The sequence below is a fragment of the Palaemon carinicauda genome, chromosome 41 (genome assembly GCF_036898095.1).
Source record: "Palaemon carinicauda isolate YSFRI2023 chromosome 41, ASM3689809v2, whole genome shotgun sequence".
NCBI lineage: Eukaryota > Metazoa > Arthropoda > Malacostraca > Decapoda > Palaemonidae > Palaemon > Palaemon carinicauda.
The window spans coordinates 60282474-60346781 of NC_090765.1; the positions used below are offsets into that span (position 1 = coordinate 60282474).

General features: G+C 42.5%; 7 protein-coding genes and 1 long non-coding RNA gene across 9 annotated transcripts; 7 read left to right on the forward strand and 1 right to left on the reverse strand.

The window, feature by feature from the left end:
• The first annotated feature begins 24335 nt into the window (after window positions 1-24335).
• On the forward strand, window positions 24336-37163 carry LOC137632696 (uncharacterized). Of its 2 annotated transcripts, XR_011042086.1 has the most exons (5): window positions 24336-24431; window positions 28771-28958; window positions 32524-32695; window positions 36333-36594; window positions 36625-37163. It is a non-coding gene; the product is annotated as an uncharacterized lncRNA (long non-coding RNA). The 2 variants fall into 2 exon arrangements; XR_011042085.1 differs by having other exon boundaries at window positions 36333-37160.
• Window positions 37164-39407: 2244 nt separating this feature from the next.
• LOC137632444 (PAX-interacting protein 1-like) lies at window positions 39408-40046 on the forward strand. The gene is made up of 2 exons (XM_068364375.1): window positions 39408-39571; window positions 39707-40046. Exons 1-2 carry the CDS (start codon window positions 39408-39410, stop codon window positions 40044-40046), a joined length of 504 nt encoding a protein of 167 aa, XP_068220476.1.
• Window positions 40047-40473: 427 nt separating this feature from the next.
• LOC137632445 (keratin-associated protein 4-11-like) lies at window positions 40474-40890 on the forward strand. The gene has a single exon (XM_068364376.1). The coding sequence runs from the start codon at window positions 40474-40476 to the stop codon at window positions 40888-40890; it is 417 nt and encodes a 138-aa protein (XP_068220477.1).
• A 506-nt stretch (window positions 40891-41396) lies between these two features.
• Window positions 41397-41870, forward strand: LOC137632446 (keratin-associated protein 4-11-like). Its single transcript, XM_068364377.1, has one exon. The coding sequence runs from the start codon at window positions 41397-41399 to the stop codon at window positions 41868-41870; it is 474 nt and encodes a 157-aa protein (XP_068220478.1).
• A 3864-nt stretch (window positions 41871-45734) lies between these two features.
• On the forward strand, window positions 45735-46181 carry LOC137632447 (keratin-associated protein 4-11-like). Its single transcript, XM_068364378.1, has one exon. It carries the CDS (start codon window positions 45735-45737, stop codon window positions 46179-46181), a length of 447 nt encoding a protein of 148 aa, XP_068220479.1.
• Window positions 46182-46702: 521 nt separating this feature from the next.
• LOC137632448 (keratin-associated protein 4-11-like) lies at window positions 46703-47131 on the forward strand. Its single transcript, XM_068364379.1, has one exon. The coding sequence runs from the start codon at window positions 46703-46705 to the stop codon at window positions 47129-47131; it is 429 nt and encodes a 142-aa protein (XP_068220480.1).
• Window positions 47132-47135: 4 nt separating this feature from the next.
• On the reverse strand, window positions 47136-51929 carry LOC137632692 (uncharacterized). The gene is made up of 2 exons (XM_068364797.1): window positions 47702-51929; window positions 47136-47323 (listed from the first exon to the last, which is right to left on the reverse strand). Exon 1 carries the CDS (start codon window positions 51803-51805, stop codon window positions 48413-48415), a length of 3393 nt encoding a protein of 1130 aa, XP_068220898.1. The 5' UTR covers window positions 51806-51929; the 3' UTR covers window positions 47136-47323; window positions 47702-48412.
• A 4935-nt stretch (window positions 51930-56864) lies between these two features.
• Window positions 56865-57338, forward strand: LOC137632449 (keratin-associated protein 4-4-like). Its single transcript, XM_068364380.1, has one exon. The coding sequence runs from the start codon at window positions 56865-56867 to the stop codon at window positions 57336-57338; it is 474 nt and encodes a 157-aa protein (XP_068220481.1).
• Window positions 57339-64308: the final 6970 nt, after the last annotated feature.

Consider the following 64308-nt stretch of genomic DNA (forward strand, 5'->3'; position numbering starts at 1 on the left):
CATCTTGTAATTCTACAAGTAGAAGGGATACCATTATTTTAACTAGGCTGCGTATTGGCCATACACATGCAACGCACAATTATTTAATGAAGAGTGGGGAAGGGAGACAGGCCCCTCTTTGTAATACCTGTCAAGTGACAATGGATGTTAAACACATTTTAGTCGATTGTCCTGTTTTTAATCTTCAGAGGAGGACACATTTACTCCAGGACAAACCTTTAAGAGATATACTGGGGGAAAACTGTAATACCCTGAACTTGAGAAAATTTGTACAAAGTATTGGGTTATATTATGAGCTATAATTGATTTTATTAATTTATTTATTTATTTTACCCTTTTAATCCCTATTTATTTCACATCTAGATTTTATTGTATGAAAGTGTTAAGATTTGTATTAAAGGTTAAAATGATACTAAATGGTGTGAGTGTACAGATATGATTGAATGATTTTCATTATATAGCGCTGAATGGCCTTTGATGCCCCAGTGCTTGGCTTAATGCCTAAATCCTATATTCAATTCAATTCAATACAAACCCAGCCACTAAAGGAAATGGCAGGCCCTCCAATGAGGATTCACCTGAAACCTGGCGCTACACCCTTCGCTGTCCATACGCCCAGGAGCATTCCGTTTGCTCTCAGAGATCAAGTGAAAGCAGAACTTGACTCCTTGATGCAACAAGGAATCATTAGACCAGCAGGCGACACACCCTCTGAATGGTGCCATCACATGGTCTTGGTACCCAAGGACAAAGGTGTGCGCTTCACTGTGGATCACATCCATCTAAATTCTCAGGTAGCCCGCCCTACGCACCCATCACCAACGCCCCATGATGCCGTCCACAAAATCTCTCCTACTGTGAAGTACTTCACCACAGTGGGTGCTCTGCATGGCTATTGGCAAATGGAGTTGGCAGAAGAGAACCACCACCTGACTACATTTATAACTCTGTACGGAAGATTCCAGCAGTGTCGTGGCTCAGTGGGATTTTCAGCAACAAGTGATACATACTGCCTCTGTGGAGATATGGCACTACAAGGTATTCCCAGCTGTGTGAAAGTTGTAGATGACATCCTCCTTTCCGACGAGGATCGCCCTTCCCACCTACAACACTTGCACCAGATGCTAACCAGATGCCGTCAATATGGCATCACCTTCAAGGACAAGTTCACGGTAGCCACCCCTAAAGTTAACTTTTGCTGTTATGTCTTATCATCCAATGGTATTGCAGCAGACCCTGACAAGGTATCAGCTGTACGTGACTTTCCTACACCATCTAATGTCACAGATGTCAGGTCGTTTGTGGGTCTTGTCAATCAACTTGCCCACTTCACTCCAGGCATCGCAGCAGCAGCACAGCCCCTACGCCCACTTATGAGCCCCAAACACTCATTCTTCTGGACGCCTGACCATGAGCGAGCATTTAAGAAAGTCAAGACAGCTCTTGACTTCACCGCCTGTCCTAGCACCCTTCAATCCTGCCTTGCCTGTAGTTCTGCTAACAGATGCCTCACGCTTATATGGTCTGAGCTTCAAGATAACGGCCGAGGTCAGATGCATCTCGTCCAGTGTGGCTCTCATTTCCTTACAGATACTGAGACTCGTTACGCCACAATAGAGCTGGAGCTACTTGCAGTCACTTGGGCTATAGCTAAGTGCCGCCTATACTTGTCTGGACTTCAGCATTTCACCTTAATGAACGATCATCGTGACTTGATACCGATACTCAATCACTACACTCCGGATGCTACTGAGAATCCACTCCCTCAACGTCTTAAGATGAAAGTGGCCCCCTACATCTTCACTGCAGCATGGTGCGCAGGGAAACAACTTTTCATACCAGACGCCCTGTCTCGCTCCCCTACCAGTCGCCCCACACCTGATGATGAAGAAAAATGCACTACTTTGACTGCACATGTCGGGCATATCGTTGCCAGCACCGCCACTTCTACTGACGACCAGGCAACAGGACCCATCATCGAAGAGGATAAGTCTCTACAAGAAATCTGCATGGCCGCATCTCGGGATCAAAATTACAGTCGTCTCATTCACTACGTATCCAACGGCTTTCCCACCAACAACTACGATCTCCACACTTCCGCCCTCCCGTATTGGAAGGTGTGGGACAACCTTTACGCAGATGGAGAGTTTGTATTGTATGGACCCCGGATCATCATCCCTGCAGCCCTCCGTCGACGCACCTTGGATCGACTCCACAATATCCACCGAGGAACTGAAGCTACTCGACGTCGCGCAATGCAGACAGTATTATGGCCAGGCATCAATGCAGATATCAAGAGTAAAGTAGAAAGCTGTGAGGCCTGCCAACAGCTTCTCCCTACTCAGCAACAGGAACCTTACATATGTGACGACCACCCATCCTGGCCCTTTGAAAGTGTGTCGGCTGACTTCTTCCGCATAGAAGGAAAATCCTTCCTTGTTATTGCTGATAGACTTTCAGGCTGGCCTGTAGTTGTTCCCTGTGGACGTGACACAACTGCAACCAGAGTTACAAGAATGTTCTGTGTTTTCTTCCGCGAGGTTGGTGTTCCACTCCGCTTACGAACTGATGGAGGACCCCCATTTTCCAGCCACGACTTCAAGCAATTTGCTGACCGCTGGGGAGTTCATCACATCATCACTTCCCCACATTACCCTCAGTCTAATGGACACGCAGAAGCTGCCGTGAAAGCTGTTAAACACCTTATCCTCAAGACTGCCCTATCCGGGAACATAGACTGTGAAGCCTTTGATAGAGGAATGATGGAGCTTTGGAATACACCGAACCCTGCTGGACGCTCCCCTGCGCAGATTCTCTATGGCCATCCTCTCCACACTTGTGTTTCAGCCCATCCCAGATCATTCAAAGAGGAGTGGCAAACTAAGACTGAAGATTACGACCGCCGCTCTGCTGCCAAAACCGACCAGGCCGTGAGCCTTTACAACTCTCATGCCCACCATCTACCCAAGCTCAACGTCGACCAACGAGTCAGGATACAGGACGCAACGACACTTCTATGGGACAAGATTGGTATCGTGATGGGCCATGGAATGTCCGGAAAATATGAAGTACGCCCTACAAGTGGTCGTGTAAGGTTTTGAAAAAGACAACATTTACGCCCAGTGGCTAATATAAGTGATGACACCTCTCCCCAAGACCCTGTCCCCCCTTGTTCTGGCCAGGATAGGGAGCCATCATCTGAACCCTCCAATGTCCCTCGTCATTTACCTCGACTAGCTCGGAGAAATTACCGTTCCACTCGAGACACTACTACGAGCGTAAAGGGGGAGGGAGGTGTATAGATATCTAATGTTTGCTGTATATTATTTACATTACGTACAGTTTATGAACATTAATGTACATTTACTTTATTATTATTTTGTAGAGGAATATTTATTTCCATTTTATCTTTTCCCATTACACGTGCTGTAAGACCACTTTCTCATTATGCATCGTGGCAACAATGTAATTATATGTGTCAACACTGCTTTTCTTTCCACCATGTGCTTATAGTAGTCAGTCGTTGTTCAGTGGTCACTGTAGTGACAAGCATTGATCTGCTTCCCGCTGCTGTCACATTTATGTCCGTTTATCTTCATTATACAAGATTTTATAAAACCTACTAGTTTAACTTGTCACCCTCCATTCCATTTATCGCATCGATGTATGTGGCAGTATCACACACAGTAACAAACCCACAGGCAGGGTTTTCCCCAGGAACCTAATGAAGGAATGCTGTATTTCCCATGATGATCATCATACAGTACAGTATTCTCCTTTTAGTATGAGAACCAGATCTGAGAAGTTTGTACCTGAACTTTTGCGAGTTCACCTCCAAAGTTCAGAGATGGTTAGAGTGCTCCAAGGATTTTCAAGAACTTCTCTCAAAAGTCTAGTGATAACCAAAATGCTCCGACACTCCAGCCCATGGCGACAAAGGACATTCTCCTATGGCCAGATGAAAGTTCTCCTTCCTAAACATGAATGCCGTCTGAACTGAGGACTAACATGAAACTTACTACCCCTAGGGGAAGAGTTGCCCGGGACCCCCCCAATAAAATAACAAGACATCAGAAACTACCACCTTGTCCTGTTTCTAGCTCAATGAATAATCCAATCAGGGTAGAAGATCCCAGGTAACTCTTTCATGATATTGTATTTCAGAGATTCCTAATCATGCGAACAACTAGTTTAGTTTATTTATAGAGCAGTGAGAGTTTGATAGAACAAATACCTGGGACATATTGCTCCTGCCCTTATTTGTATTCAAAAGCTCTGACCCCTCTAGGAGAAGGAAGTCTGGGACACCTTATCTCTCAAATTATAACATCAGAAGAGCCTTTGCATCCTCAGGGAAAGTGTCACTAGAGCCCCCTTAAGCTTAAGCATATGATCTAGATGGACTTTCACAACTTTGGTGTTCAGCAATACCACTCGATTACATGTCCTCAAAACTACGTAGTTCATGAGCATTTCCACGCTCTGATACAGTGTATTATAGAGTTCAGTCTCCTTTTATAAAGAGAAACAGAAATAGGAACCTATATATCCTCGGGAACAATCGCTAGGGACCCCACCTCGAGCGTGTGATACATGTGGGTTTGCCGCAACCTCGGAATTCCTCAAGACCATGCATTAATACAAATCCTCAACTGGTGGATGGGAAGAAACACACCGTTGGACATTTACATTCATGTCTTTGGACATCTCATTGGGCTCTGTGGTGACAGGACTATTATCATCTGACAGTCTTGCCAGACGCATCAGTTTTCAGCCATAGGACTCGTTACCCCGACATTCTTGGCTAGGTAGAATGCGGAAGAAGAAACTATCTTATTTGCACTTGACGCCCGCCCTTGGTTTTTTTTCACCCTAAAGCAAGCGTGCCTCAAATCTCTCTAATATTTATTGACATACTAAAAAAAAAATGCCCTCCTGTTTGTGTATCACTTGATGTTCATACTACTGTACTACACTCCTGGCAAAAATTACCTTTAGGAAAACTGATTGAAAAGCCTTGCCTCATTACAAGCCAGCTACAATGTTCCCTGGTGGTTTGCTTTGATCACTAACTATTGTTGTTAGTAGCTCTATCAGAGAAGGTTCTATCTCAAGAATCGGAAGTTTAGCCTTGCCCCTTTTAGAGCCGGCTACACATCCTCTGATTCATGTTGATCTCTTGCTATTACTTATACAGTAGTAATTAGGGTTTACCTCTTAACTGTATGGACTCTTCCTCCCTCCTAAGAAAGGCTCCCAAGTTGGGGAGGCTATTCCATCCCCCCCCCTTCAGTGTACACCCTTCCTCTCACTCGATGGTTGTTGGTTATGATTTACGGGTCAAGTATGCTTGTACCTCAGTCTTCCATCAACGTTCCGACATATTGAGGACTGAGTATACCAACGGGGTATGACTTAGTCTCATTCATTCATACCGGGCGGTTTCGTCTCCCCCCTCCCGTCGCCCCGATTGGCCATCGGTCGGGGAGGGGGAAGGCCGGGACCACCGGGGACTATCACACGTGATTAGTCGGTATAACTGCACCTTGGTGTAACCTTGCTTTTAGCTACGGTTGTTAGAATGAGCACTTATATTAGGAGTGTCCCCACCTACGGTACCTCCTGCTATTATCGTCCGTATAGGACTTATTATATCCCATATCATTATATTATATTCTACATGAATCATTACCTTTGTCCCGGTACCTCCGGTAAGGTAGGGGGGTTCCATTGGCTCCCCCCGCGCATCAGAAGTGGAATGTAAAGTACAGTAATATATTGTGCAGGAATTTACACTTGTATTTTGGTTGATAATGATAATAGAATTGATAATGATAAGAGAATTAAACAATTATTCATATTTAAGGATAAATGGTAATTCAACACTGAAAAAATTCTGTGCATCATAGAATTATTACACAGACAAAAGTAATCCTTTAATTATTGCAAAATTGAGTTTTAAGATTTGAGGTTTTTATTTCTGTTATTGATAGTAAAGGTGTTGAAAAGTTAATTTCTCGAAGGGAAGAATGAAATAAGGAAAAATTAAATGCACCTTCTAATTTCATGCTATTAAGAATCTCTTTGAACTACACTAATTTTAATTGCTCTAAAGGTTCCAGACTAGGAATTCCAAGAACTGTTTTTCTTACAGGAAAATAGTGTTCACTGCATATTTTTGTTTAAAAATTTTCTTTATATCTTGATTGCTTTGGTTTGCGCCAGATATAAAATTAAAATATGACTATTTTAGTTAATGTTCAAAGATCTTCCCTATTCAATTATCATAATATAAACATAATCTTATTACTTCTGGTTACTTGATCAGGAATACTTTTTTTTTTATCTATTGGCATATCTTATAAATGTATTGATTGTGTCTTATTACTAGATATTTTTATTTTGTTCTCAAAGATTTTAAATGTTAGAGCTATAATAAGGTATAGGGTATCTATATATTTTGTGGCCTTTTTGTACAGGTATACAGAGCTGGTAGTTAGGTAATAACTAAAAATTGATTTTTTCAATAAGCTTTCAAGGTCTTGTTAGTTACGATCTTCATAACTTCTTCATCTCTTTTAGACTTATAGACTTTGTGCAATCTAAGAAGTCCAATGAATGTTTTGGCCTCAACAGAAATTCTAACCTAACTTGCTATGTATCGAACCCTAACCTAACTTCTCCAAGTTTTGACTAGTGGTTCTAGTGCACCAGTCTGTAAGGATTCTAATGGTACACAGTACTAGAGTGTTTTGATCCTCCTTTACAGCCTCTCACTCTGATACCACCAATCTGTTTCTATGGACCATTGGTTTCCAAGGTAGTTTGGATCCTTATATCCTTCCACTTGCTGAAGTGGGCTCTAATAACTAACCACTTATTTTTTATATTCAAAGGGACCATACAATATGTATGGTTCCTTTACTGGTGGGTTGCATCATGTCTTGGATGGCAGTGTGCATCATTCTCTTATAGGTTTGGCCATTAGCAAAGTGAGAGTTTCCCTTTTATGTTAATGTATCCAAAGTAGGCTGTAATGAGGAACCACTTATTTCTTATCTTTGTGGCCTGAAATTTTTTATGGTTCCTATTACTGATGAGTTGCATCATATCTCTGATGACAGTGGCGCATTATGCTCTTATAGGCTCCGCCACTAGCAAACCTAGAATTTCCCTAGTAATGTTATAGGTAAAAGCACCTCTACGTCCGGAAAGAGTTCTTACCATGCACCATCACAAAGTTCCCGTTAACTCTTTATGGCTGACCTGTGGTTATTATCACTTGAAAGTAAACAAACGAGAAGGGCAGTTTTAATGTAAGGAGAAATTTTCAATACTGTAATTTATAGTACAGCAAAAACTTTTGAATTTAATGAATGACTAGAATACAAAGAAACAAGCAATGAATAGCATTTTAATTGAGCATAGAGTCAAGCAGTGCAATTAGCATATTTTTGTTAAGCCACCCTACAGTACTTAGAATTTTGGACGAGGCTACCGATGCAAATTCACCCATGGTTGTAAGTGGATGGTTAAATTTCCTTCTTATAACACAGAAGAATATGTTTGGCAGTAGAGTGTGAAAATTGGTATATTAGACTGTTACTTATTTAATATATGCTTTGCAAGTAGTACACTAGTAAACGGATTTTGAGCGAAGCGAAAAAAGGGATTTTGACGAAGGAAAAATCTATTTCTGGGGAGAGACCTGTGGCGCCCAGCGAAAAGTCCTTCTTGTATACCTTTTCTGATAAAAACCTTCCAATTATACCAGAGAAAGATAAAAGCATGGAATGCTGAGGTTACAACCCTCGCGCGAGCACCTTTTGGGTGTCGTGTATAAAGCAAAGGCGCGTGAAATCCACTATTCACAGGTTGTCTTCCATTTAGTTAATTCCTTCGCCAAAGGGATGGGCCGATACAGAGGCCCTAGACACATCCCCATCGCCGCACCACCCACGCCACGACGCGAGCGCCATCTGAACAACATCCTTCTGTATTGACCATGATGGCTTGGAAAGGAAAGGGTGGGATCGTGTGAAATAAGGGGAAGGGTTTCGCCGGGCGCCACAGGTCTCTCCCCAGAAATAGATTTTTCCTTCGTCAAAATCCCTTTTCTGGGTCGAACCTGTGGCGCCGGGCGAAAATGTACCAGAGAATGCCTTCCAAGCCCAACAATAACTACTAATTTAATAAGGGGAGAGAAACAACACCATGTAAAGAAAATCATATATAATTCAGGTAAGTAGGCATAAAATATAAACTAGCCACAGGGCATAGTGAGAGTAAGGATAAACAAACATTATAACAAGGAAACCTCTGAGTATCAGAGGAAAACATGCAACAAAACTGACATGGCTAAGAATATCCCAACTTAATAACAAGGGAAAACAATAATAGTTACAATCATATTAACCTAATATGTAATACACTTAGGGCTAACGAACCACCAAGGAAGCGGCGTCGTGGTGCGAGTGGCGGGTAGGAGGGAGAAGAGATGAGATGGATGAAAGGAAGAACAAAAGATCAATGGGGAGAGATAAGGCTCCCAGCTGCAACCGTTGGATATTTAAGAGCCTGTAAGTTCTTTAGATAGTGGCGTTTGAAGACCATAGGAGATTTCCAACCCGTGTACTTCTTAAGGTTATCAAAGTCCATATTCTGGAAATAGTTGATGGAGGTAGCTATCGATCGGATATCATGAGCATGGGGAAATGATCCCGGATTGGCTTGTTTAATGAAGTATAGGATCTGTTGCCTAATGCCACGTATGGAAATGGTACCTCCTTGTTCTCTGATAAACAAGGGGCCAGACGATCGGGTAGCAGTCCTGGCTAAAAAGGCCCTGAGAGTGGTGACCGGACATAGAGAAGTATCTTGGAGAAGAGGAATAATCTTCCAAGGGGACCACCTATTTTGGGGGTCCTCGTTCTTAGCTAGGAACGCCCTGTCTGGTGAAAGAAGTACCTCACCTGAAGGGAGGAAATCCATGTTCTCTGAGTTTCGTGAGAGAGCTGCTAGTTCTGAGATTCTGGAACCCGAGGCCAATGCTGTTAGAAATAAAGTCTTCCTAAGAAGAGTGATATAAGAGCAGGATTCGTTGTCCGTGTCGGAGGCCAGTTTGAGGACATCATTTAGAGACCAAGAGACCTTTTGAGGACGGACCGAAGGTCGAAGCCTAGCACATGCTTTTGGAATAGATGAGAAATAAGACTCCGCCAGGTTAATGTTAAACCCAACCAGGAAGACTTTCCTCAGAGCTGACTTAATGGTGGTTATAGTGCTAGCTGCTAGGCCTTTGTCAAAAATGGACCTAAAGAAGGAGATGGCTAAATTAGGAGTCATAACCGAATGGTCTGAAGTCCTTAAGAAATCCGCTAGTTTCTTAACCGCCGAATCATATTGGCGAATCGTTGAGTCCCTTTTGTCTGATTCTATAAAGAGGACATTATCTGGGTCGATGTTTGCGTCCCTACGTGCCGCAAACTTCATGAAATCCACAAAGTTAGGGTTTTGGCTATCCTTGAGGAATCTGACACAGTCCGTGTTTGGACCACCTGGGTCAGTTTGGGGAATGGGATCCGGAAGGGACGGAGTTTCAACTCGAGGAGGAGAGGAAACCAACTGCTCTTTGGCCAGTGAGGTGCCACTAAAGCTACTACCCCGTTGAAGGAGCGGAGTTTGTGCAAGACTTTCAGTAGAAGATTCACTGGAGGGAATAAGAAGATCTTCTGCCAATGGTTCCAATCCAGGGTTAATGCGTCCATGGCATAAGCCTGAGGGTCCAGGTTCGGTGTCACATAACACGGGAGTTTGTGATTGAGTCGGGTCGCGAATAGATCTACCTGGAGACCTGGAACCAGCCTGAGTATCCACCGGAAGGAGTGCATGTCCAGGGACCATTCCGATTCCAGTGGGCTCGTCCTGGATAATGCGTCTGCTATCACATTCTGGACTCCTGCTAGGTGAGTTGCTGACAGGAACCAGTCTTTGTCGGCTGCCAAGGTGAAGATAGTGACCAGGATCTGATTCAGGTTGGGTGATTTGGACCCCCCTCTGTTGAGGCAGTGGACTACGGCCGTGCTGTCTGAGACTACTCTGATGTGGGTCGACCTCGGAGGGGAGATTCTCTTCAGGGTCAAGAACACCGCCATGGCTTCGAGAACATTGATATGGAACTGTCTCATGGCGGGTGACCAAGAGCCCTGACACATCTGATGTTGGGAGTAACCCCCCCAACCACTCAGAGACGCGTCGGTATGAATTGTCACTTGTGGAGAGGGGAACTGTAGAGGAACCGACTTGGAGAGGTTCCTCCGATCGGACCATGGTTGTAGTCTCATTTTCAAGACAGAGGGGATCTTCGAGGTCTTGTCTCTTAAAGGTATTGACGCCCTCTTTCTCCAAACTCGATTGATGTCTTTGAGTTTGGCTTTTAATAGGAGATCGGTCAGTGAGGCAAACTGGAGTAGGCCGAGGACTCGTTCTAAAGCTCTTCTGGACACCTGTTTGTGTTTGAGAAAGTTCCTGACCTTGGAAGCTATCTCCCTCACCTTCTTGGGAGGAAGGGAGAGCTTGTGCTTTGAGAGGTCCCAACGGATGCCTAACCATTCGAAGAGGCTTGATGGTTGTAGGCGGGACTTCCGGAGGTTGACTTGGAAGCCCAGTTTGGCGAGAAAAAGGAGTACCTTCGATTGGCCCAAATGAGCCAATCGTCCAGATAGGCGACGATTTGTATCCCTTGGTGTCTGAGTTGCTCGAGCACCGTCTCCCCCAGTTTCGTGAATACCCTGGGGGCAATGCTGAGACCGAAGGGCATGACTTTGAATGCGAAGGCTCTCTTGCCGAGACGGAAGCCTAGATAAGGAGAGAAGTTTCGAGCTACTGGGACATGATAATAGGCGTCGGTAAGATCGATAGAGGTGGTGACGGCCCCACGGGGAAGTAAGGTCCGTACCTGAGAGATAGTCAGCATACGGAACTTGTCGCAAAGGATGTAAGAGTTGAGCTTCGACAAGTCCAGAACTACCCTCAACGCCGACGAGTCTTTCTTCGGGACTGTAAACAGGCGGCCTTGGAACTTCAGGGATCGAACCCGCTTGATTGCTCTCTTCTTGAGTAACTCCGCGGTGTACTCTTCCAGGATGGGAGTGGGTCTCTGGAAGAAGGTCACCGGTGGAGGAGGGGATCCCTGTGACCATTTCCAACCCAAGCCCCTTGATATTATGCTGTGAGCCCATGGACTGAAGGTCCAATGATCCCGGAAGTGATAAAGTCTCCCTCCTACCGGCATCACATCATTGGGAGGGAGTGAACTTAGGGCCCCTCCCTCCACGGGAACCCCTTGCTCTGGGCCCGCCGCGTTGGCGGAACTGTCCTCTACCTCTGGAACTCCCTCTTTGGTATCCACGAAAGGAACCGGAGGGATCGTAGGCAGGGTTGTATGCAGGTGAGGGCATCCAAGAGGGGTTTGGCTGTGTACCAGGGGGAGCAGCGAGGTAGACTACCTGCTGAGGAGGCGCCTGTTGTCGAGAAGTCGAGGCCGCGGAAGGCTGTGGGGACGAGGTACCCCGGGCCGCTTTGTAAGGACTAAACCTCAGCTTCTTCTTGAAGAATGTGTGTCTCTGGGGTTCGAACCTCTTTTTGGCTGAGAGACCCCACCTTACCTGCAAATTCTGGTTTGCCCTCGCTGCGTCCTGAAGAACCTTATCCACCTCGGTCTGAGGGAAGAGGGTCTTACCCCAGCAGGAGGAAGCTATCAGTCTGTTCGGTTCATGCCTGATGGTGGCCTCCGACAGAACGAACTTCCTGCAACTAACCCGTGCTGACCAGAAGTCATGGAGATCTATTTGGTAGGATAGCAGCTGGTTCTTTGTGGCGACTCTGAACAGCGTTTCCTCTGGGTAAAGAGATGCAAGGGACTCCATGGAGGTGATGGATCGGAGGGACCTAGCAAGTCTAGTACGGGTCTCGAACTCAGTTTTGAGAAGACTCTCTATTAATCTGGGAAGCTTCTCAGAGAAAAGAGTAGAGGCACAGTCCGGGTCTAGTTTCCCCACCGTGAAGGTAGAGGCCGCAGCATCCCAGGCTGCCGAGGAACCCGGAATAAGCAAAGAGGTGGGGTCCGTCTCCTTGAGAGCCGGCATGGAAGAGCCTTCTTTGATGGCCTGTATAGTCAGCTCTGTGACTTTGTCTATGAGCGGCAAAGAGATGGAGGCCGCTGTCGTAAAAATAGTGTAGGAACCCTTGTGAGGGGTGAGCTTAGAGTTAATACACCCCCACTCTGATAGTGTTCTGGCCCAGATAGCCTGGGCCTGCTCTTTTGGAAATATGACCGTTTCCTTCGGTACCTTGTCCATACGGACCAATGCATGTTCCTTTAACCGTACAAAACCATTGAACGGGAATGCTAGGCCCGGGGGATAGAACTCCAGGTCCTCTAGAGGGCGGGTGCCCATGCCCTCCAGAGTTAGGGAGCCATCTACGAATGGAGCATGCAAAGCAAACCGCCAAGGATTGTTTTTATCGAAGGGCGGCAGCTTCGATGCGTCTGGGGCAGAAGGGGGAGGGAACTGAGTTCCGGCGCGGATCAGAGTAGCCATCATATCCTTAATCTCTGTTATTGCACCAGAGTGATGTTGAACTTGATCCCTGACCAATCCTTTGATCAGTTGGATGGGGAGGAGATCAGCCCAGGGTACCTGAAAGTCACCCGTTGGTTTTTTCTTGGATTTGGTAGACTTAGACTTCTTAGGAGTAGTGGTTTTACGAGGAGCAATATGAATATCAGGAGCTGTCGAGGGTCCGGGGACCGGTGACGTTGATACTGGCAAAGCTGAAGTCTTATAAGTTCGAAGTGGCTTCACCTTGGGTCGTACGGAGGCAGAGGGATCCCGAGGAGAAGCCTTAGAGTTATCAAAACCTAGAAAGGAAGAGGTAGAAGAGGGAGTAGGAGAGAAAAGGGTTTCCACCAACTCGGCACCACTTACCTGCTCGTCCCTGGGTTCTACGTCTATATCCAGACCAGCCATGTCCATCGGTACGAGGGTTTCGTCCTCCACGGAAATGGTAGCCCTGACTTCTTCAATTAAAGGGGCAGCAAGGTCAGGAGAGACTGCAGCAGTAGTCGAGCCTGGGAAGAGACGGGAGGCCATATCCCCATCGAGGAGATAGGGTGCGCCAGACGGGGCATTCCTGCCAAAGCCCGACACCCACGGCCGAAGAGTAGCCCTTGCTGACCGAAGAGAGACATCATCGGCCTGTAAGATTTGCAGTGATTAGTGATGGAGGAGGGGGTTTGCCCTCCTAAATATACTGTGTATATCATATTCATGTCTATATTAGTGTCTGCCAACGAGAAATAAGGAACAAAGGGAAAACCCACTTACATCATCATTCAGCAGAACTGACGACAACTCGTAACAGAACGAGCACAAATCCGGGAACCACACTGGGTATTGGGCCTGTCCCGGTTCCTGGATAAAGGGAATGGAGCAGTGAGCATGAGACCGGCAGAGGTCATGCCCAACGGGGTCGCTGAACGAGGCAGAGCATCCTTCAGCAGTACAACGGGCCTTCTGTAAAAGAAAGGAGACATGAGTCTGGTGATGCTTGAAACTCTGATAAAGGATAAAAACCTATCATTTTAGAGTTCTGGCACTCACTGAATTACCTAAGCACCCATATTGCATTGACCAAACAACTAACTATTAACTTTAAGTTGATACTGCCCCATACCATTGTTGGCACTTTAAAATTCAATTGTCTGTATATTTGTAATGCACCCAATGTCTGTTAATGACATAAGGATAATAAGCTTAAAGTAATCCGCCGACCTCCAAGGGTCGGGGAAGCAGTGACATGCCCTTAAAATAAATACAAACACCAGCCTTAGCTAAAGGCAAGGCAAATATAAGTGTGAAGTGTATGGGCGACCTCCGGTGAAGCCGGAGCTCCGGTGAGGCCGGACCGTAATGAAATGTCCTGAATAAAGGAGCCTTAGCTAATTAGCTAAGGCAACTTTAAGTGTTAAGTGTTTGGGCGACCTCCGGTGACGCCGGAGGATAATGAGATGCCCTGAATAATTCAATTGTGGCTAATAATTCAATTGTGAAAGATAAAAAGCTAAGTCGTAGCTAAAGACTAAAGCTTAGATTATAGTAAAGCGTATTTACGATCTCCGGTGAGGCCGGAGGGAGAAGAAAGGTCCTGAATAAATATTGTGAATAACAACACAGTTGTAATAACAAAGGCTATTGTGGATATGGCCGTGGCCTGAGACCGAAGTAAGGGCCACCGGAGGGTCGTATCTAAACAATATGAAGCCCGTCCCATGTAGTAAACAATATAAATATAACAATAGAACGAAAGTTATTGAGAATCCCTCGTGGCGGAGTATAACTCAAGGCGGAGTGGAAAACGTTCATAACTACTCCCGAGCCGTAACGGGGAGAGGACGAAACACGGACCAAAAAAACGCTAACAATTGAAAAGTCACGAAAAATAAATAACTCGTAAGTTATCATCCACCCAGAGGGGGAGAGGTGAGGGAGGGAGAACCCGCTGAACGCACAAAACGGAAAACGGGAAATCCGCTCCTCCACTGGAGCTAAGAAAGAAAACGAGAGAAAGGGGTAACTCGTGACTGCGAACAGAAAACGGGGACCCCAATCTCTCGCTCTCTTGGACACAAAAACAGGACTAAAAATCACAAAACACTATTATAAACGTATAAAATAAAAATGTACATCCATATAACACTACGATCGAAGAATAGCATCCGTTAAAACTTAAAATAAATAGCACAGTCGAGTGACGAACGCCTCGGGCGGTTACTAAACAAAAACAAAGCTAAATCGCTATCTCGATCGTAGGCTGGACTTACTAGCAATAAGTACCATGAGCATAAATACACAAAAAAATAAAAATAAAAATAATAACGGTTCTAAAGGCATAAGGCCAGGGACTTAACCAAGAACCTAAGTGACAGAGTACTAAACGGGCAGATAAAGATGAATTCCCAAACAAGTGAACAAACAATGGCCGCCATGAAAGGCCAGACGGGAAATAATAAAACAGACTATACTGGATATAAAACACAAGCCCGGTACAATAAAATACTGTCAAAACAAACTATGGTACTTAACATTGGAATGTGTGAAGATGGAGCTTCGGACATGACAAAATAAATCCACGATAGATAAAAAAGACCGAGAGCACAACGAAACAATTCAACACTTTTGAATTCCAAAAAGAAGGATGTTGTTCAGATGGCGCTCGCGTCGTGGCGTGGGTGGTGCGGCGATGGGGATGTGTCTAGGGCCTCTGTATCGGCCCATCCCTTTGGCGAAGGAATTAACTAAATGGAAGACAACCTGTGAATAGTGGATTTCACGCGCCTTTGCTTTATACACGACACCCAAAAGGTGCTCGCGCGAGGGTTGTAACCTCAGCATTCCATGCTTTTATCTTTCTCTGGTATAATTGGAAGGTTTTTATCAGAAAAGGTATACAAGAAGGACTTTTCGCCCGGCGCCACAGGTTCGACCCAGAAATCTATTTTTGGGTGAGATAGCCATGGCGTCCTGATGGAAGGTTCCTGTTTGGTAGCTTCCTTGGGTATAAGACTACTAAGATATTCCCAGAGAATTTAACCACAGGTTATCACAGAATTCTAACTTCTGGAGCGAGTATCTCAAAGGTTTCCCTTTAAGACATCGTAATACAACAGGGGACACGCATGTCTGAACGTGCCACATAGCTATCTTCACCCCGAACAGAGTTAATGCTTCGGTGTGTAAGGACTGAGAATAGCTGGGAGCCGTTCCACAGCTAATCTCACTCGTGGCTACTACTGATACTCGAGACGTAAACAAACGGACGCCATTGCTCTGATGACGTCACGCCCGTCTTCATCCTGAAGCCAGTTGCTGCCCATCACCATGATACAATTGTGTAGGGTGGGAACAAAACTGGACGAAGTAGTAGGGAGGGTCCATCAGGACGCCATGGCTATCTCACCCAAAAATAGATTTTTCGCTTCGCTCAAAATCCGTTTTTTGGGCTCAAGCCATGGCATCCTGATGGAAGAGTACCAGAGAATCAATGTATCGTGGTAGATTTTCCCCCAGTGTTAAGTGCCTAGGCATTGACAAAACAGCAAAGTAATCTTAGGTAAAGAGCCATAGGAACGAAGTATCCTGCCCCCCATTGGTAGGAAGTTCCCATGGGCTATGCCGACGTCAAAGTGGTATTGAAGGGCTATTCATCCTGACAGAAGAACTTGAAGAACTTAGAGATGAAGCAGAATGTTTGATATTTGTATAGGAACATTCTGAATTAGACCAGTGGTGGTTGGGCACTGTGTATAGAGTTCATCTCTTGGTTATCAGAAGTAAGTATTCGTGTAGGAACCTTACTGAGACAGGGTGAATATAATTTAGGATTAGACATCTTAAATTCTTCATGACCATAAGAAAGGAGGAATAAATAAAACTATGACAGTATGTATTTCATAGTAGGTAGGAGCTGAAAGAGACGCATAAGTAATAAAATAGAAATTTTATTTCACAATGCAGAAATTAAATAATTTACAGCAAAAGTAAAGTTCATTTACAGTAATAATAATATACATAGAAATAAAGGCTTGCTCTTGAATCTGAAAAGGAATTTCAGGATTAGTAGGTACTCGTTCTCGAGGAACGCAAGTCTTTAAACAACACATCATGCTCAAGGCATGCGGCACTTGTGTGACACTATGACATTTCACCTGGGATAAGAACAGTTATAAAAGCACTAAGTGTTTTTAGACATCACTATGAATCGCTCGAGGGTCAACATAGGCACCCGAAGAGTTAGAGTCCCAAGTAACTCACTGTTCTACGCAGAGTTAGGTGCAGGTTTCATAACACTACCTGCGGCTACCACAAAATGTTTGACTTCGTGCACTTGTTTCGCATAATGTTTAAAGAAAACTCGCGAGGACTTCCAGCCCGTAAAGTTTTTAAGGCTTTCAAAGTCCATGCTCTGAAAGAAGTTCAGAGAAGATGCCACTTTTCTAGGATCATGACCAGCGGGTGTACTGTTCGGATCCGCTCTGCGAATGAAGTAGGTGATTTTCGCTCTTAATTGTTTCAGTGACAGGTCGCTGCCCGATGTTTCTCCTTTGAAGAGTTGGCCTCCACCAAAGTTCGAAGTTCTGCGAAGATAGACCTTGAGACTCTCTACTGGACATAGAGAGACATCCTCCTTCAGGGGGCATATTCTCCAAGGGCCCCATCTTTTGGTGGGTAATTCGTTTTTAGCGAGAAACGTCGGATCAGGGGAGAGGGTCACTTCTCCTGAATCGGTAAACAGGATGTGTCCCTCTTCTCTTGATAATGCCACTATTTCGCTGACTCGAGCTCCCGAAGCGAGAGCAAATAAAAATATAACTTTCTGAGTCAGATCCTTGAGGGGGCATGAATCGTTGTCCAAGTTGGAGGCGAAATGGAGTACCTTGTCTAGTGACCAGGAGATCGGTTTCGGAGGGGGTGCTGGACGTAGGCGAGCACATGCTTTTGGTAATTTGTTAAAGATGTCGTTGGACAGATCAATTTGGAAAGCATATAGAATTGGTCTAGCCAAGGCCGATTTGCAGGTTGAAATCGTATTGGCTGCTAATCCTTGTCCATGAAGGTGAATGAAGAAGGACATACAGAAATCAATGGTGATTTCTTTAGGATTTTTTGCCTTGACAAAGGAGACCCATTTCCTCCAGGATGATTCATATTGCCGTCTCGTGGATTTGGTCTTGTATTCCTCTAGGAAGTCTAGACTTTTCTTCGAGATCCCAAACCTCTTCTTTGCGGCAAGGGAGAGAAAATCATGAGATGAAGGTCCTTGATTTTCGATGATGAAGCGAAGACAGTCGACTTCTGTACTTGTTGAGAGAGAACTGGGCCCGGGAGAGGGATCAGCTTGGGCTGCAGCTCCAGGACCAGGGGGTACCAGTTGCTCCGGGGCCACTTGGGAGCCACTAGGGCCGCTGTCCCTTTGAAGGTTCTCAGTTTGGAGAGGACTTTCAACAGAAGGTTGGTGGGAGGGAACAGGTATATCTTGGACCACCTGTTCCAGTCCAGTGACATGGCGTCCACCGCTTCTGCTTTGGGGTCCTCGTACGGGGCTACGTACAGAGGAAGTTGATTGTTGTCGCTCGTTGCAAAGAGATCTATCTGAAGTTCTGGGACTTGGTGAGAGATGAAGGAGAACGATCTTGCGTCTAGAGACCATTCCGACTCTATCGGGTTTGTCCGAGATAGAGCATCCGCTGTCACATTGCGGAATCCTTGTAGGTGAACTGCAGACAGGTGCCACTTCTTCTTCTCCGCCAGACGGAAGATTGGGAGAAGCACCTGATTTATCTGGGGCGATCTTGAGCCTTGGCGATTGAGACAACGAACTACCACCGAGTTGTCTAGGGTTAGACGGATGTGGATCGAGGGCGGCGGGGATAACTTCTTCAGAGTTAGAAGGACCGCCATGGCCTCCAAGATGTTTATGTGGAACGTCTTGAATAGTGGAGACCAGGTCCCTTGAGCCTGTTTCAGGTGGGAGTGACCTCCCCAGCCTTCCAGTGAGGCATCCGTGTGGATGTTGAGTGATGGAGGAGGGTGTTGGAGAGGAATGGACCTTTTCAGGGCCTTTGCTTCCGACCACGGCTTTAGGAGGCGTCGAAGTCTGTTTGGAAGCCGTCTCTTGAGGTCTCTTCGAGCGATGGATGCCGAGCGTCTCCAGACTCCCGCGGCATCCTTTAGCTGTGCACGAAGCACTGGGTTTGTCACTGAGGCGAATTGTAGAGAGCCTAGAACTCGTTCCTGCTGTCGTCTTGAAATGCGTTTGGATTTCAGTAGTCGCTTGACAGACCCTGCTATTTCCTTCCTTTTCTTCTGGGGGATGGAAAGGCGGTGTGACTGAAGATTCCAGTGGATTCCCAACCACTGAAACTTCTGAGCTGGAGAGAGGCGAGATTTCTTCTCGTTGATCTTGAATCCCAGGTGTTCTAGGTACTGGGTAACTTCGTTGCAAGACTTTGCACACTCTTCGGGCGATGGAGCCCAGACTAGCCAATCGTCGAGGTAGGCCATCACCTGGACGTTTCTTAGGCGGAGCTGTTGTACTATGGCATCCGCCAGTTTTGTGAAGATCCGAGGGGCCACATTGAGGCCGAATGGCATGGCCCGGAAGGCGTAGCTTTTCCTTTGGAGTCGAAATCCTAGGTAGGAGGAAGCGTGATGGTTCATTGGAATGTGCCAATAGGCATCCGCCAGGTCTATAGAGACCGTGTAGGAACCTTGAGGCAGAAGGGTCCTTATTTGTTGAAGCGTCAGCATCTTGAATTTGTTGTTCTCTATGAACTTGTTGAGGGGGGATAAGTCCAGAATGACTCTGAGTTTGTCTGAGTCCTTCTTGGGAACGCAAAACAGTCTCCCTTGGAACCTGGTGGACTTTACCTTCCTTATCACCTTCTTGTTCAAGAGGTCTAGAACATATTCTTCCAGAAGGGGGGTCGATTACTGGAAGAACCGCTGGAAGATTGGGGGTGGTTGCGTCCAACTCCAGCCTAGACCGTTCTTGATGATGCTGTGTGCCCAGGGATCGAAGGTCCAACGATCCTGGAATTGGCGGAGTCTTCCTCCCACCGGAAGCACTTCATTGCTTCTGGTGTCCCGAGGGCTTGTTGCCTCGGCCGCTAGCTCCCTTTCCTCCTCTACCTCTGGAGGGACGGCGAGATGCGTCTCTGCTTGCACCCCTGAACGAGCCTCTACCTTTGGCATGAAAGGTAGTGGATGGTTGCTCAAAGGCAGGGGTGAAGACCGGTGACTGTGACAACACCGGTTGGGGGACCAATTGAAAGGTCTGTTGTGGTTGGGCAACCACTTGGGAGGTAGCGGGTCCTGGAAACTGACGTCGTTGCTGACGTTGCTGGGGTTTTGGCTTTTGAGGTTTCCTCTTAGGCTGAGGTCCATCGTCCTGAGAGGGTTTCCTTTTTCTGGACATGCCCCACTTGTGGAGAAGGTTCCTATTCTCCGTGGCGGCTCTGTCAGTTATTTCCTTGACAAGGTCAGAAGGAAACAGGTGCTTTCCCCAGATGTTGGAGGAAATCAGCCTCCGGGGTTCGTGTTTCACGGTGGCACCGGCAAACACGAATTCACGACAGGCTCTTCGAGCCTTTATGAAGTGGTACAAGTCCTTCATTACTGTCAGTAAGTGGGATTTGGATAGTACCATGTAGTGATCTGGTACTCTAGTGTCACAGGCCATCACTTCCAGTTGGACTTGATGAGAAAGAGATGCCGCAAGCCTCTCCTTCGTGTCTTGTTCCCGGCGAAGGAGGTGATCGTTGAGCTTAGGGAGGTCTTCATTAAACTGACGTCCGGCGACGTCAGGATCGAGCCTTCCCACGACGAAAGTATGCTGAACATCTTTCCAGTGTCGAGCGTCAGGGGGGGTCACGATGGAGAAGGGTCTGCACTCCTCCAGTGCAGGGCAGGGTTTCCCTTCTTCCGCCGCTTTAAGGCATGCAGCTAAGGCCTTTTCCAAGAAAGGAAGAACCGCAGTGTCAGGTGCAACGTACGTAGGATGCTTCTTGCTCAAAGCCGGAAGCTTAGAGCAGGTAAAGCCCCTACTCTTAAATGCGGAGGCTAGCATAGCCTGGGCCTTTGTGAGATCGAACACTATCTCTTCTTTAGGTTCGGTCTCTTCCTTCGAGGCAGGTTCGGAACGAAGCCGGACGTAACAGTCCGGGTAGGCCTCAAAGCTTGGGAAGAACTCCACATCTTCCAACGGGACCGTGCCGATCTTGTCACTAACAAAGATCCTGCCGGTCGCAATAACCATATGCTCTGCATACCTCCACGGGTTGGCATGAGAGCAAGCGGGGAGATCCTTGACTGAAATCTTCTTCGGTTCTCTGGATCCAATCATCGACCTGATGGACTCCTGGTTCTCCTTCAGCCTGTCGTCCATGACGGCTCTAATCAGCCGGATCAGTTCTTGGGTAGAAGAAGAAGGATCCGGAGTCGAGGAGGTAGACGGAATGGACATTTCCGTCGGTGTAGGAGTAGGAGGAGGGATGGACGAGGGAGCAGCTCCAAGCTCCGACTCGGTGTACTCTACCTTGTCTTCGTCCTCTTCGGCTCCTTGAGCCATAAGCGTCTTCTCCGTGTCTTCCGAGACGTCTGAGATCTGTTCATCATCCTCGGAATCTAAACGACACTCGTGCATGGACTGAGCCATGACCACATCAGGTTCCACCGTAATTTGGACAGTGGGGATTGCATCTTTTGGTACCACTGAGTCAGGGGAGGCCTTAGGGAACAACAGGGACCTCAGTTCTTCGGTGGCCAGGTACGGTCCAGTAGCATTTTTCTGAAAGCCACGCACCCACTTGCGCAGCTTTTCACGAGAAATGTCTCTAACCTCCGCTGAGGGAGGGTTATGGAAGGCCTCAACTAGGTGGGCCTGGCAGACCGTACAATCCAGTGGATTCCAAAACTTCAAATCCCCTTTCTTGTCTGCACAAGGGGCGTGAGTCCTGCAAGCCGTATGCCCGTAAAACTGCGGGCGTTTCACAGCGCAGAAGGCGAAGTCACACTTCATCTGCTCCTCCTGTGGAAGAAAGAGAAAATGAGTATGGGGGAGTCATAAGAATGGCTCTTAAACTAAGTTAATATTAATCATTAATTTTAACTTAAAGAAGGTGTGATGCATAGAGAATGAAAACAGTAAAGGAGAACATGCTCCATGCATCTCGCCCGGCTGGTTACCATAAGCTTGGTCCTTGGATAATCCAAATGACCGAGATCATTGGATATAGTTTCCTAGAATTCCCAGTATTTTGGAACTCCATGGAAAACCAAGGACAAGATTGGGATCGAATTCATTCGGTTCCCAGTTAAGAGCCAGAAGGCCTCATTAAAGGGTAACTGCTTCTGGCAACCAGCCGTGCTAAGATGCACATAGCATGCTGGAATTAGAAGAATGCAAAGAGACAGCATGATCACTAATAGAGCAGTACTAGGTACTGATCTTAATAGCAGAAGCAGCTTATCTGTTTGCGATATAGGGCTATCCTAGTCTTATGATAGCTACAGTAAGGGGGTGCAAGTATTCTTGACGCCTCCGGGGCATCCGGCAAGCCGCCGGCATGCCGGAGCTCGCTCCAGCATAGATTCTGGCATTAGAACAGACAATTTTCAAAAGTCAGTTAAATACCAGGATGGCGGCCGCCGGCACAACGGCGGCACGCCGGCAGGAAGCGGCGGCTCCGGCAGTCGGAGGATGCCAGGTTGGTGACTGGGATAAGGATGGTAAAGGCAGTATCGGGTTGCCGGCAGTATATGCCGGCACTCCGGTGATCGACCGGCAAGCGGACGATTAGATAGGAGTAGGAGAGCCGCCGGTAGTAGCCGGCGGCAGCCGGCAGTCCCTCGGTACACGGGGGGCTGGCGGCAAGGGTAGGGAAGTCACCAAGTAGGAGGCAGGTATTGCCGACAGTAGAGGCGGCAAGAGACCGGCACCCGGATAGATAGAGAGACAGGGGGAGGGGGGAAAGGGATGCAGGAAGTACCGTCAGGGTTCCAGACATCCCTCCCCCTCCCTGAGGGGGTGTACCCATGATAGAGGCAGGCTCTAACATCCATGAGCAGGGGTCACTAGGGACCGGGAGCTAGGTAGCCCAAAGGAGGGCTAGGGAACACCCAAGAGGGGGGGGGGGGGAGACTCCCATATGCAGAACTATACCAGTAACTAACCTTATAGGACACTATGAAGGTATATGTACCAGAGTGGACTGCACAAGGAAGCTCGGGTAGCCCTACTCTTCCACCCTAAGGAGGAGTTGTAGTACAGGGGACAGATGAGTATAAACTAACCTAAGCATAGGCTAGGCTATACAAGAGATAGGTGGGGAGGGAGAAGAGAGAAGTCTTCCCAGGAAGGGTTTCTGTACCAGAGCGGCCACTAAGGGAAGGGAGGACACTCCCTAACCTAAGATCAGGCTGATCGGCTAAAACGGTGCAAGAGTACAGTTTCAGCATGGAACAGAGAAACCTTCCTAACCCGACCTAGAACAGGGCTAAAAGTCCTGAACTAGGCAAGGAAGAAGACATATCGCTATCGCAGGAAAGTCATAGACTATCCTAGCCATAGAGGTAGGCTAGCCTAACCTCACTCTCAGACGCAGCCCTAAAGGGGGTTCATTCCTTTAGGGAGGACAGAGAGGCGATATATACTCTATTAGACAATTAATCCCTTTACTCAGAAAAGGGATCAAGGCTAAATAGAGGGAATGCCAAGGCAGGGGATGAAGGAAGCATATAGGGGTCCTAATATTAGGTTAGGCTAGAAAGAATCACTGACTAGCCTATCCCCTATATGGTCCCTGAAGGCGAAAACATTTGCATCACTGTCAAAAGTATTGTAAAATAATAATGCCACTATCTTCATAACTTAGTCTAGGATCACTAATAAATCATGCATGAACACTTGTATGTAGGCTCCTGGCCTGGGGGCTATAGTAGCCGACTGGTATGAGGTCAATCGATGACCGATAAAAACCGTCTAAACACGATATAAAAGTTCGTAGCTATGAAGACTAAATAAACTAATGTATTCGATTAGTATATAATGCCGGAAGCGTTGTTGTGGCTAACTAAATAAGACATGCATAACAACAACGACGCCATAAAATGGCGGGTCCGGTAGAGGCACAGCTCTGCCACAAAACATCAATTATTTCGAAAAGTAATATTTACTTTACGGCCAGAGCTTAATTAAACAATACTGGAACCTTGTACTCAACTTTCCAGAAGAAGGCGAGGCTGAAGGTAACGACATAGCGAAGATGCAAAGCGATAAAGATAACACAGGGAAAATCCGTCTAAGTAGGGCAGCTACTAAACAAAGGATGAAGACGGGCGTGACGTCATCAGAGCAATGGCGTCCGTTTGTTTACGTCTCGAGTATCAGTAGTAGCCACGAGTGAGATTAGCTGTGGAACGGCTCCCAGCTATTCTCAGTCCTTACACACCGAAGCATTAACTCTGTTCGGGGTGAAGATAGCTATGTGGCACGTTCAGACATGCGTGTCCCCTGTTGTATTACGATGTCTTAAAGGGAAACCTTTGAGATACTCGCTCCAGAAGTTAGAATTCTGTGATAACCTGTGGTTAAATTCTCTGGGAATATCTTAGTAGTCTTATACCCAAGGAAGCTACCAAACAGGAACCTTCCATCAGGACGCCATGGCTTGAGTCCAAAAAAGAGTTTTTATACCCTTATTTTTCTCAAAAATAGGAGGATGATGAGGAAGAGCCCTTTGATGAAGTACAGTATCTCCTTTTCAACTAAGAAAAATTATTTATGAAAAGCTTCCAGATAAGTTACCCAAGGTAAATTCTGATTATTTTTAAGTCTTGGAAGCAGTCTGCTTCAAGATGTCATATGTACCTCATTTTAAATTATTGATTTTAGTAAAGTTAGATACTGCTAATTCAGGTTCAGTTTTAGTGGTAGAAGATGACCTCAGTTTAAATTATTTAATTTTGGTAAAATAGTTATTGACAATCCAGGTTCTGTTTTAGTGTGAGAAGATGACATTAATTTAAATTATCTAATTTTGGTAAAATCGATACTGCTAATTCAGGTACTGTTTTAGTGTTAAAATCTTCAATCATACAAAGATGTTTTGAGATTATGAGAAATCAAATATCCTTACCAAAGCATTAATTTGAATCTCATTACTTGCTCTTGAATCAATGATCAATACCAATGGTTTGAGAACTGATTTACTAGAGAGATGCTTGATGGGGCCAATGAAGTGGGGATATTCTTGAATTTCTCTTTATGCAGAGAAGAGATGTATGCTGTCCATTAATATTTATATCTTAGTTAATAGTTCCAAGGTAGAAGTCAGAGCTGGCAATCTGGATCCTTTTATCCCTCCACTTGTTGAAGTAGGCATTAATAAGCAACCATTTATTTCTTATATTATTTAATGGTGTCATGGCATATCATATGATTCTTTTATTGATGGTTTGCATTATTTTAGCTGAGACTTCTGAGATGTGACAGCCATTGCAGATTTGATAATTGAATGCAGAACAAAGTGTTCCTCTATGATTTGATTAGTGCCTCTTCCTCAAAAGGAGTCTCTTTTTTTTTTTTTTTTTTTTTTTTCCCATCATCTATTTTGGGTTCTGTATTAAGGACTGATAAGGTGGCTGCATGCATTGATGGAGAGAGATTAAATGATGCCTTTATGTCTTTTGGAGTACCCACATTTCTCCATATAAGCCAGTGGCTACTACAGAGTTCTTCCAGTGTCAACATTAGTTGACCTCATAGGAAAACAGTATGATCTTTCTCAACTTCTCCAGATATGGGAGGTTTTCCCTCTATATCTAACTTGGGAAAGACTACAACCAGTTCAGTGGGTATTTTCCTTGGTAAATGAGGCCTATCCAATAGCTCTGTCTTCAACCATCCCTTGTCTAAGAAACCAATACCTTTCCCAAGATATGTATTCAGTTCAACAAAGACCCGACTTTGGAAGATAGAGAAGAGATTGGCTAGCTGCTAGATAATATATAAAGGTTTTTGAATTAGTATAAATTAAAATAATTATCCAGTAATAAGAATGTTAGTTTGTTGAAATCTTGGTATATTTTTAGAATAAAATATCTGTATAGGGTATAGAGGTTTAGGCCAGTACTGGAGAAGCTAGTCTTATCAAATATCTGAGCATAAATTTATTCTCTTCGGGGTTGAAAATGTATCTAAGGTTTTTTACTTTTTAAAAACAGTTGTCAGAATGGATTAAGGTAATCTAAGAAATGCTACTTTTTAAAAAACTTTCTCTATTTGAAAATTTTGAAAACTTTTTTTTTCGAAGATCTCGCAAACCTATTTAATTTTACCATCAACAAGTTGGCTAACATTAGTATTGGATAGACAGCAGGTCTTTTCCTGTAATGGTAAGAATATTTCTTATATTTATATTATTTCAGAGCTAATTATTTTTACACTAGATGTTAGACATTAGGACTCGGTCCAACATAGCCCTTCAGGGTAGGAAAGGCTCGGATAGATCAGAGAAGGTTTTGCTTGTTCTATAGAAGTTTTTAATGTTATATTAACAAGACTAAACTATTAAAAGTTAATTGGTTTATGAATTTAGACTGAGGTCATATTTTCTAAAATATATTTTTGATAGTGAAGGATTCAGTGACAAGGTCATACAAAATGCGAGATTAGTTAGAGGAAGGGTGTAAGGTTTAAATTCATTAAATTGTACAGAGCTTGGCTACATCTTTCTTTGGAAGGAGTTTAGCAGTGACTCAGTGGTTTACGTTGTCGGTTTTTTAATGGCTTTATCTAAAAGAAACCAGTGTTTTTATTTTAAATCTACAGGGCATTAGGTGCTGTGGTAACAGAGAAATATGATGTACAGTAAATAAGAATTGACTGTTAATTTATTTGCTTAAACTAAATTTGTTATAATGTACCTTTTTCTGGAGGAGAAAGTTTAAAGTTTTATTTATAATATAAGACTTTAGTTTTAAAAGGTGGATAGGGGGTTTAGGTGTGGAATACAACTGGGAAAATAGTGATAGTTTTCTTGGGTGACATTATCATTGGTTACCTTTCAAATGAGTCTCGGGTGGTTGATAAATTTATTAATCTAAATTGATACTTTCCAATCTCATTCCTTCATTATCCCATCTCCCTCATCATGTGTGATTCAGCAATATAAACGTTGAATGGCTTCTCTCATCACTTCGTATTTGCAACCGGTCCTTCCATGTGCATTTCATAGTCCTCAGCCAAGGGCAGGCAAAATCATGCTGCATAATGCAATTCATCTGGTTTCAATTTTTTCTGCATAATAACAATGACATAAATACCCATATGTTGCCAGCGGCTTTGAATATTGTCTGCCAGTCTTTACCTAGTGAACAAAGTAGAAACTAAGTAGACAACTTTGGCTGGTACCACTGTTTGTTACCATATCAACTTCACTAGTTTAAATGCTTATGACATCATAATTCTTGCTTTATGATATGGTAGCAGTGTTTATCCAACAGACACAGCTCGTCAGTGTGGACGCACCCTTAGTTTGGTACAATAGAGCATAATTTGGGGTTAAAAAATTATACCCAGTCTTGCATTTAATTCATTACTAGTGTCAGTCTTTGTATCTGACAGGACTATTAATTAAAGCTTTATTTTTCTCATTTAATTTGTGTATTGACCTGACATAGACTTTGCCTACCATTTAAATCTGTTCTTTAATGCATTCCTTCAAGCATAACATATCACAATATTTTACAGTGTCCCTAAACTGTATACAGAATAAGTGGAGTTTCCAAAGCCCTAGTAATTATTATTGCCAATAACTGTATTTATTTTTAAAAGAAGATCTGTCTTTGATCTACTCTGTCCCTCCATACTGAAATCTGCTAATCTTGTCATTAATCTCATTCTTAATTTTATTGATCTTGCTATGTTCATAATAAAGTCCTCTTTTTGTTGTCTAAATCTAATCTGCTCCCTTTATACTTACCCCAATTATAATACTCTAATTCATCCCATTCATCTAGTATACCTCTACTTTATTTATAATTTCTCACTATTTTTCACATCTTGACCCATGCATTTCTTAAATTCATTGCTCATTGTCTCTAGTTTTCTTATTTTTAATTATTTTCTTATTTTTTACGGATTGAATCATTACATCAACATTTTGTTGAGTTGTCTTTATATCTATTATTATTTTTATTACATTTTCCCATCAGTTGGTTTTTCGGCCGTATAATGTTATGTTTTATTAATAAAAAATTTTATAGATACCCTAATTACCCTTTCTCTGTTTCTGATGGCAGTCGTATTACACGCCTTATTTTAATCCATCCTTTATTTTTGTATTCCCAGAATGCTACTTCAATCACTCCACCTTTCCATCCTTTTTAAACTCTTCCGCTGTTTTAATTATCTTATTTGTATTTTATTTAGTATTTACTTATATTTATAGTCATCGGCTTTTCTTGAATTCCATGGAAATTTTTCTATACTGCTTTCCTTCAATCTGTTTTTTTATTTTTTTTTTTTAATTTCCTTTTTGTCTTCAGTGATGTACTTGTCTTTCGTGTGTGTTTTTAAATTCTTTATCGTATAGGCAATATCTGCCCATTTTTAGACTTCTCTGCTTTCGGTCTCCTCTTTTAAATAAACTTTTAAAAGTGCAGAATTATTCCCTTCTGGGTAATTTGCATATTTATTATTCTCCAGTCCACTTCAATAACCATTGTGATCTGTGAAGGGAATCTTATCCACTACCCAGTAGGGTGTTACCAATTTTTTTTCATTAATGTAGATAGTCTTGACACCTCCCATCCTAATTTTGTATTAAACCATAATCTATTATTGTCATTTTTCCATTTCACGTCCCTTTTCCTCTGTTTGTATGGATATTGAGAATGTTTTATGGTGTCTATCAATTGTAATGTCATTCTCATCCCTAATTAAGTCTTCTGCATTGTTTCTTACTATTCCCTCTCATATTTTACAAAATTCTCCTAAATTACTAGATTTTCTTCTTTCATTCATGCCTCCTTGACTTCAATTTCTTTATATATTTTTACTTTTTCCTTATCAATTGTAACCTCCTCCTGAAGTATACTGTACACTATACTTATTGCAATTTTAATAAGACCTTTGTCCTTTTTGCAGTGTTTCATTGGTTATCCAGTCTATTCACTTCAATTGCTACATTTCCCAATTCTTCACGAACTCCTTCATACGGCAGTAAGTTTACTTTTGACTGCTCCTGCATCATATGGCCTGATAATGACCTCTGTGCCACTCCCATCATGCCTTCCATTTGGCATCGTTGTGCGCATGTTAGCAGATTTTAGTCGGTAAGTTTGGGCAATATCTCTTCCATCGTTTGCTCTAAGAATAGAAACAATAAACCATATCTTTCTCTTGCTTCCTTTATATGGGTGCGGTATCTGCTGCTATTACTACCTAGATTGTTCTCCCACAGCACCCAGATCAGCAGTCTCCATTATTATACGGGCAAATCTTTCTCCAAAAGAAATTTGACCATTACCTTTTCTCTACTACTTTAGTGGTACTGTACGTCATTCACTCTCTCTTGTTCTATTCTTACCTTCCTTGACATTGTTTGTGGTCTGTACCAAAATTTACATGTTTCTCCTTACTGACACCCAACCACATTCTGCCTACATGATAGCCTTTCTCCATTTCTTCTGAGATCATTATATACTTCCCTCTCCTATGGTAAGATCTGCACTCTTGAGCCTTGGTAACAATATCCTGCTGCAAAGTTGCACTCTTTATTTATGTTATATCTTTTAAAAGTCCTATTCTCATAACTTCTCCCATATATTACTCATTGTTCATTTACTATTTGTTATTCTTAACTTTGTCTCTTCCCTCTTGTTCTTTACCTTCCCCATTCTGTTTGTCACTTTGTGCAGTAATTTTCTTTATTCACTTAACTCTGTCTTCTAATCCCAGTGCTCCTCAGCTGTAGTATTAGCCAGTCAAACCCACCAATCACTGAAGAACCATTCATTATTTTAAGCGTTTCATGGACAGAATTAACCCCATTCCTGTCATCCGCAAATGTTTAACATTATTGATTTATATAATGAACATTCTAAAGTTTCGAGGTGAAATCAGTTTTCTGTTCATCATCATCTCCTACACGATTGACAAAAGGGCCTCGGTTAGATTTCGCCAGTCTTATCTATCATGAGCTTTTAATTTAATACTTCTCCATTCATCATCTATTTCACACTTCATAGCTGTCAACCATGAAAGCCTGAGCCTTCCAACTCTTCTAGTGCCTTGTGGAGCCCAGTTTAACGTTTGGTGAAGTAATCTCTCTTAGGGAGTTTGAAGAGCATATGGCACTCGAGTAATCTCTTATAGTTTCATTTCTGATCCTTTCCTGCCCTTTAACTCCCAATATTCTTCTGAGGGCTTTGTTCTCAAATCTACAAAATCTGTAGGCGATTGTTTCATTGTCATACCATGACTCATGTCCATACAGTAACACTGATCTCACTAAACTGATATATAACCTGATTTTTTATAAGTAATGTCAGGCGATTTGATTTCTAAATTTTACTTAACCTAGCTCTTGTCCGATTTGTTTTTTTAAGTTTTTCTTTAAACTCCAGTTCTAAAGACCTTGTATTAGAGATGATGGTTTCTAAATACTTAAATGATTCTACTTCATTAATCCTTTCTCCTTCCATTGCATATTAAGTTCTCATCATCTGTCTTTCTTCGAGGCCCACCTCATGTGATATTTCACGCATTCTAGCAAGCAAGCATTGCAAATCTTTTGGTGTTCTGCTAATAAGGACAGCATCATCAGCAAACACTAGGTCAGCTAAATTCCTATTACCATACCAGTTCAATCCATCTCTTCCATCTCCAACCATTCTACGCTTTACAAAATCTATGAGGAGGAAAAACAAAATAGGTGAAACATTCCCCTGGATTACTCTGCTGTTCACTGGAAATTTATTTGGTAGAACTCCACTAACATTAACTTTACATTTGCTATGATCATGAACAGACTTTCAAATTTACATATTTAAGATGAATTACGTAATCATGCAGGATTCTCCACAAAAGCGGCCAGTGCACACTATCAAAGGCTTTTTTATAGTCCACAAATGCCATGAAAAGTGGATTTCTATATTCTACGCATTACTGTTTAATGTGTCTCAAAATAATAATTTGGTCAGTACAATTTTCAATTACACTAGATAAATTCAGCAATTTATGTTGAGAAAAGTGTAATACAGTTAATCTCTCTCTCTCTCTCTCTCTCTCTCTCTCTCTCTCTCTCTCTCTCTCTCTGTCCCACATCTTAAGGTAGAATAATTTATACATCCAGGCCTCATGTGTGTCTTTTGTGTCATTGAGCATTAGTAATTCTATTGAAACCCCTTCTCCTTCTCAACATCCTTTCGTGGAAAAGGGCCATTGACGAATGAATTATTCAGTGTGTCATTTTAGACACGTCTGTAAATCGAGTTCGAATTCTAATGATTTCTCCTGCCGTCATGGGCCCATCAATATTGTTTGAATTCTCCCTTGTCCAGGTCTTCCTCATAATCCCACCTTGCCTCTAGTGGTTTCCTTGCTCTTCTCTGACTGTGCTAATTTCATAGGTACTTGGTAATGTTATTTTTACTGGCGGAAATTTAATGGTAAATGTCTCCTTTGCGTGTCTGATAGCAAAAGTTGCATGGACTATTTTTTGCATAAATGGCCACAATGAAACTTATTGTTGTAACCAATTAAATGCCTGATATTTTATGTTCATGCTTAGTTGATCGACTTGCTATGTGAATAATTTCCACTACTGTAGGTTTAAAGTTTCTATTAAAATCATATATTTGGTTTGCTATTTGCAATCCATTTCCCCAAGTAGAGTTTTTTTTTTATTATTATTCAGGTTATTAGTAATTTTCTGTATTGCCAACAAATATAAGATTTTTTCCGTTTCCTCAAAATTGAGGCTTTGACATATATGCATCTAAGGTACTTTTAAGAGATATCCTTGTTTAATAAGTTTTTATTAAAGTGTCCTTGAATCTTGTTCTTACATTAGCACTCCCCCCCCCCCTCTCTCTCTCTCTCTCTCTCTCTCTCTCTCTCTCTCTCTCTCTCTCTCTCTCTCTCTCTCTCTCTCTCTCTCTCTCTCTTCAGTTAACAACACGTTATGAATCTTGGTCTTTTGTTGATTGCGCAACCATAAATGGATTCAAATATCAGAAGTTTGAGGAAAAGTAATTTTATACAAATTTTTATTAGAAACGCTGTCAGATTTTTTTTACAACTTCAGCACTTTTCATCCCCCACTGTTATTGTATATTGTGATTGTTTCTCACACATTGCATTAGGTCTTTTTCTAATAGTTTTAGAAGGATAAGCATCTAGGAAGGGATACGAGAATATTTTCCGGCATCATTTAACATCTAACAGCCACATTCTGTAACTAAGTAATTAACAAATTTCATTTTTCATTTGTAAAATTTTAGCTGTGTATGTTAAGAACATGACAGCTAAGTGAGAACTAGAGTGATTAGATTTCTGTAACGAGTTGATGACAATTTGTGCTGCTAGTTCATAGGAATAAATTATATTATTTAACTTGGTCCAAGTTTGACAGCAATTTGGTAAAAGATGTCGGCAAGCCTGTTCGTGTTGACACTTATCTAATCTAGTACATGTATTGGTAACTCCACCTACGTCTGGAGATACTAGCGGTGCTACCTTTCTCAAATTTTAAATTATTGTTCATGGATAGCTTTTTATGGATATTTAAAATGTAGTTTACTTATGAATTACTCACTGGTCTGCTTGAAAGCTTTTATTAGTCAATGTTAGTAATGGTCATTTCGAAGTTATATAAAGATTGTCTGACTTTTGCAGATATATTCTTTGGAGATATGTGCATGGAAGTGAGCCATCATACAGAGGTATACACGTGATTATCGGCCAGCTTACAGAGATTACGTTCTTGAAGAGGAGCCATCCTGAAGAGACTTGCACTTGGAGAAGCCATCATACAGATATATGTGCCTGGAAATAGGCTGTCATACAGGTATGAGCATAAGATGGTCCATATCCTCAAAACTTGCTGCACAAAAGCAGACAGTCATATTAAGATATGCGTTGAGATAGGTTATCATATGGGATTGGTCCATATAGACCGACACTGGTGTCACGAAACCCATTAAGTGCCAATGGACAACTGGAGTTTCATTGTGATGTAAATGTTTATAGGTTTGAAAGCATAATGAAATATATGTGTAGTATAAGGCTTAAACGTGAGTGCAGGTAGGAGCTAAATGGGCATTGCAAAGACCTAAGTACTGTAATGCTTATCGTGCATCGTTTGACATACATTGATGGCACTACAGTATTCCCATAGTGGGAAACATAAAGGTGAAGAAAGGCAGTACCATCTTGCTTGTAATACTAGGTATGCAGTTAACTCTAATACACACCTTCATCACAAGGGCTCAGTACTACGCAGTATTCTAGAAGTTTTATTCCCCCTATGACTAGATAGTAGTATGATTTTCCAAATCGGGCAGTTGAAATGGTGGAACTTCAATAGTTCAAACTTGCAGCAATTTTTTTTTTTTTAATGTTGGACAGTCATTATAGAGATACAGCTTAAGTAATAAGGATAGTAAGAATGATAGTGGGCTGTGCTAGACACCACAATATTCTAAAGGGTCTTTGAAGCATTCCTTTAGCCTCTAGCTGCACTTGCTTTGTAACCTCAATTTACCTCCTTGCTTGCTCCTTTCTACTATTTTTCTGTCTAATCTCTTATGAAATCTACTTCAGTCTAGCTAAAGTTTTACCTTAAAACTAATTCATATTAAGATGCTCATGAACCATTGATCATCAAACGTAATATTTGTACGAAAATTAATTACCTTTAGTGTTTTTGAGTGCCTTCTTTGAAGCAGACTATCACTCTAGTTTTCTAATAGGGCTGCTGATTCACACAAGGACTGTACTATGATGCTAGAGTTTATTGCAAGCAGTTAACCAATAGAAAGAAAATGATATAAGGGGAACACACAGTTAATTTTGGGTTTAATATATTAGAATAATTTAGCACATTATAGTATAATTGAGTTTCTAGTGGTGTTCTTGTCACAAATAGACAAAGTGTGGAAATATTAAAAAGTCAGCGCTCTTAATGGAGGCCTTTATTTGGATTTGATTTTGGTCCAAAGCTGTTATAGTCTTAATTAAATACTACCATTTATAACTTCTATATTACATGTCAACAGTATAGATATCCCCCCATTAGTTATACTTTAGATATCCCCCATTAGCTATACTATAGAAATCACCCATTAGCTTTAGTAGTTTTCCTTAATTGCTAGCATCTAATTATTGTATCTGTGTGAAAGCCTCTGATTTTCCTATCTTTGTGTGATAGCCTCTGATTTTCCTATCTTTGTGTGATAGCCTCTGATTTTCCTATCTTTGTGTGATAGCCTCTGATTTTCCTATCTTTGTGTGATAGCCTCTGATTTTCCTATCTTTGTGTGATAGCCTCTGATTTTCCTATCTTTGTGTGATAGCCTCTGATTTTCCTATCTTTGTGTGATAGCCTCTGATTTTCCTATCTTTGTGTGATAGCCTCTGATTTTCCTATCTTTGTGTGATAGCCTCTGATTTTCCTATCTTTGTGTGATAGCCTCTGATTTTCCTATCTTTGTGTGATAGCCTCTGATTTTCCTATCTTTGTGTGATAGCCTCTGATTTTCCTATCTTTGTGTGATAGCCTCTGATTTTCCTATCTTTGTGTGATAGCCTCTGATTTTCCTATCTTTGTGTGATAGCCTCTGATTTTCCTATCTTTTTGTGATAGCCTCTGATTTTCCTATCTTTTTGTGATAGCCTCTGATTTTCCTATCTTTGTGTGATAGCCTCTGATTTTCCTATCTTTGTGTGATAGCCTCTGATTTTCCTATCTTTTTGTGATAGCCTCTGATTTTCCTATCTTTTTGTGATAGCCTCTGATTTTCCTATCTTTGTGTGATAGCTCTGATTTTCCTATCTTTGTGTGATAGCTCTGATTTTCCTATCTTTGTGTGATAGCCTCTGATTTTCCTATCTTTGTGTGATAGCCTCTGATTTTCCTATCTTTGTGTGATAGCCTCTGATTTTCTTTTCCTATCTTTGTGTGATAGCCTCTGATTTTCTTTTCCTATCTTTGTGTGATAGCCTCTGATTTTCTTTTCCTATCTTTGTCTGATAGCCTCTGATTTTCTTTTCCTATCTTTGTCTGATAGCCTCTGATTTTCTTTTCCTATCTTTGTCTGATAGCCTCTGATTTTGTCTGATAGCCTCTGATTTTCTTTTCCTATCTTTGTGTGATAGCCTCTGATTTTCTTTTCCTATCTTTGTGTGATAGCCTCTGATTTTCTTTTCCTATCTTTGTGTGATAGCCTCTGATTTTCTTTTCCTATCTTTGTCTGATAGCCTCTGATTTTCTTTTCCTATCTTTGTCTGATAGCCTCTAATTTTCTTTTCCTATCTTTGTGTGATAGCCTCTGATTTTCTTTTCCTATCTTTGTGTGATAGCCTCTGATTTTCTTTTCCTATCTTTGTCTGATAGCCTCTGATTTTCTTTTCCTATCTTTGTCTGATAGCCTCTGATTTTCTTTTCCTATCTTTGTCTGATAGCCTCTGATTTTGTCTGATAGCCTCTGATTTTCTTTTCCTATCTTTGTGTGATAGCCTCTGATTTTCTTTTCCTATCTTTGTCTGATAGCCTCTGATTTTCTTTTCCTATCTTTGTCTGATAGCCTCTGATTTTCTTTTCCTATCTTTGTCTGATAGCCTCTGATTTTCTTTTCCTATCTTTGTCTGATAGCCTCTGATTTTCTTTTCCTATCTTTGTCTGATGGCTACCGATTTCTTGAAAAATAATGGATTCTTAAAAGACTTTAAGTTACATTCATTGTTTTATAATTGTCAGACTTTACAGCTTTTATAGAGATTTGTCAAACTTGCAATTATTTCTTTCAATATTATTCAGCCCAAGTTTTCTTTAGGAAGGGATTGCTTTTAGGAAGCATGTTAAAACATTTACGTTCCCCATTATATTGTGTTACTTTACTGTGTTCATTCTATGAGAAAATTTGTTACGTAAACCTTGTTTTCAAGAATTAATTTTTATTAATTGGCCATCTCCAGCCTTTCTACCCTTTTCATTTTTTTTTTGTAAATTGGAAGTAACTTGCATAAATTAGAAGAAACTGCCATATTATATTTATTGTTGTGAAATCTTGATGTATTGAATAAAAAATCCGAGCTCTTTTATTAATTTATTTTAAACTATTATTTGGGACATTCAGTTTATGCTTATATACAAATTTTCTTTTCTATTCTATTATCTTTTCCAGTTCATCTTCCTACGCTGTATATCCCTTCAGTCGTATCTTTTTCAGGAAAGTTTTAGAATTAAGACTTATGTAGAAGTTTTTAATCAGTTTGCCATTTTAATCAGTTTGCCATTAATTATGGTTTGAATTCAAAGTTCTAATCATATAAAATCACTAGTTAAATCATACATGCCTATTTATATATGTAATCAAACTTATTTAAACAAAATATTAAAAAAGTTGTAAAAACAAAATTGTGTACAGTTCCGCTAATTTTATGTATTGATGAAATGAGTAATTAAATTGTGCTATATATTGCAGAGAAATGAAAGCCGGAGAAGAATGGAAGGAATTGCTGTGAAACTATTGTCTTGAAGCTTTCGCAGTTGGAGCTGAGGTGTTGCAAGGGGCTTGTGGTAGAAGGGTTGCGGAGCAGTGCTCCTAAGGGCGAGATGTTGCAATAACCTTATTACATGTTGGAAAAGGGAGATGTTGCAGATAATGTTTCAGAGCTGTTGCAAAGGCAAGATATTGCAGTCACGTTGCTTTTGTTGAAATTACCTGTAATGTGTTGCAAGGCCAGGTGTTGCCAAGCAGAATGTTGCAAGGCCAGATGTTGCAGAGCCAGAATGTTGCAAGGCCAGATGTTGCCAAGCAGAATGTTGCAAGGCCAGATGTTGCCAAGCAGAATGTTGCCAGGCATGATGTTGCAGAGCAGAATATTGCCAGGCAAGATGTTCTAGAGCAGAATGTTGCAAGGTGTGATGTTGCCGAGTAGCATGTTGCAAGGCGAGATGTTGCAGAACAGCATGTTGCAAGGCCAGATGTTGCCGAGCAGCATGTTGCAAGGCCAGATGTTGCCGAGCAGCATGTTGCAAGGCCAGATGTTGCCGAGCAGCATGTTGCAAGGCCAGATGTTGCAGAGCAGAATAATGCAAGGCCAGATGTTGTAGAGCAGCATGGTGCAAGGCCAGATGTTGCGGAGCAGTATGATGCAATGAGAGATGTTGCAGAGCAGTATGTCGCAAGGCCAGATGTTGCAGAGCAGTATGTCGCAAGGCCAGATGTTGCAGAGCAGTATGTCGCAAGGCCAGATGTTGCCGAGCAGTATGTCGCAAGGCCAGATGTTGCAGACTCAGAATGTTGCAAGGCCAGATGTTGCCAGGCATGATGTTGCAGAGCAGAATATTGCCAGGCAAGATGTTCTAGAGCAGAATGTTGCAAGGTGTGATGTTGCCAAGTAGCATGTTGCAAGGCGAGATGTTGCAGAGCAGCATGTTGCAAGGCGAGATGTTGTCGAGCAGCATGTTGCAAGGCCAGATGTTGCAGAGCAGAATAATGCAAGGCCAGATGTTGTAGAGCAGCATGGTGCAAGGCGAGATGTTGCGGAGCAGTATGTTGCAAGGCGAGATGTTGCAGAGCAGCATGTTGCAAGGCGAGATGTTGCCGAGCAGCATGTTGCAAGGCAAGATGTTGCAGAGCAGCATGTTGCAAGGCCAGATGTTGCAGAGCAGAATAATGCAAGGCCAGATGTTGTAGAGCAGCATGGTGCAAGGCGAGATGTTGCGGAGCAGTATGTCGCAAGGCCAGATGTTGCAGAGCTGAGATGTCGCGAGGCGAGATGTTGCAGAGCAGAATGTTGCAAAGCGAGATGATGCAGAGCAGAATGTCGCAAGGCGAGATGATGCAGAGCAGAATGTTGCAAGGTGAGATGTTGCAGAGCACAATGTTACAAGGTGAGATGTTGCAGAGCACAATGTTGCAAGATGAGATGTTGCAGAGCACAGTCTTGCAAGTCCAGATGTTGCAGAGCAGAATGTTGCAAAGCCAGAATGATTGAGAAGTGTTGCAGAGCAGCATGTTGCAAGGTGAGATGTTGCAGAGCAGCATGTTGCAAGTTGAGATGTTGCAGAGCAGCATGTTGCAAGGCCAGTGTTGCAGAGCAGAATGTCGCAAGGCCAAAGTGTTGCAGAGCAGAATGTTGCAAGTTGAGATGTTGCAGAGCAGCATGTTGCAAGGCCAGTGTTGCAGAGCAGGATGTTGCAAGGCCGAATGTTGCAAGATGAGATGTTGCAGAGCACAATATTGCAAGTTCAGATGTTGCAGAGCAGAATGTTGCAAAGCCAGAATGATTGAGAAGTGTTGCAGAGCAGAATGTTGCAAGGCCAGAATGTTACAGAGCAGGATGTTGCAAGACCGAATGTTGCAAGGCGAGATGTTGCAGAGCATAATGTTGCAAGGCCAGATGTTGCAGAGCAGAATGTTGCAAGGCCAGAATGTAACAGAGCAGGAGAATGTTGCAGAGCAGAATGTCGCAAGGTGAGATGTTGTAGAGCAGAATGTTGCAATGCCAGACTGTTACAGAGCAGAATGTTGCAAGGCCAGATGTTGCAAGGCCAGATGTTGCAGAGCAGTATGTCGCAAGGCCAGATGTTGCAGAGCAGAATGTTGAAAGGGCAGATGTTTCAGCACTGAATGTTGCAAGGCCAGATGTTTCAGTGCTGAATGTTGCAGAGCAGTGTTTTGCAAGGCCAAAATGTTGCAGAGCAGAATGTTGCAGAGCAGCATGCTACTAGCCCAGATGTTGCAGAGCAGCATGCTGCTAGGCCAGATGTTGTAGAGCAGAATGTTGCAAAGCCAGAATGATTGAGAAGTGTTGCAAGGCCAGTGTTGCAGAGCAGCATGCTGCAAGGCCAGTGTTGCAGAGCAGCATGTTGCAAGGCCGAATGTTGCAGAGCAGCATGTTGCCAGGCCGAATGTTGCAGAGCAGCATGTTGCCAGGCCGAATGTTGCAGAGCAGAATGTCGCCAGGCCAGATGTTGCAGAGCAGAATGTCGCCAGGCCAGATGTTGCAGAGCAGAATGTCGCCAGGCCAAGGCCAGAATGTCGCCAGGCCAGATGTTACAGAGCAGAAAGTTGCCAGGCCAGAATGTTGCAAGGCCAGAATGTTGCAAGGCCAGAATGTTGCAGAGCAGAATGTCGCAGAGCAGAATGTTGCAAGGCAAGATGTTGCAGAGCAGAATGTCGCAAGGCAAGATGTTGTCGCAAGACAAGATGTTGCAGAGCAGAATGTTGTGAGGCAAGATGTTGCAGAGCAGAACGTTGTGAGGCAAGATGTTGCAGAGCAGAACGGTGAAGAGCTGAGATGTTGCAAGGCCAGTGTTGCAGAGCAGAATGTTGCAAGGCCAGTGTTGCAGAGCAGAATGTTGCAAGGCCAGAATGTTACAGAGTAGGATGTTGCAAGATGAGATGTTGCAGAGCACAATATTGCAAGCCCAGATGTTGCAGAGCAGAATGTTGCAAAGCCAGAATGATTGAGAAGTGTTGCAGAGCAGCATGTTGCAAGGCCAGTGGTGCAGAGCAGAATGTTGCAAGGCCAGAATGTTACAGAGCAGGATGTTGCAAGGCCGAATGTTGCAAGGCGAGATGTTGCAGAGCATAATGTTGCAAGGCCAGATGTTGCAGAGTAGAATGTTGCAAGGCCAGAATGTAACAGAGCAGGATGTTGCAAGGCCGAATATTACAGAGCAGGAGAATGTTGCAGAGCAGAATGTCGCAAGGTGAGATGTTGTAGAGCAGAATGTTGCAATGCCAGACTGTTGCAGAGCAGAATGTCTCAAGGCCGAATGTTGCAGAGCAGAATGTCTCAAGGCCGAATGTTGCAGAGCAGAATGTCACAAGGCTGAATTTTGCAGAGCAGAATGTCACAAGGCTGAATGTTGCAGAGCAGAATGTCGCGAGGCGAGATGTTGCAGAGCTGAGATGTCGCGAGGCGAGATGTTGCAGAGCAGAATGTCGCAAGGCAAGATGATGCAGAGCAGAATGTCGCAAGGCGAGATGATGCAGAGCAGAATGTCGCAAGGCGAGATGATGCAGAGCAGAATGTTGCAGAGCACAATGTTACAAGGTGAGATGTTGCAGAGCACAATGTTGCAAGATGAGATGTTGCAGAGCACAATGTTGCAAGATGAGATGTTGCAGAGCAGTCTTGCAAGTCCAGATGTTGCAGAGCAGAATGTTGCAAAGCCAGAATGATTGAGAAGTGTTGCAGAGCAGCATGTTGCAAAGTGAGATGTTGCAGAGCAGCATGTTGCAAGGTGAGATGTTGCAGAGCAGAATGTTGCAAGGCCAGTGTTGCAGAGCAGAATGTCGCAAGGCCAAAGTGTTGCTGAATCAGCAACATGTTGCAAGTTGAGATGTTGCAGAGCAGCATGTTGCAAGGCCAGTGTTGCAGAGCAGAATGTCGCAAGGCCAAAGTGTTGCAGAGCAGAATGTTGCAAGTTGAGATGTTGCTAGTTGAGATGTTGCAGAGCAGCATGTTGCAAGGCCAGTGTTGCAGAGCAGGATGTTGCAAGGCCGAATGTTGCAAGATGAGATGTTGCAGAGCACAATATTGCAAGTTCAGATGTTGCAGAGCAGAATGTTGCAAAGCCAGAATGATTGAGAAGTGTTGCAGAGCAGAATGTTGCAAGGCCAGAATGTTACAGAGCAGGATGTTGCAAGGCCGAATGTTGCAAGGCGAGATGTTGCAGAGCAGAATGTTGCAAGGCCAGATGTTGCAGAGCAGAATGTTGCAAGGCCAGAATGTAACAGAGCAGGAGAATGTTGCAGAGCAGAATGTCGCAAGGTGAGATGTTGTAGAGCAGAATGTTGCAATGCCAGACTGTTGCAGAGCAGAATGTTGCAATGCCAGACTGTTGCAGAGCAGAATGTCTCAAGGCCGAATGTTGCAGAGCAGAATGTCTCGAGGCCGAATGTTGCAGAGCAGAATGTCACAAGGCCGAATGTTGCAGAGCAGAATGTCGCGAGGCGAGATGTTGCAGAGCTGAGATGTCGCGAGGCGAGATGTTGCAGAGCAGAATGTTGCAAAGCGAGATGATGCTGAGCAGAATGTCGCAAGGCGAGATGATGCAGAGCAGAATGTTGCAAGGTGAGATGTTGCAGAGCACAATGTTACAAGGTGAGATGTTGCAGAGCACAATGTTGCAAGATGAGATGTTGCAGAGCACAGTCTTGCAAGTCCAGATGTTGCAGAGCAGAATGTTGCAAAGCCAGAATGATTGAGAAGTGTTGCAGAGTAGCATGTTGCAAGGTGAGTGTTGCAGAGCAGCAAGGTGAGATGTTGCAGAGCAGAAAGTTGCAAGGCCAGTGTTGCAGAGCAGAATGTTGCAAGTTTAGATGTTGCAAGGCCAGTGTTGCAGAGCAGAATGTTACAGAGCAGAGGCCAGTGTTGCAGAGCAGGATGTTGCAAGGCCGAATGTTGCAAGATGAGATGTTGCAGAGCACAATATTGCAAGTCCAGATGTTGCAGAGCAGAATGTTGCAAAGCCAGAATGATTAAGTGTTGCAGAGCAGCATGTTGCAAGGCCAGTGTTGCAGAGCAGAATGTTGCAAGGCCAGAATGTTATAGAGCAGGATGTTGCAAGGAGAGATGTTGCAGAGCATAATGTTGCAAGGCCAAATGTTGCAGAGCAGAATGTTGCAGAGCAGAATGTTGCGAGGCCAGAATGTAACAGAGCAGGATGTTGCAAGGCCGAATATTACAGAGCAGGAGAATGTTGCAGAGCAGAATGTCGCAAGGTGAGATGTAGAGCAGAATGTTGCAATGCCAGACTGTTGCAGAGCAGAATGTTGCAATGCCAGACTGTTGCAGAGCAGAATGTCTCAAGGCCGAATGTTGCAGAGCAGAATGTCACAAGGCCGAATGTTGCAGAGCAGAATGTCGCGAGGCCGAATGTTGCAGAGCAGAATGTCACGAGGCCGAATGTTGCAGAGCAGAATGTCGCGAGGCAAGATGTTGCAGAGCTGAGTTGTCGCGAGGCGAGATGTTGCAGAGCAGAATGTCGCAAGGCGAGATGATGCAGAGCAGAATGTCGCAAGGCGAGATGATGCAGAGCAGAATGTCGCAAGGCGAGATGATGCAGAGCAGAATGTTGCAAGGTGAGATGATGCAGAGCACAATGTTACAAGGTGAGATGTTGCAGAGCACAATGTTGCAAGATGAGATGTTGCAGAGCACAATGTTGCAAGATGAGATGTTGCAGAGCACAGTCTTGCAAGTCCAGATGTTGCAGAGCAGAATGTTGCAAAGCCAGAATGATTGAGAAGTGTTGCAGTGAAGCATGTTGCAAGGTGAGATGTTGCAGAGCAGAATGTTGCAAGGCCAGTGTTGCAGAGCAGAATGGCGCAAGGCCAAAGTGTTGCAGAGCAGAATGTTGCAAGTTGAGATGTTGCAGAGCAGCATGTTGCAAGGCCAGTGTTGCAGAGCAGAATGTTACAGAGCAGGATGTTGCAAGGCCGAATGTTGCAAGATGAGATGTTGCAGAGCACAATATTGCAAGTCCAGATGTTGCAGAGCAGAATGTTGCAAAGCCAGAATGATTGAGAAGTGTTGCAAGGCCAGTGTTGCAGAGCAGAATGTTACAGAGCAGGATGTTGCAAGGCCGAATGTTGCAAGGCGAGATGTTGCAGAGCATAATGTTGCAAGGCCAGATGTTGCAGAGCAGAATGTTGCAAGGCCAGAATGTAACAGCAGGATGTTGCAAGGCCGAATATTACAGAGCAGGAGAATGTTGCAGAGCAGAATGTCGCAAGGTGAGATGATGTAGAGCAGAATGTTGCAATGCCAGACTGTTGCAGAGCAGAATGTTGCAATGCCAGACTGTTGCAGAGCAGAATGTCTCAAGGCCGAATGTTGCAGAGCAGAATGTCTCAAGCCCGAATGTTGCAGAGCAGAATGTCACAAGGCCGAATGTTGCAGAGCAGAGATGTCGCGAGGCGAGATGTTGCAGAGCTGAGATGTCGCGAGGCGATGTTGCAGAGCAGAATGTCGCAAGGCGAGATGATGCAGAGCAGAATGTCGCAAGGTGAGATGTTGCAGAGCAGAATAATGCAAGGCCAGATGTTGTAGAGCAGCATGGTGCAAGGCGAGATGTTGCGGAGCAGTATGTCGCAAGGCCAGATGTTGCAGAGCAGAATGTTGCAAAGCGAGATGATGCAGAGCAGAATGTCGCAAGGCGAGATGATGCAGAGCAGAATGTTGCAAGGTGAGATGTTGCAGAGCACAATGTTACAAGGTGAGATGTTGCAGAGCACAATGTTGCAAGATGAGATGTTGCAGAGCACAGTCTTGCAAGTCCAGATGTTGCAGAGCAGAATGTTGCAAAGCCAGAATGATTGAGAAGTGTTGCAGAGCAGCATGTTGCAAGGTGAGATGTTGCAGAGCAGCATGTTGCAAGTTGAGATGTTGCAGAGCAGCATGTTGCAAGGCCAGTGTTGCAGAGCAGAATGTCGCAAGTTGAGATGTTGCTAGTTGAGATGTTGCAGAGCAGCATGTTGCAAGGCCAGTGTTGCAGAGCAGGATGTTGCAAGGCCGAATGTTGCAAGATGAGATGTTGCAGAGCACAATATTGCAAGTTCAGATGTTGCAGAGCAGAATGTTGCAAAGCCAGAATGATTGAGAAGTGTTGCAGAGCAGAATGTTGCAAGGCCATAATGTTACAGAGCAGGATGTTGCAAGGCCGAATGTTGCAAGGCGAGATGTTGCAGAGCATAATGTTGCAAGGCCAGATGTTGCACAGCAGAATGTTGCAAGGCCAGAATGTAACAGAGCAGGAGAATGTTGCAGAGCAGAATGTCGCAAGGTGAGATGTTGTAGAGCAGAATGTTGCAATGCCAGACTGTTACAGAGCAGAATGTTGCAAGGCCAGATGTTGCAAGGCCAGATGTTGCAGAGCAGTATGTCGCAAGGCCAGATGTTGCAGAGCAGAATGTTGAAAGGGCAGATGTTTCAGCACTGAATGTTGCAAGGCCAGATGTTTCAGTGCTGAATGTTGCAGAGCAGTGTTTTGCAAGGCCAAAATGTTGCAGAGCAGCATGCTACTAGCCCAGATGTTGCAGAGCAGCATGCTGCTAGGCCAGATGTTGTAGAGCAGAATGTTGCAAAGCCAGAATGATTGAGAAGTGTTGCAAGGCTAGTGTTGCAGAGCAGCATGTTGCAAGGCCAGTGTTGCAGAGCAGCATGTTGCAAGGCCGAATGTTGCAGAGCAGCATGTTGCCAGGCCGAATGTTGCAGAGCAGCATGTTGCCAGGCCGAATGTTGCAGAGCAGAATGTCGCCAGGCCAGATGTTGCAGAGCAGAATGTCGCCAGGCCAGATGTTGCAGAGCAGAATGTCGCCAGGCCAAGGCCAGAATGTCGCCAGGCCAGATGTTGCAGAGCAGAAAGTTGCCAGGCCAGAATGTTGCAAGGCCAGAATGTTGCAAGGCCAGAATGTTGCAGAGCAGAATGTCGCAGAGCAGAATGTTGCAAGGCAAGATGTTGCAGAGCAGAATGTCGCAAGGCAAGATGTTGTCGCAAGACAAGATGTTGCAGAGCAGAATGTTGTGAGGCAAGATGTTGCAGAGCAGAACGTTGTGAGGCAAGATGTTGCAGAGCAGAACGGTGAAGAGCTGAGATGTTGCAAGGCCAGTGTTGCAGAGCAGAATGTTGCAAGGCCAGAATGTTACAGAGTAGGATGTTGCAAGATGAGATGTTGCAGAGCACAATATTGCAAGCCCAGATGTTGCAGAGCAGAATGTTGCAAAGCCAGAATGATTGAGAAGTGTTGCAGAGCAGCATGTTGCAAGGCCAGTGGTGCAGAGCAGAATGTTGCAAGGCCAGAATGTTACAGAGCAGGATGTTGCAAGGCCGAATGTTGCAAGGCGAGATGTTGCAGAGCATAATGTTGCAAGGCCAGATGTTGCAGAGTAGAATGTTGCAAGGCCAGAATGTAACAGAGCAGGATGTTGCAAGGCCGAATATTACAGAGCAGGAGAATGTTGCAGAGCAGAATGTCGCAAGGTGAGATGTTGTAGAGCAGAATGTTGCAATGCCAGACTGTTGCAGAGCAGAATGTCTCAAGGCCGAATGTTGCAGAGCAGAATGTCTCAAGGCCGAATGTTGCAGAGCAGAATGTCACAAGGCTGAATTTTGCAGAGCAGAATGTCACAAGGCTGAATGTTGCAGAGCAGAATGTCGCGAGGCGAGATGTTGCAGAGCTGAGATGTCGCGAGGCGAGATGATGCAGAGCAGAATGTCGCAAGGCGAGATGATGCAGAGCAGAATGTCGCAAGGCGAGATGATGCAGAGCAGAATGTCGCAAGGCGAGATGATGCAGAGCAGAATGTTGCAGAGCACAATGTTACAAGGTGAGATGTTGCAGAGCACAATGTTGCAAGATGAGATGTTGCAGAGCACAATGTTGCAAGATGAGATGTTGCAGAGCAGTCTTGCAAGTCCAGATGTTGCAGAGCAGAATGTTGCAAAGCCAGAATGATTGAGAAGTGTTGCAGAGCAGCATGTTGCAAGGTGAGATGTTGCAGAGCAGCATGTTGCAAGGTGAGATGTTGCAGAGCAGAATGTTGCAAGGCCAGTGTTGCAGAGCAGAATGTCGCAAGGCCAAAGTGTTGCTGAGCAGAATGTTGCAAGTTGAGATGTTGCAGAGCAGCATGTTGCAAGGCCAGTGTTGCAGAGCAGAATGTCGCAAGGCCAAAGTGTTGCAGAGCAGAATGTTGCAAGTTGAGATGTTGCTAGTTGAGATGTTGCAGAGCAGCATGTTGCAAGGCCAGTGTTGCAAGGCCGAATGTTGCAAGATGAGATGTTGCAGAGCACAATATTGCAAGTTCAGATGTTGCAGAGCAGAATGTTGCAAAGCCAGAATGATTGAGAAGTGTTGCAGAGCAGAATGTTGCAAGGCCAGAATGTTACAGAGCAGGATGTTGCAAGGCCGAATGTTGCAAGGCGAGATGTTGCAGAGCAGAATGTTGCAAGGCCAGATGTTGCAGAGCAGAATGTTGCAAGGCCAGAATGTAACAGAGCAGGAGAATGTTGCAGAGCAGAATGTCGCAAGGTGAGATGTTGTAGAGCAGAATGTTGCAATGCCAGACTGTTGCAGAGCAGAATGTTGCAATGCCAGACTGTTGCAGAGCAGAATGTCTCAAGGCCGAATGTTGCAGAGCAGAATGTCTCGAGGCCGAATGTTGCAGAGCAGAATGTCACAAGGCCGAATGTTGCAGAGCAGAATGTCACAAGGCCGAATGTTGCAGAGCAGAATGTCGCGAGGCGAGATGTTGCAGAGCTGAGATGTCGCGAGGCGAGATGTTGCAGAGCAGAATGTTGCAAAGCGAGATGATGCAGAGCAGAATGTCGCAAGGCGAGATGATGCAGAGCAGAATGTTGCAAGGTGAGATGTTGCAGAGCACAATGTTACAAGGTGAGATGTTGCAGAGCACAATGTTGCAAGATGAGATGTTGCAGAGCACAGTCTTGCAAGTCCAGATGTTGCAGAGCAGAATGTTGCAAAGCCAGAATGATTGAGAAGTGTTGCAGAGTAGCATGTTGCAAGGTGAGTGTTGCAGAGCAGCAAGGTGAGATGTTGCAGAGCAGAAAGTTGCAAGGCCAGTGTTGCAGAGCATAATGTTGCAAGTTTAGATGTTGCAAGGCCAGTGTTGCAGAGCAGAATGATACAGAGCAGAGGCCAGTGTTGCAGAGCAGAATGTTACAGAGCAGGATGTTGCAAGGCCGAATGTTGCAAGATGAGATGTTGCAGAGCACAATATTGCAAGTCCAGATGTTGCAGAGCAGAATGTTGCAAAGCCAGAATGATTAAGTGTTGCAGAGCAGCATGTTGCAAGGCCAGTGTTGCAGAGCAGAATGTTGCAAGGCCAGAATGTTATAGAGCAGGATGTTGCAAGGAGAGATGTTGCAGAGCATAATGTTGCAAGGCCAAATGTTGCAGAGCAGAATGTTGCAAGGCCAGAATGTAACAGAGCAGGATGTTGCAAGGCCGAATATTACAGAGCAGGAGAATGTTGCAGAGCAGAATGTCGCAAGGTGAGATGTAGAGCAGAATGTTGCAATGCCAGACTGTTGCAGAGCAGAATGTTGCAATGCCAGACTGTTGCAGAGCAGAATGTCTCAAGGCCGAATGTTGCAGAGCAGAATGTCACAAGGCCGAATGTTGCAGAGCAGAATGTCGCGAGGCCGAATGTTGCAGAGCAGAATGTCGCGAGGCAAGATGTTGCAGAGCTGAGTTGTCGCGAGGCGAGATGTTGCAGAGCAGAATGTCGCAAGGCGAGATGATGCTATGGTAAAAATTATGAATTGACAATGAGGATTTAAACCAAAGACAAAGAAAACTATTGAGTTTAATAAGTGAAATTATAAATGTTGAACTGCCGTTTCTCGTCTTGAGAGGAAATCACCCGAAAAGCTGTCTTCGGATGTATGCACCACTTCCTCTCCACAGTAACTCATCTACCATATGTAAAGGACCTAAAATAATAATAAAAAAGAATTTACACCTCTTGAAAAAATCAATTTAACGTAAGAAATTAATCGACAAATTTAACGTGAAGGGAATGAAATTCAGCAAGCTAGCTTCGTGAAAACGTAAATTTCGTAAATGAACACTCGTTACTAAATAAGAAAAACAATATATAAATTACGTTCGTAGTTAATCTTAGTCAAAATGAAACACTATTGGTTTACAAACCAAAGGCACAAGTATAATGGTAATTATAATGCTAAAATCCTTTACTTTAATTTTTTCGACGTGTTGGCGACCATAATTTAAACTATAACAAGCGTAAATTATATCTAAGAAACAGATCAATCCTATTGAGCCTGCATAAGGTCTCTCAACTGACTTACGTTTCTTTAGATCCTGGTCTTTCGTGGATAGATGATAAGTCCAGTTGCTCGTGTTGCTTCTCTCCGAACATGAAGTCCTATCGCTCGGCCTAGGTGGAGTTTATCGCTCCATGACACTTGAAAACTTGAGGGTAAAAATGTCAGAAAATCTCCTTTCCGGACTGTTTTCTGTGTTGGTCTCTGACTCTACCCCGCTGGGAATCTGTCTTACTGCAATCTGCCCGCTCTGGATTCTGGACCGCTGAATATAAATACTCAAAAGGCACAGTGAGTGGATATTTAACTGTCAAACAGTCAGTTTAAAGAACTATTCAGGCTCAATAGTAAACAGTCGGAAATTATCCTATAGTCATAAAACAAATTACCATTAAACAAATGCCCATAGTTCCAACCACCACCAAAGTAAACAAAAGACACAATGTACTTTTCAATACAAACAAAAATATACGAAAAGCATAAAAATATTTCTTTACACTCCACACCAAGGGTTCTACATTTAATTTTTTGTTAAATGTAGAACTCTGGCATAACTAGAAAAAATTCAGCCTTTTCTTTTACATTCCAGGCCAAGGGTTCTACATTTATATCCTTAGTAAATGTAGGACTAATCCCAAATTATATATGAATATATATATATATAATTGTGAAATGAGCAAAATTATGTACAATTAATAAACCCAACTATGTACAGTTATGTTCCTGAAAGGTTCCTCAAATGTCACTGATCATACCTCGAGTCTTTTGCATGCTTTGCAGAGCAGCTTTCCTCTTGGGCCTCTCTTTATTCTGAGGCTTATCTTCCCCCAGGTTTGCCGTGGGATCGGTAGTATTAACAGAAATATGATCTGTCAATGTTTTAATATTTGATTGTGACATTTCCTTGCGCGTTAATATAGGGATTAAAGATGTGACGTGTCGTCGAACCATCTCCCTGTTTTTACCTTTAAGCAGAACAGCGTCAGTTACTTCATCAAGTACGTTAGTTTTAACGTCTTTAACAACTGCCAATGGGAAATTGGTAGGTTTGCAATTCTCCTCTTTTATCAGTACAATGTCCCCTACCTGTAATTTTTTGTGGGTAACCGGCTTATATCTACTTTTATCATTGACAGCCTGAGACATCAAATTATTCAAAAATTCTGCATTGTAGGTTTCTATCAAATGTGTGCGCACTTTCTTCAGTTTCTCATAACTTGTTCTTATGGTATCAATAGGGTCAGTGTTTAAAGACCAATCAGGATCATTGCTAGTGGGAAGCGGCTGCATGGCTGGAATAAGATTCAAAGATATTAAGTCCAAGCCATGTATTAACTTCTCTGGGGTAATAGGGTCTGGAATTACGTCATCACTGGTATCTCTTAGACCTTCCGAGAAAGCAATAGGCCTTCGATTAACCAGGTGAATAGTTTGTGAAACCACAAACTCAAAATCTCTGTATTGAAGAACATTTTTCTTGATTGAGCAATGAAGCAACTGACGGACCATCTTCACACATACTTCCACTAATCCCCCAAGAGGATGATGGCCTTTAAAATATTGCTCAAATTTTAATGGCCGTACTCCTTGTTCTTCAAAAAAATTCTGGGTTTCTGGATCATTCAGAAAGTCAGTAATTATGTTAGCTCCTGCAACTAAGGATGAACCAAGATCAGATAAACATAATTCAGGCACTCCATATTCAAATGAATGAAGCTGTAAAGCTCTAATGAACTCACCTGAGGTCATGTCAAGACAAACTTTTAAATTAATAGCCCTAGACCAGAGGCAAGTTATGCAAAGAATCCAGACTTTCACCTTTTTGCCATTGTAAAGTACAAAGTAAGGGCCTATGTGATCTATGAATATAGTACGAAAGGGAACACTAGGTGGTTCTTGTCTGAATAACCTGTAGGGAGATTGATTTAGTTTAATAGCTCTCTGCTTCAGTTTTCTACAAAGTATGCATTCTTGCAGGATGCGTTTCACAACAGAGAAACAGTGTGGAATCCAAAATTGTCTTCTTAATTCAGACAAAACCTTGTAACAGCCTGAGTGATACATTTTCTCATGCAAATCTAAAACAATTAATTTTGTGATGTAGCTATCCTTAGGAAGCAAAACAGGAAATCTATAATTCTTATCATTTTTCCATCTTGAGAATTTGCTTTTCACTCTTAGAATTCCCTCATTATCAGGATATACATCGAGTTGGTTAACAATGTTTGGGATATCTTTAACGAACGTAGAACCACTGTCAAAATACCTGAATATCTCGGGAAAATAAATGTGCTGTTCTATTCTAATTATGTAATTCATTGCCTTGGCATACAAGTTTTCGTCAAGAACTCTCAGGTTTCCATACCTCTCAGGATACCTGGAGTAAAGTTTGCATTTTAGGCTCTCAATAAACTTAAACACGTACCTATAAACAGATACAAGCCTAGACAAACTGGAAAATTTGTTTACAGTCACCAAGTGCTCTGGTTCTCCCTTAGCGGCTGCACCAGTAATAATTTGGCCGGATTTGAAAGACGCAGAACACCCACCTGTTGATGCTAAATGTTCTGCACATTCCTCTTCGGTGGAGCCGAAATTAATTTGATTGTAATTCTCCGAAACAACATCCCCTGATTTTGCCCTGGGGTTTGGTACAATGATATTGATTATATCACTGCGACTTGAATAGAAGTTAGCAGATTCTTTCAAAAACACTGGCCCAGAGAGGAAATTAGACTTAACGGTAGTTTTATATGAAGCTACACGAGTGACAAGGTCAGCTGGATTTTCAATACCTGAAACAAATTGAAATCTTATAGGATGCATCTCACACAAGGTAATTAAATGTTCTAACCTATTACGGATAAAGGTGCTGTGTTTATGCATCTTATCTAATTTATAACAATGGGAATTAATCCAGGATAAGGATACCAAGCTATCAGAAAACAAATGGAGTTCTTTTATGTTGATTGCTTCAACACATGAGGGCCCAGTTAATTCCTTATAGGTATCTATTAACACTTCTGCACCCAAAGTAATGGCCTGAAACTCAAGGGAAGGCATGCTCTTCCCAGATAATTGCTTATTCACAAAACGGTTCTTAGCTAGAACAAAGTTCACTTCTAATGACTGGATATCCTGAATAAAGATAACAGTTCCGTATATATCCTTACTACTATCTGTAAAGGCAATCAGTTTATATTCTCCATTTCTCTGGCCAACAAATCTTCTAATTCCGAGGCTGGGAGAGGAATTTGCTTGTCGACATATGTTTTTCCATTCTTTAATTTCTACATCCGGCAATTTGGAGTCCCAGGTATAGGACGAATCACATTGTAATTTATGTAGAAAGAGTCGTGCTCGATTCAGAATGGGCAAAGTAAAGCCAAATACATCATAGTGACTGGCAATAGTTTTCAAAACATTCCTCTTTGTATTTGCCTCACCATCTAAAACTAGAGGCTTAGTGGATAGGGTATCATCAACTCTATCCCATAAGAGCCCCAATAATTTGACTGATCTGCTAGTTTTCTCTCCAGAGCTGTTATCAATTTCCTCTTGAATTTCAGTATCATTTGTTACAAACTGCTGAAGATAAAATTTATAGGGCTCAAATATTCCTTTTAACTCTTGAAAGGCCCACTTCAATTTTTCACTATTATTTGCAGTAATACTGCCATTATCCATATATATTAATGAATAAATGTGTCTTTTAAGCAAATTTACCTGGTCATCATCATCAGTGTCAATCATCAAAATCTTATAAAGTCCAAGTAATAATATGCAAGGGGAACAAACAAGACCAAATGGAAGTCTTAAGCTACGATATGCAACAATACTGTAATCTCCTTTTTGTACATTACGATGCCATAGAAAAAGTAACTTGCTGGAATCTAGATCAGAGAGGCATATGTTGAGAAAGGCTTTTTTAATATCAAAACACAGGAGTTTGGAATCAAAGCGTAGCTGTAATAAAGCTGTGGTGATCTTTTGGTTTAAACAAGGTCCACTCAACATGGCTTGATTGTGACTCATGGTTACTCCCTGTAAAGGATTATTTTCACATAAATTAGATAAAAATACTACTCGACATTTTGTAGTGTCACGTTCTGGTTTAAATACTGCCATGTGGGCCAAGAAACTGTGATTTGGATTTTCCTCCAAGTACTGATCAAGGTTGTCAATTCTTTCTATAATGCCTTGTTCAGATTGCTCTCTAAAGCATTGGTCGATTAATTTCAACTTTACTCCATCACCCTTAGAGTATCTTTGGAAATTTGAGTTTAGAATTTTAGTAGCTAGATTTTTATTTTGCCCTAGCAAATGTTTCACTTTGTGATTCCAGATTAATGGCATAATTAACCTGCCGTCTTCATTACGCCTTGTATTTTGAAGAACATAATTTATTATTCTTTCGTTTTCAACTACCTTACCGGGAAATATTTGCGTGTCATAATTCAAGGTATCTGTACAACACTTATCAAGGATCTCTTGAGTAGCTCTTTCCAAGGAAGCATAATTGATTCTCCCCGCATCGTTCACTATTGCTATCTTGCCTTCACTTTCTGTCAGATCATCACAATCTAGGAGAGGATCTAAAGAATTATGACTTGAAAGGGCAAGATCCTCACATGTATACAAAGGCACTTCAGCTTTTGTCTGTTCTTCCCCAAAGCAAGGAGGGAGGTGCTTCAAATTGCTCCTAATTTGATCTGTGTTACCCACTAGCATTACACCTGCAGCAGTCAAGGAATAAACCGACGGTGCATCATTCTCATTACCCCCAAATGAAACTGTTGTTTCAGGAAGACAATAAGCAAAATTTGACCCGAGAATAAAATCTATGTTATTAATTTCATCTTTTCCGTCCTTCAAGAAGTCATCCGCCAAGGAATATCTCCTGTTCATAAATTCCCGAACAATTTTCTGCAAGCCAGGCAATTTCAATGAAGTGTGAATAGATGGCACACCCGTTGCTTCAATCTCGTAAATATGATCTCCAATCGTCAAAGGCACTCTGTAAGACTTTGTATGATAAACTTTGGAAGAGTTAAATCCATTGATTTTGATTCTGAGATCAGAATTTATGACAGGCAAGTTTTCATACTTTGCCCTCTCCTCTAATATGAAGTTTGACTGACACCCGCTGTCCCTCATGCAACGAATCTTTGTCTCTCCCTGAAGGATGCAAGAAAAGGTAGGAAGTATTGCGTGGCTACAGTCTGTGACTTTGAACGACTCAGAAAATCTCTCAACAAATATCATGCTTGAATTACTCTCCTTCACAACTCGATCACTTTGTTTAGAATTTTCCTTTTTCAATTTTACATTAATTTGACCACTATCCCTCAGGACTCCACTGCTTTCTTGGCCCATGCATAGAAATCTGAAGTGCCAAGCGCCACAATCGCAACGTTTCCGGAAGTGAAATTTGCAGGTATCCTCATTATGATCCAACCTGCCGCATTTTATACAAGCCTTCAAATTTCTTAGCTTGTTGATTTTTAACCTAGGTTCAGGATACTTTTCACATTTGTGAATGGGATGTGAGGAGTCACCATCCTCATTACATAAAGGACACACTTTGAAAACGTTCAGTGACGGGCCTGTTTGGTAATCAACATTTGCAGCAAAACTTGTAGCTCTCTTAGGACAAAGTTCTCTTGCTTTCTGTTTAATTTTATACTGTCGTTGACTGGTTAAATACCTTTCAGTGGCTTCAAAAAATTTATCTGCTATCTGATTCAAAGATGGCCTGGTTTCGTTGGTGATATGAATTAAATGAGATTGGAAGTTCTCATTTAAACCATGCCAGGCAAAATACTGTAAAATATCTTCTGAAGTTATTTTTAAAGCGCTAATGGATCCGCAAATAGAATTAATTTTCCCTATGTACTCAAACGGTTCTGTATTGTAATCAAGTTTCAGATTCGACATTTGTTTGATGACATTGAATTTTCTAGTGACGGGAGAGGCTAAAGCATTCAACAAAAGATCTCTTGCTACGTTATAAGAATGCTGTATGCTGTCCAGGGAATTTATCAAAGACAAGGCACGCCCTGAAATTTGCTGTTTCAAAAGTAAAAATTTATCGTAGTCAGAATAATTGAAGCGTTTCGTCGTATCTTCAAATTGCTGAAAAAACCTAATAAGATCCTCTCCCTCTTCACTTTTGAATTTAGGTAAAGGGGCAGTTGCGCTCTTAAGCATGCTGTTCAATGTGCTTCCAGAAACTTCCAGACTGGAATGATTTGGACTGGATGTAGCTAGATGAGACAGAGTAGACAAACATTCATTGATCCTATCTTCATACTTACAACATTCTTCAATTTCTATATCATTTTCAGCTATGGCTTTCGTTTCATCCTCTGAGTTTAATTCCCATTTCAGGGTTCGAATGACCGAGTCGGCCTTTTCAAGCTCATCCTGGAGTCTTTTCAATTTACTAACAAGGCAGTTTCTCTCCCGAGGAGTGTTATTACCAAAACTGTCTAATTCAGAATGAATACGGTTGACCTGTCCTCGATAGTTAGCCCTAGAGCTAATCAGAAATTTCAAGTCTTTTGACATGCCTGCAATCCCCTTACAAACCTAATGAAATGAATATAATCTAGAAAGTCACAAATGACTCATTCAAAAAAAAATTGAACTAGACCTCCCGACAGAAACTGCTTAAGGGGCACAATGAAAAGTCGTTAAGACCTCTAAGTTAAAGTAACCAGTTGTTAAAAAACAACCCTAAATCACCAAAACAAATTCGAATGGCCGAGCGGATAAGAAAACAAAGGACGGAGAAACGGCAACAACTAGCAAATAACCAACAAGTCCCTGTTCGGGCGCCATATGGTAAAAATTATGAATTGACAATGAGGATTTAAACCAAAGACAAAGAAAACTATTGAGTTTAATAAGTGAAATTATAAATGTTGAACTGCCGTTTCTCGTCTTGAGAGGAAATCACCCGAAAAGCTGTCTTCGGATGTATGCACCACTTCCTCTCCACAGTAACTCATCTACCATATGTAAAGGACCTAAAATAATAATAAAAAAGAATTTACACCTCTTGAAAAAATCAATTTAACGTAAGAAATTAATCGACAAATTTAACGTGAAGGGAATGAAATTCAGCAAGCTAGCTTCGTGAAAACGTAAATTTCGTAAATGAACACTCGTTACTAAATAAGAAAAACAATATATAAATTACGTTCGTAGTTAATCTTAGTCAAAATGAAACACTATTGGTTTACAAACCAAAGGCACAAGTATAATGGTAATTATAATGCTAAAATCCTTTACTTTAATTTTTTCGACGTGTTGGCGACCATAATTTAAACTATAACAAGCGTAAATTATATCTAAGAAACAGATCAATCCTATTGAGCCTGCATAAGGTCTCTCAACTGACTTACGTTTCTTTAGATCCTGGTCTTTCGTGGATAGATGATAAGTCCAGTTGCTCGTGTTGCTTCTCTCCGAACATGAAGTCCTATCGCTCGGCCTAGGTGGAGTTTATCGCTCCATGACACTTGAAAACTTGAGGGTAAAAATGTCAGAAAATCTCCTTTCCGGACTGTTTTCTGTGTTGGTCTCTGACTCTACCCCGCTGGGAATCTGTCTTACTGCAATCTGCCCGCTCTGGATTCTGGACCGCTGAATATAAATACTCAAAAGGCACAGTGAGTGGATATTTAACTGTCAAACAGTCAGTTTAAAGAACTATTCAGGCTCAATAGTAAACAGTCGGAAATTATCCTATAGTCATAAAACAAATTACCATTAAACAAATGCCCATAGTTCCAACCACCACCAAAGTAAACAAAAGACACAATGTACTTTTCAATACAAACAAAAATATACGAAAAGCATAAAAATATTTCTTTACACTCCACACCAAGGGTTCTACATTTAATTTTTTGTTAAATGTAGAACTCTGGCATAACTAGAAAAAATTCAGCCTTTTCTTTTACAGATGCAGAGCAGAATGTCGCAAGGCGAGATGATGCAGAGCAGAATGTTGCAAGGTGAGATGTTGCAGAGCACAATGTTACAAGGTGAGATGTTGCAGAGCACAATGTTGCAAGATGAGATGTTGCAGAGCACAATGTTGCAAGATGAGATGTTGCAGAGCACAGTCTTGCAAGTCCAGATGTTGCAGAGCAGAATGTTGCAAAGCCAGAATGATTGAGAAGTGTTGCAGTGAAGCATGTTGCAAGGTGAGATGTTGCAGAGCAGAATGTTGCAAGGCCAGTGTTGCAGAGCAGAATGGCGCAAGGCCAAAGTGTTGCAGAGCAGAATGTTGCAAGTTGAGATGTTGCAGAGCAGCATGTTGCAAGGCCAGTGTTGCAGAGCAGAATGTTACAGAGCAGGATGTTGCAAGGCCGAATGTTGCAAGATGAGATGTTGCAGAGCACAATATTGCAAGTCCAGATGTTGCAGAGCAGAATGTTGCAAAACCAGAATGATTGAGAAGTGTTGCAAGGCCAGTGTTGCAGAGCAGAATGTTACAGAGCAGGATGTTGCAAGGCCGAATGTTGCAAGGCGAGATGTTGCAGAGCATAATGTTGCAAGGCCAGATGTTGCAGAGCAGAATGTTGCAAGGCCAGAATGTAACAGAGCAGGATGTTGCAAGGCCGAATATTACAGAGCAGGAGAATGTTGCAGAGCAGAATGTCGCAAGGTGAGATGATGTAGAGCAGAATGTTGCAATGCCACTGTTGCAGAGCAGAATGTTGCAATGCCAGACTGTTGCAGAGCAGAATGTCTCAAGGCCGAATGTTGCAGAGCAGAATGTCTCAAGCCCGAATGTTGCAGAGCAGAATGTCACAAGGCCGAATGTTGTTGCAGAGCAGAGATGTCGCGAGGCGAGATGTTGCAGAGCTGAGATGTCGCGAGGCGATGTTGCAGAGCAGAATGTCGCAAGGCGAGATGATGCAGAGCAGAATGTCGCAAGGTGAGATGTTGCAGAGCACAATGTTGCAAGATGAGATGTTGCAGAGCAGTCTTGCAAGTCCAGATGTTGCAGAGCAGAATGTTGTAAAGCCAGAATGATTGAGAAGTGTTGCAGAGCAGCATGTTGCAAGGTGAGTGTTGCAGAGAGAAGTGTTGCAGAGCAGCATGTTGCAAGGTGAGTGTTGCAGAGCAGCATGTTGCAAGGTGAGATGTTGCAAGGCCAGTGTTGCAGAGCAGAATGTTGCAAGGCCAAAGTGTTGCAGAGCATAATGTTGCAAGGCCAGTGTTGCAGAGCAGAATGTTGCAAGGCCAGTGTTGCAGAGCAGAATGTTACAGAGCAGGATGTTGTAAGGCCAAATGTTGCAAGATGAGATGTTGCCGAGCACAATATTGCAAGTCCAGATGTTGCAAAGCCAGAATGATTGAGAAGTGTTGCAGAGCAGCATGTTGCAAGGTGAGTGTTGCAGAGCAGCATATTGCAAGGCCAGTGTTGCAGAGCAGAATGTTGCAAGGAGAGACAGCAGAATGTTGCCAGGCCAGAATGTTGCCAGGCCAGATGTTGCAGAGCAGAATGTCGCCAGGCCAGATGTTGCTAGATGTTGCAGAGCAGAATGTCGCCAGGCCAGATGTTGCTAGATGTTGCAGAGCAGAATGTCGCCAGGCCAGATGTTGCAGAGCAGAATGTCGCCAGGCCAGACTGTTGCAGAGCTGAATGTCGCCAGGCCAGACTGTTACAGAGCAGGATGTCGCAAGGCCGAATGATGCAGAGCAGAATGTCGCAAGGCGAGATGTTGCAGAGCAGAATTTTACAAGGCAGAATGTTGCAGAGCAGAACTTCGCGAGGCAAGATGTTGCAGAGCAGCATGTTGCAAGGCCAGTGTTGCAGAGCAGCATGTTGCAAGGCAAGATGTTGCAGAGCAGAATGTTGCAAGGCGAGATGTTGCAGAGCAGAATTGTAATGCCAGATGTTGCAGAGCAGAATGTTGCAAGGCCAGTGTTCCGGAGCAGAATGTCGCAAGGCCGAATGTTGCAGAGCAGAATGTCGGGAGGAGATGTTGCAGAGCAGAATGTTGCAGGGCAGCACGTCGCAGATGTAGCAGGGCAGCATGTCGCAAGGCCAGATGTTGCAGGGCAGAATGTTGCAAGGCCAGATGTTGCAGAGCAGAATGTTGCAAGGCCAGAATGTAACAGAGCAGGATGTTGCAAGGCCGAATATTACAGAGCAGGAGAATGTTGCAGAGCAGAATGTCGCAAGGTGAGATGTTGTAGAGCAGAATGTTTCAATGCCAGACTGTTGCAGAGCAGAATGTCTCAAGGCCAGACTGTTGCAGAGCAGAATGTCTCGAGGCCAGACTGTTGCAGAGCAGAATGTCTCGAAGCCGAATGTTGCAGAGCAGAATGTCGCGAGGCGAGATGCTGCAGAGCAGAATGTCGCGAGGCGAGATGCTGCAGAGCAGAATGTCGCGAGGCGAGATGCTGCAGAGCAGAATGTCGCGAGGCGAGATGCTGCAGAGCAGAATGTCGCGAGGCGAGATGATGCAGAGCAGAATGTCGCGAGGCGAGATGCTGCAGAGCAGAATGTCGCGAGGCGAGATGATGCAGAGCAGAATGTCGCGAGGCGAGATGATGCAGAGCAGAATGTCGCAAGGCGAGATGATGCAGAGCAGAATGTCGCTAGGCGAGATGATGCAGAGCAGAATGTCGCTAGGCGAGATGATGCAGAGCAGAATGTCGCTAGGCGAGATGATGCAGAGCAGAATGTCGCAAGGCGAGATGATGCAGAGCAGAATGTCGCTAGGCGAGATGATGCAGAGCAGAATGTCGCTAGGCGAGATGATGCAGAGCAGAATGTCGCAAGGCGAGATGATGCACAGCAGAATGTCGCTAGGCGAGATGATGCAGAGCAGAATGTCGCAAGGCGAGATGATGCAGAGCAGAATGTCGCAAGGCGAGATGTTGCAGAGCAGAATGTTGCAAGGCCCAATGTTGCAGAGCAGAATGTCGCGAGGCGAGATGTTGCAGCGCAGAATGTTGCAGGGCAGAGCGTCGCCAGGCCAGAATGTTGCAGGGCAGAGCGTCGCCAGGCCAGAATGTTGCAGGGCAGAGCGTCGCCAGGCCAGAATGTTGCAGGGCAGAGCGTCGCCAGGCCAGAATGTTGCAGGGCAGAGCGTCGCCAGGCCAGAATGTTGCAGGGCAGAGCGTCGCCAGGCCAGAATGTTGCAGGGCAGAGCGTCGCCAGGCCAGAATGTTGCAGGGCAGAGCGTCGCCAGGCCAGAATGTTGCAGGGCAGAGCGTCGCCAGGCCAGAATGTTGCAGGGCAGAGCGTCGCCAGGCCAGAATGTTGCAGGGCAGAGCGTCGCCAGGCCAGAATGGTGCAGAGCAGAGCGTCGCCAGGCCAGAATGGTGCAGAGCAGAGCGTCGCCAGGCCAGAATGGTGCAGAGCAGAGCGTCGCCAGGCAGATGTTGCAGAGCAGAGCGTCGCCAGGCCAGAATGTTGCAAGGCCAGCTGGTGCAAGGCCAGATTTTGTAGAGCACATGTTGCAGAGAAGAAATGTTGCAGATCCATATTGCAAAGAAATGTTGAAATGACAAAGATGTTGCAGAGCAGTGTAGCTCAGGTGAGAGATGTTGCAGACATGTCCTAAAGGGCAGATGTATGACTATTGCAAAGAATTTGCAGTGCCCCTTATGTAAACACGAGTGGCAGCTTTAGGAAAGCTGATTAGTGAAGTTCTTAAAACATCCCCATAACTTGGGGTAAATATTGTTTGTTCAATCTGGGATTATTGCGAAGATGGGTGTATATTCAGAGGTGTTGGTGCAATTGGCGGTGTTGTAGAAGGAATTAGAGAGGGTATTCCGGAGTGTAGAGTGGTGGCGTTCCATGCAGCAGATGTCCTGTTCTTCTCATACCAACTCTTCCCTACTGCTGTAAGGTACTCCATTTTTTTAGTTGTTTTCTAAGCACCTTCCATCTCTATTTCATTCTTCCAAGCAGGAGAAAGTGTTTGCCCTGAAATTAAGTTTTTTCTGATCAATGTAAAAAATTCACAAGAAATATAGCTGTGTATTATGATTAACTTTCCTCAAAGGAAATTTTCTGAATAAAGTTAAATTTCACAAGAAATATAATTTATTTAAATTTCACAAGAAATATAATTTATTGAAGCTGTGTATTTATGATTCTTTTAAAAATAAAGGCTTTTTGTTTTATACAATGAAGTTTCCATTTCCTGACTGGAGTTTTTAACATCTTAAAAAAATACATTTGTAAAATGTTTTTGTATCTTTTGCAGCTCAAGTACATAAATATATATTGGAAAAGAAAAGTATAAAAGAAACTCATATCCCATACATTCACTATCGACTATACTAGTCAGGAATTTAGTGTAAAAATATAAATATATAGTTATAAAGTACTAAACCTTTTATTTGCATGGGAAGAAGATAAAGAGTCCCCATCTCTAGTGGTGGTTGTTGTGGTCTTGCTCGGTTGACGTTTTGAAAAGTAACACGATGAACATCTCTATTAGAAGAAACCATAATCCATTAAACTTCTTCTAAACTTGGTGGCGATTTTGGATTAGATCGAAATCCGTTGCATGTTAGTTTTCCCTACATTCCCCCAGCTTGACCTGCATACCTCTGAAATTTAAAAAGTTCTTTATTAAATTGTTACATTTTAAATTATCTAACAATTATACTGGCAGGAAATACAAAACAATTTAAGAAACCATTTAGTTCCCTTATATAACGGGTCATTTTTACAACCAACCATGTTTTATCCTACTAAATTTTTAACATGAAATGTTTCAAAATCTAATATATAATTGAATTTAGAGTAAACTGTGAGCACATTTACTTAAATTCATTTTATCTACATCAATTTTATTACTATATGTTGTAAAAGAAAAATTAAGCTTAAGCTTAACATTAATATCGAGATTAAAAAATCAAATAATAAATGCAAAATTCAATCAATATATACATTAAAATGTTTCAAAATCCAACTATTATCAATATAACCTGAATTGGATTTATTGCAAAAACTCGTCTCCCCAATCTATAAAAGTTCTTGCGTTAAAGTACATATTAAAAATCAAAGCATGTGTGAATTTGGGTAGTGAATTGCTGACAATTCCATTGCATTTTAAATACTCACTATGAAAAGGCACATGAAATATTTGCCGCATAGCGTAGAACTTTATTCGAATAAAGCATTTTGCTAACCCTAGTTGTCAAACCTAACGCAACAAAGGGAAATCGGTGTAGACAAACGAGAAAAAATTAATACGGTGAAATGATATTTGTTCCTTGCATTCTACGGCTCCAGTGATTCAACTACACAAGTAAAGAAAGGTTTATAAAATTTGGTCACAAGCTACTATATACAATAGAAAATTGTCTGGTTATATAAATCCACACAATAGGACCATCTGAATTAGCTGCATATTGATAAATTGGCGGCATACAGATTTTTTTACTACGAGGTGGAAATTTGCTTAATGGTACAAGTTGTTATCTATGATTAACATATACATAGACAACCATGACGGCCCCAGATAATATATTACATGGAATTCAAGAAACTTGACTCAAAGTCGTTAGTCAACAATTTAAAAGATGTTTCAGCTGATAAAAAATATGCTTCATTGTTCTAAATAAGAGATATGGACGAATATGGTTAAAACTGAATTTTGAAATAAAAATACGTAAAAAAGTACTTATTAAGAAACAAAACGCTGTCAATTAAGGTCAAGTGCCCTAAACCTACAATAAGAACTTAGTTTTTTTTTTTGGGGGGGGACAAAAAATAGACAAACTGACATCGTAAATGATACCATTAGCAACAAAATACTAAAGCTGTGTGACCTTTATTTAAAGATAATGTGTAGATTCCTATCAAGAAAGGAGAATGATTAAAAAATTAAAGAATATTGATCTTCGTTTTTAACACCGCCCTCTAACTCAGGGATTGATTTATTGATTATTAGGTATTATCTGGCACCGTCGTAATCTAACTCTAGGAAGCTTTCCTTCCTTCATTTTAAAAAGAAAATTTATTTGTAAAGAAATAAAAATTTAAGAATTAATCTTTCATTTATTAGCAATCCTTGTATCCCACTAAGTAATTTTATTCCACAGCATTTCTTCTATAAATATTAATATCCTTCCTAATGCCTTAACGCTGCCTACAAAATTGCATAAACATATCATCATCTAATTGCATGACGGCAAATATTTCAAATTACCCATACCAACCGGACGATTGTTTCAACTTTACCGAAGCTTGCGAAAAAATGTAAGCTGTCTTGTGAAATGGTATTAGTCTGAATGATCAATAAAATTATAATGGAGGAAAGTAAAGAATCACGAGAGTCTATCACCTCCCTACATGAAATAAATACTCTTAATCCATTCCTTAATCATTTTCAGAAAATATTTTGATTCATCTTTGGGTCATTGCTATTTCGGCCAAATGAAACTAAAAGAGAAAGTAATTAAGACTATTTTTCTCATTTCATTCAATATTTTAGCTTTTCAGCAGACATTTTATTATTTTGCTACCAAAATTTCCTATGAAAAAAATCATTTTAACTAAAGCTAGTGATAATATGACCAGATAAAATGTTATTGATAAATTATAAACTGAAGCCACTTTCACCGAAATAGATCAATGAATTTAAGACTATACAGGCCGGAGCCTTTGATGATATTCAGCAATCGTGTGCATCTGAGAAAACTTTGTAGTCCCACTATTAGGTAAAAGCTTGTGTGGTAGCAATAAGGTAAAAAGGGAAAGGTAAATTAGATTTAAAAGCAACGATAGCTAAGGGATGAAGAACCCATACAAAGACAATCAAGAAATGCCTATAAATAACCCACGTGACGTGTCCCCTTGAAAATGGGAAAAACCCTAAATGAAAATACTTTTTTTTTTTTTTTTTTTTTTTTTTTTTTATTATGGTTGCTGAGAATCTATACTTTACCTGATGAAAAAGCAATGAATAGCACCATTTCTTCCCTGAATACTTCTATGAACAATGGTAAGAAAGGATTGTGCAATGGTGGAGATGTTGGCTAGATTAATGTGGAATTCAGTTATACACAGGAGATTATGGTATGAAGCAACTGATTGGGATAGTGGCTAAGAGGTAGCAAACTAGATGCAGATGAAGCACAGAAGGGGAGGTGAATAACAGAGTAACTGAAATTTAAATGTTATAAAGATGGGATTTAACACATCCTGCGTTATCAGATTATTCACATCACACAAGAATTTCCAGGAAGGTCGAAGAGTTCTAAATGGCAACGTAGGTACTTACACAAAGTTGATTTTGGTGATTTGTTTTTAGAAAGAAACCGTTTAAGAGACCCAGATGTTAGTTGATAACACAAAAGATATCGTTCCTACTTACGTCCTTCCTTGCATCTTGCTGTCCGATGTCCTAACTTTGAATTCGTAGTGCAACTCCTGTTACCCCTATGGCGTTAATGGTCTCCCAAACGCCAGTGCTGGACCAGCTGGTCCAAAGTCCTGAAAGTAATTAAAAAACACAAGATTTGTGGTAATTAGTACAGACAGCATTGAGAAACGGATGGCACCAAATGAGACATGGTACTATAAAGATAATTTAAGACAATCTACACTGTTGCAAGGTAAGAGACTAGAGACAATTGCAAGGTAATGTGAGGATGTACACTGTTGCAAGGTAACTGAGAATACAGACCGTTGCAATATAATTTTCCGACTATAGACTATTGCAAGGTATGCAAGGTCATTTTGACAGTAAGAACTACAATGATAATGGCAAAATGGTAATGAAATGGACGCTGAAAATGTGGAAAATAAGGGGAATACAGAGAAGTGTTGAGGAAATCAAGATATACAGTACGTGCTGTATACCGCAATTCAAGTATCTAGTCCTCAAACTCTGGCAGAGATCAGACAGGAGAGATGATGGATACACCAGGGAGATGAGAAGGGAGGTTAAAAGGCACTGGCAAGGGCATAAAAGAACAACCTGTAAATAGTGCACAGAAAACTCTCCACACAGAAAAAATAGAAATATTCATGCTATCGTATAAAAAAACCTCAATTTCAAAGATGAAAAGAACGAGTCATTGGATTTATTTAATCGGGATGAAGAGGACATAGCTGTGATAAGAGAGACTGATATATTATAAATAAAAAAACAAAAAACACGAGAACATTTCAAGCGTAAAAACTTCTAGAACCAACCTAGAATAAATAATGTTCTAATTACATATCAGAAGAGTCGGTTATCGATAATTGGACCAGAACACATACATGGAATAGATAAAACTAGAAGACTAAAAAAAAAAAAGAATAGTGAAAATAACTCGGATGGGAGCGTACTAAAAGGTCATATTTAATTGAGAAATATATATTATTGGAGTATCCTGTTAAAATACTGGAGATGCTGTCGAGATACAGGTTGAACAAATTGTGAAAATCACCAATGAATTTAAAAATAGTTTCGCGAAATGTCACTAACAGAGGTAATGTTTATATCTTGATAATGCAGTAAAAGTACCATGCAAGATAAAGGTCCCATACCTCATTATTAGATACTGCTAAAGGATATTGCAAAATATCAAGACAAAATAAGCATTATCAACGTATTTTTGGGGAGAAAGAGAGAGAGAGAGAGAGAGAG

Bases quoted from the DNA above. Each gene is read 5' to 3' on its own strand.
- LOC137632444 (XM_068364375.1), top strand. From the start codon at position 39,408: ATGTTGCAAGGCCGAATGTTGCAAGGCGAGATGTTGCAGAGCATAATG. The intron at 39,572-39,706 runs GTGAGATGTTGT...TGAATTTTGCAG, and splicing joins GCAGAGCAGAATGTCGCAAG to AGCAGAATGTCACAAGGCTG.
- LOC137632449 (XM_068364380.1), top strand. From the start codon at position 56,865: ATGTTGCAAGGCCAAAGTGTTGCAGAGCATAATGTTGCAAGGCCAGTG.
- LOC137632446 (XM_068364377.1), top strand. From the start codon at position 41,397: ATGTTGCAAGGCCAGAATGTTATAGAGCAGGATGTTGCAAGGAGAGAT.
- LOC137632447 (XM_068364378.1), top strand. From the start codon at position 45,735: ATGTTGCAAGGCCAGAATGTTACAGAGCAGGATGTTGCAAGGCCGAAT.
- LOC137632445 (XM_068364376.1), top strand. From the start codon at position 40,474: ATGTTGCAAGGCCAGAATGTTACAGAGCAGGATGTTGCAAGGCCGAAT.
- LOC137632448 (XM_068364379.1), top strand. From the start codon at position 46,703: ATGTTGCAAGGCCAGAATGTTATAGAGCAGGATGTTGCAAGGAGAGAT.
- LOC137632692 (XM_068364797.1), bottom strand. From the start codon at position 51,805: ATGGCAGTATTTAAACCAGAACGTGACACTACAAAATGTCGAGTAGTA.